This window comes from Condylura cristata, unplaced genomic scaffold (assembly GCF_000260355.1).
Source record: "Condylura cristata isolate star-nosed mole 26May11 unplaced genomic scaffold, ConCri1.0 scaffold00008, whole genome shotgun sequence".
Taxonomy (NCBI): Eukaryota; Metazoa; Chordata; class Mammalia; order Eulipotyphla; family Talpidae; genus Condylura; species Condylura cristata.
The window spans coordinates 17,729,196-17,800,585 of record NW_004567109.1 but is presented as its reverse complement, the minus strand read 5'-3'; the positions used below and the strand labels follow the sequence as shown (position 1 = coordinate 17,800,585).

At 39.3% G+C, this 71,390-nt stretch overlaps 4 protein-coding genes across 6 annotated transcripts in view; 3 read left to right on the top strand and 1 right to left on the bottom strand.

Moving 5' to 3' along the window:
* Positions 1 to 8,028, bottom strand: part of ZMYM1 (zinc finger, MYM-type 1) — a 21,618-nt gene extending 13,590 nt beyond the window's left edge. The window contains exons 1-4 of the mRNA XM_004678776.2: positions 7,987 to 8,028; positions 2,717 to 2,884; positions 1,157 to 1,229; positions 715 to 964 (exon numbers count right to left, since the gene is read on the bottom strand). Coding sequence (XP_004678833.1) covers positions 715 to 964; positions 1,157 to 1,229; positions 2,717 to 2,812 — 419 coding nt within the window. The 5' untranslated portion in view covers positions 2,813 to 2,884; positions 7,987 to 8,028. The remainder of the gene's footprint in view (positions 1 to 714; positions 965 to 1,156; positions 1,230 to 2,716; positions 2,885 to 7,986) is intronic.
* Positions 8,029 to 18,236: 10,208 nt separating this feature from the next.
* Positions 18,237 to 54,774, top strand: ZMYM6 (zinc finger, MYM-type 6). 3 transcript variants are annotated; one of them, XM_012722727.1, is made up of 16 exons: positions 18,237 to 18,286; positions 19,346 to 19,513; positions 27,467 to 27,551; positions 27,992 to 28,241; positions 31,614 to 31,785; positions 31,877 to 32,068; positions 33,566 to 33,716; positions 34,147 to 34,262; positions 35,110 to 35,385; positions 35,550 to 35,700; positions 36,489 to 36,661; positions 38,487 to 38,634; positions 39,721 to 39,861; positions 40,259 to 40,296; positions 50,227 to 50,371; positions 52,577 to 54,774. In XM_012722727.1, the coding sequence occupies exons 2-16, from the start codon at positions 19,421 to 19,423 to the stop codon at positions 54,406 to 54,408; spliced, it is 3,963 nt and encodes a 1,320-aa protein (XP_012578181.1). In that variant the 5' UTR covers positions 18,237 to 18,286; positions 19,346 to 19,420; the 3' UTR covers positions 54,409 to 54,774. The 3 variants fall into 3 exon arrangements, with proteins under 3 accessions (XP_012578181.1, XP_004678832.1, XP_012578182.1); XM_004678775.2 differs by lacking the exon at positions 18,237 to 18,286 and adding an exon at positions 18,410 to 18,492; XM_012722728.1 differs by lacking the exons at positions 18,237 to 18,286; positions 39,721 to 39,861 and adding an exon at positions 18,410 to 18,492 and having other exon boundaries at positions 52,577 to 54,641.
* A 2,196-nt stretch (positions 54,775 to 56,970) lies between these two features.
* Positions 56,971 to 60,213, top strand: ZMYM6NB (ZMYM6 neighbor). The gene is made up of 3 exons (XM_004679429.2): positions 56,971 to 57,072; positions 58,611 to 58,791; positions 59,648 to 60,213. Exons 1-3 carry the CDS (start codon positions 56,971 to 56,973, stop codon positions 59,794 to 59,796), a joined length of 432 nt encoding a protein of 143 aa, XP_004679486.2. The 3' UTR covers positions 59,797 to 60,213.
* A 3,732-nt stretch (positions 60,214 to 63,945) lies between these two features.
* LOC101634681 (P2Y purinoceptor 4-like) lies at positions 63,946 to 64,950 on the top strand. The gene has a single exon (XM_004679428.1). It carries the CDS (start codon positions 63,946 to 63,948, stop codon positions 64,948 to 64,950), a length of 1,005 nt encoding a protein of 334 aa, XP_004679485.1.
* Positions 64,951 to 71,390: the final 6,440 nt, after the last annotated feature.

The window sequence follows — 71,390 nt, the reverse complement described above, 5'->3', positions numbered from 1 at the left end:
AGAAGTACAACTTGTTTCATATTTTTGCTCATACTGGATTTCTTTGCCTTAGAACAACTTACACACTAAATCTTTCCTGTTTTTAAACTTTCACACTGTCTGGGAGAACTGCAGAAGATGTATAATAGGTAAACTCCCAACCGCAACATGATACCTTAAGTTCTCAGGGACTCAGTTTCCTCAAAACCAAAACCAAATATTTGGACTGGATGATCTCTAATGTCCCTTCCAATTTTATGATTCTGCAGAGGAAGAAATCACGCTGAACAGAGTGCCATACAGCCCAAAGCAAAAAAAGAGAAGAGACAAAGTTAAGTACTCAAAGACTGAAAAAGCACAAGAGAAAGGTAAATAGAGTTATGGGGAGTTAAGACTCGAAGCAACAAATAATATCTAAAGCAGCAAATTAGCAGCTGAAGCAATCAATTAAAAGGGGTTGTGAGTTTGAGAGAATAGTGAAGGCAGATGAAAGGAGTAGGAGAATAAGTTTTGGAAGTCACATTATATAAAGCTGAAAAGAAACTGAAGTCATATTTTAATTTCTGCAGATTTCTCAATAAACAAAGAAACTATGAAGAATATATGTCAGGAACTGAAAAGAGGAATAGCTTCTTTTCACTAAAAGTGAAAATGTATAAAAAGACAACCAAGCCTCCATTCAAGACCTATGAGGGAACTAAAAGGGGAAAAAAAAAATCACTTAGAATTACATACTTTGAGCAGTTTGAACAAGTTCTCTTGGAAAGAGCTGGTAAACTGGCAGATGAAATGTGTTCAGAGATGCACAGTGTAGAGCAGAAGAGCTGAGTAGATCCTTTCCTCTGATAAGCAGTTTGCCCCTTTTGGAGGACTTTTTTACAACCAGAACAGGAGACCTGAATAGTTGTGGTTGAAACTGAAGGAAGCATTTTATTCATGCCAGATGATGCCAGAGAAAGTTGAATGCCTGTAGTCAACTGTGAAGCTATACACATAAAACAGGGGGGAAAAAAAGTACTTACATAAAATTAAGCATGCATTATTTAATTTCTTTCCTAAATTACTTTTCTTGAACTTGAAACAAACAACGCACTATCAAAGGTATTCTAAAAACTTAGAATAAACTGGCTCTCATACTGGTTAGGATAAATATGATTAACTTAAAAAATTCTATTACCACTGTCTGAAAACGTAGTGCTTATTTTCAGTTCATTATCCTGAGTTTTGGGTTGTTGGGCTTGACAATAATCCTAAAAAAGAGTTGGAAATAATGAATACAATGTATTTAAGAAACCAGTCATACAGTAGAGTGAAAGATTATGCTCAAGTCTGTTCAGTGAGTTATACAATTGAATTGAAGCATGGTACATGCTGTACCATAATAACGAAGCATAATATTCCTTACTAGCCAAATAGCATTCCCCTTTTGGTGCTATTTGGCTAGTAACATGATTAGTAGTCATACTCAATGAGATCTATTTTTCTTACTTGTTCTAAACATCATCTAATTGTTAATTTACAAAGGTAACAATTTCATAAAGACTTTAAAACACAGTAATTGTTAGATTGGGCTTTCTAGATGGACACAACCATTCTCTAGAGTCTTCCACTCAATGGGTAACTTAATATCCTTACTTAATACTGATTTACTTAATGTCATCTCTAAAAAGAATACTAGAAGTTAGGGCCTCCCTGGTGGCACAAGGGGTTAAGTCTCAATACTTACAAAGCTGAGTCTGAGTTCAATTCTGGTGAGGGAGCTAACCCATGAAGCGCAGCAGAAGTCTTTTGTCTTGCTCACTGCTCCCCTCAGCGGTGTATTTCAGCAGATTCATCTGTTCTGCTCCCCACTCTGTCTCTGGTGAGTCCTCTCACCACCCTACCCCTGCACCTCTGACTATACCCCAGTTCATGTATTCATAAAAAAAAAAAAAAAAAAAAGGTACTGGGCCTTCACTGGTGGCACAATGGGTAAAGTGCAGCACTATGAACAGACACTACAGCTCCAATTTATCCCTGGTCAGGGAGGTGACCCACATGGCACAGCAGACCTCTCCTGGCCTGTCTACTCCTTCCATCAGCAGTGTATTTCAGTCAGTCTGCCTGTCCTACTCCCCACTCTGTTTCTAGTGTATCCTTTCACTCCCCTGCACCTTGCCTTGTACCCCAGTTCTTGCATGCATAAATAAATAAATCTTTAAAAAAAAAAAGTACCAAGTTTAGTTAAACCCATAATATCCTAAGTAACCCTTTCATCAATCCAAATTTCAAACACAGCATTCTTCCCTCAAATTACTTTCTTACATATAAGTATGTATTTATGATATTTAACCCCACACCTTACATTTTTTGACTACTTTGGGGGAGATAAAAATTTAAGATTTTTAAAAAATTTATTTATTTATGCATACAGAACTGAAGTACAGTACAGAATTGCAGGGGCAGCCAGGAGATTCACCAGAGACAGAGTGGGGAGCAGAACAGACAAACTGATGAAGTACACTGCTGAGGGGAGCAGTAGGTGAGACAGAAGAGGTCTGCTGCACCATGTGCATCATCACCTCCTTAGCTGGGGATTAAACTTGTGCTGAAGCAGTTGTGGCTAGTTTCATAGTGATATGCTTTAATCTGTTGTGTCACCGGGGAGGGCACGGATTTAAGATTTTCAACCAATTGAGCCGTAAGCGCATAACTAAAGCATACAACACTGTTATAGAAAATAAGATAAAATATTTACCTGAGTGTTGTCCGGTTCCATCTTAATTTCATTCAGATTTCCCAGTTGTGGTGCCACTACTTTGTCACATTCACCATCTATCAGTGATTCTTTCATTTTAGTATCTGATGTAAGGAATCATCCAATTCCAAACTAGCAGGTGTCTTCTTCGGGAACAGTTTCCATGTTCTTAAAATAAAATGTGAATTAATAACGAATCTGATTTAATTTTTTTTCTTCTTTTAACTATGGTAATTTACTGGAAGCCTAAAGTGTCTTTAGGACAGTTCAGTGTCAAGATTCCTTCACAACAAGTTAAAGCACAGCACTATGAAGCCATCTGCAGCTACTGCAGCACAAGTTCAATCCCCAGCTAGGGAGCTAACCCACATGGCAAGGTAGACCTCTCCTGCCTTGCCCACTGCTTCCCTCAGCAGTGTACTTTGTCAATCCGCCTGTTCCGCTCCCCACTCTGTGTGGTGAATCCTCTCACCCCCTCACCTCTGGCCTATACCCAGTTCTTGTATGCATAAATTAAAAAATCTTTTTTAAAAATTCCTTCACAGGGTCCCCCCTGGTGGCGCAAGGAGTTAAAATGCAGTACTATGAAGCTATCCAAAGCCAATGGCCAGGAAGCAGACTTCTTCTGTCCCACCTGCTGCTCCCTTCAGCAGTGTATTTCAGTCAAAATCTGCCTGTCTGATCCCTACTCTGTCTCTGGTAACTCCTCTCCCACCCACATATCTGGTCTGTACTCCAGCTCTTCTATGCATAAATAATCTTTTTTTTGCAGAGCTAAAAACAGTATTGAAATTAAAATTCAGTAAACAAAAAAAGTATTTGGTAAAGACCTGTACTTGCAGTTGAGACTCCAGGGGGCCATGCTTAGGAGAGTGACACCCCAGGAGAAAAGGTCACTTCCTGGCAGATAAGGTCACCAAAATACATCAGTTATCAGCCCTAATAAGGCTTAGTAATTCTGACTTTCCACAGGAGCTATGTAAACTGTTACCTGCCTATACTATTTGCCTTCCTAAACAAATTTAGTCCCTTTGGAGGAAATGCACCAAGTTTCTAAACTTATTTCAGCCTGCTGTCTAGTATACAATAAAAATATATGGGGAAACAGGTGAGAAAATAATGATAATGATGAACAGCTATACACCAGAGACATTTTGCGGGGGTGGAATGGGGAACGGGATCAAAAACAGTGGGAAATCACTGGACTATGGTGATGGCACATTGGTGATGGGAAACCCAAGGGGAGTGCAACTGAAATGGAAAAATGCACACAAATATGTAAAAATAAACTACTATAAAATTAAAAAATATATATATATATAAAAAGCAAAACTGACTAGAAACCAAGGGGGAAAAGAAAACAGAAACAGATCTGTAGTTGGCTCAAATTGATATTATTAGGGAAGGACTTTGGTATGTTTGAGAATACAGAGAAAAAGATGCAGTTGAGTAGAAAGTCACGTAAATTTGAGAACTGAAAGTAAAATAGATAATTAAGAATCAGGCCCACCCTGGTGGTGCAAAGGGTTAAAGTACAGCACTATGAAGCTATCTGCAGCCACTGCAGCACCCACAAGGTACAGCAGACCTCTCCTGCCCACCCCCCTACCCCCCACTCCCCTCAGAATTGTCTTTCAGTCAACCTGCTCATTCTGCTCCCCACTCTGTCACTGGTGAATCCTCTCACCTCCCGCACCTCTGGGCTGTACCTATTCTTGTGTGTATAAACAAATAGTTAAAAAAATAATAATTCAACAGATGAATTTGATATCAAATTAGCAGACTAGAATTAGTAGAAAGTAGAATTAGTAGAAAGTAAAAATATATATAATTCAGGATTGGTAGGATATGGCAAAAAGATCTAATACATATGTAAACAGAATCCTAGAAAAAAGAGAAAACAGACAATACAAAAGAGAGAATATTTGAAACTGAACAACTTCATCCAAATGAAGAAAGCCATCAAACCATGTGAATTCTAGGAGCTCTATGAATGTCCATACAAAATAAACATATAACTACCCATGTCATTGTCACACCAGTGAAAACCAAAAATTGAAGGCAAATCTTAACAGCAGGTAAGGAAAAAAGAGTTATTAACATACAGTTAAACAAATACAAGAAAAAAATAATTAAGCCCAGAAGGCAATGGATTATCTTTAAAATGCTGGGGGAAAAAATACACCTAAAATTCTGTGGTTGGTAAAAATATCCCTCAAAGATGAAGATAAAGATATTTTCAGATATATGGAGATCTGGTATAAAGATTGGAAAGAAAGAAGTAAACCATCTTTACTTGTGGACAACACAGCTGTGTATATAAAAACTGCTAAAAAATTGTCTCTTTTCCCCCAATAAAAAACTACTAGAATAAATCAATTTAGAGGGGTCATAGGATAATATAAGATCAATATTTAAAAAATTTTTTCTCTCATCACTTCCCTTTATCATTGTACTAGAGGCTCCAGTCAGATCAGTAATGCAAGAATAGGGGCCTCTCTGGTGGCACAGAGATTAAAGAGACAGGGTTATCAAGCTATCACTAGTCACTGGAGGGTCCTCCATCCCCAGATGATCACCAGATGATACCCTGAAGGCCAGGGAGCTTACCCACCCATGTTGCAGTAGGCCTCCTCTGTATTCCCCACTGCTCCCTTCAGCTGTGTATTTCAGTAGATCTGCCTGTTCTGCTCCCTACTCTCCCTGGTGAATCCTCTGAAACCCTGAACTTCTATACCCCAGTTCTTAGATGGATGGATAAATAAATCTTTAAAAAAATATATATATATATTTATATATATATATATATAAATAATGAAAAGGAGTAAGGAAAATTGTCATTATTTATATTGGAAATTCAAAAGACTCTCCAAATAACTGTTGGGATTGTTAAGTAAATTCAGAAGGACTGAAAAAAAAAAAAATGTATTTCTCTGGGGGCCCTCGCTGGTGACGCAGCGGGTTAAAGCACAGCACTAAAAAGCAAAAGCCTCCTCAGCATGAGTTCGATCTCCAGCACTGGAGGTGACCCACATGGCACAGCAGACCTCTCCTGACCTGCCTGCTGCTCCCCTTTGCAGTGTACCTTGTCAGTGAACCTGTTCTGCTCCCTACTCTGTCTCTGGTGAATTCTCTCACTGCCCCTGCACTTCTGGCTTGTACCCCAGTTCTGTATACATAAATAAATAAATCTTAAAAAGATATTGAAAAAAAATATATATTTCCCTGTACTAGAGCAGTAAGAAACAAAATTATTTTAAATGATCGTTTTCATAGTATCATAAAATATCAAATATATGGGAGTAAATCTAAAGAAATTTGTCAAGACCTCTACATTAAAAACAAAGCTGAAATTAAGGAAAAACAAAATAAATGTAGAGATATAGGCATACTCAATGATGAACTCAATATTGTTAAGTCGCTTTTCCCCAAACTGAGCTACAGATCAAAATTCCAGCAGTTTTGGTGAAATGTACAAGATGAGCAAGATGATTCTAATGTATACAAAATATACAAAGAACCTAGAATAGCTAAGACAATCTACAAAAAATGAAGGATTTAGTATAAACCTAAGGTAATAAAGAGAGTGAGGTACTGACACAGTTGAAAATAAAATGGCTAGGGACATGTCCAGAAACAAGTAATCCAAAACCTCTTACTTAGCTTTTCAGCTACTTATTTCTACATAATACTTGGCAGATTCTTTTTATTCAGCTGAATTCTGCAAACTATTTTATTGCCTGACAGGAAGCCTGGAGGCTTTTCCAAAAAACCCCCAAAATATCCATGTTTACTTTTGTAGCAACGAGGAGCCGGCCACTAGTTCCTAAGTACTGGAATTACAGAGATAATTAGGACATCCTCACATTTAAAATGCTCCAGCCCAGAACAGTGTAATTACAAAAATGTAAGTGTATACAGATTACATAGCAGAAAGAGGCATTATGGGCAAATAAGTCTTCTAGAGGGTAAAATCTCAACTAGGTTTGTCAATGATGGGAGATATTTCAGGTAAAGGGGCAGCATGTGCAAAATCACATATTACTTATTTTTCTGTAAGGAATGAAGTGACTGTTGAAGATAAAATGACGATTGGTAGTGGAAGAAAGGAAGTTGAAATACTTCAGTGTTCAAGGAAGTGGAACACTTAAAAACCTTCCACTTAATCTTGCAGATCAGTAGCTTCAGGTATTCAGCGCAACATATTATGGATAGCTTTTTTCTTTTAATTAAAAGTTACTCAAAATACCCTTAACTTTCACATAGTAAATGTTAAGTATTCTGGAGCTCTCCAAAGCATTTGTGCTAGATTAGCACAAAACCCCAGAAAATAATTTTTTCTGCCATCTGGGTGACTATAGTTCAGTTCTTCATACCTGTGTCATTGGTGAGGAAGGTTACGTACCTTTCCTTTTGGATTCTGACCTGTATATATTTTCACTCACAGAAAACCCTAGTAGCAAATCGACTATTTTAGCAAAGGCATCTCTAATGCTTCTTTCTTCAACCTAAGACTGAAGTGGGCAAAATGTTTAGTTAGGGCTAGATGGAATATAGTGCTTGTTGTCATCGACCAATGCTATTAGTGATTCAACTCTACAAGAGAAAAATCTCCACTTACTTAAGCCTCTTTCAGATTAACTGGACAATAGGCCGAGCCTCTATACGGACTTTGCAAACACTAACCCCTGCAAATCAAAACTCTCGACGCTGCACTTCGAACAAAATCCGGAAGGGATGTAAGAGTTAACTTCACCCATCCCAGTTTCAAGCCCGAACTCATCGAGCCCAACTTTCGAAGTAATTGTTCAACCTTTTAGGTGAGATTCTGTTTACATCACTATTTGCAAAAATGCACTGACTTTTTTAAAGTTGGGTGGCAAAATCGCTGCTTAATGAAGGCGCGCCACGGATATTATCAAGATCAACGTCTTAGAAACCGAGGCCGCGTAGAAGCCAAAGGCTGAAAGCCCAATAACGACGCAGGGGCAGAAAGCGGCGAGGAACGCTTGAAAGGGGGCTGGGGCGGGGGGGCACAGACCACCCCCTGACTCGGCAGGCGAAGTTAAAGGGGGACAAACACAATCCGGCGGCCTGACCCGAGCTCCCGACCCTCACATGGCGGAATCCGCATGCGGGGCCGGGTCTTCGGAACCCGGGCCCGACCGGACGCTTCTGCCTCCCTACGACAGGCAAAAACTCTCCGTCCCTCTCCGCTGAGATACAGAGAAAAGAGCCCAGAATCACGCCGCTTAAATAGGCTTACTAACTTCTCTCATGGACGCAAACCAAGCGACACTTCTCACAGGAACTTCGGCGCTAAACGGTCTCGCCAGCCCCGCCCCCTTCCCGCCGTGCTGTGCGCCTGGGCATGCGCAGCATTAGCGCCGGGCTGAGTCCACCGGCTTTGCAAACGTTGTCTTTGGCCAGGGGTAGGTCGGGGGTGCCGAGGCTGGGGTGTCTCTTAGGGTGCCTAACTTTTGAAGCCAGTCTACAGGTTAGCCACATTTGGGCCATTAAAGGATAAAGCAATTAGACTTTTCTAGATTGGAGAGATGGCTTTATTGGCAAATGATGTGACTCTCGGTTGCTTTGTCCTTTAAAAACGGATTATTATTGCAGAGAGGTACATCTGTAGGCTTAAAATGACAATATTAGTAAAATACCAGGTACATAGTAAATCCTAGTAAAAGGATTGATTCTGCAGAGATAGGAGTTTCAGGCTTCTTCCATTTTGGGGATATTAAAATAATCCCTAAACAGTGGCAAAAGTCATGATATATCTTAAAAAGTGTACAGTGAAGTAAATGTGCTAGTTGTAAGGTTATAGTGAGTCATAGGGCAAAAGGATATCTTCTAGGTCAGAACAAAATAGAAAAAGCCTTGGAGAAAGACACCAGAGATAAGGGCAACAAATTCCAAAGGGGATTAGCCAAACACTCCCAGGGCTAGGGGCAGTAAAAAAGGACTCCATGTATAAGGGCTGTGAAGCAAGCAAATTTGGGGCACAATAGAAGGTTGAGATAAGATAACAATAGGATTATAAACGATATGTAATGATGAATTTAATGAAAGCCTGCCCTTGACATATCAAAAGTTCAAATATGAGGCCATTTGTAAATATGATATTCAGATCAAAAGGGTCTCTGACCTCCGTTGCTATGGTCCCTAAAGATTCTATGCAGTTAACCTGAAATTCATACATTTTGGTGGTTTTGAACACACTATATGAAATTGAAGTAAATTTCTCTGTTCTTACCTCTGTATAATAAAACTTCAGTATTTCAGTATTTGCTCTCTAGTACCCTTTCCCCTTTTCTTGTCTTGTTTTGGCTATTCTGAGCCTTTTTCTAGTAGTTTATTATTTTTATGACCATGTCTTTTTGTGTAGCTTTTTTTTTAGAGCTTGCTATAGAGATTATAATAAACATAAGTAATTTTTATAGGCTACTTTGAATATTTTTGACAATTTCTAGTGAAATCTAGAAATTTTATTGTAATCGTTCCTCACTTTGTTATAATTCGCTTTCTCTCTCTCTCTCTCTTTAAGACTTATTTATTTATGAAAACAAGAACTGAGGTATAGGCCAGAGGTGTGAGAGGATTCACCAGAGACAGAGGAGGGAGCAGAACAGGTGCACTGACTGAGATATACTGCTGAGGGAAGCTGCAGGTGAGACATGTGCATTACCTTCCTGGCAAGGGATTGAACTCATGCTGCAGTGGCTGTGGATAGCTTCATAGTGCTGTGCTTTAACATATTGCACCACTCGGAGGGCCCTGTTATAATTCTTTCATGTATTAGAATTGTAAACTCCATTAGACAGTGTTAAACTTTTTGCCATCAACCATCAACTAATTTTTTTTAAGAACACAAGAGGGGAATAATCTATTATGTTTACCCAGATATTTACCATTTTTGTTCTTTCTTCAATCTTGATGTCCCAAGTTTCCTCCAGGTATTATTTCCTGTGTATTTGAAGAATTTCCTCTAGATATTCTTTTATAGCAGGTCTGTTTCCTATTGGAGACAAAATGAAATAAAGGGGGATACATTCTTCCTATATTTCCTGACTGATGTGGCCAGTAAATTAGCATGTGACCGAAATGTGGCCAATCAGATGATCATTCTCAGAATTCTGAATCTTGTTCAGGTAATGTGATAGGCTATGTGTTCACCAAATACCATTTTTTATCCTCCTGGGAATACAGATGGACTACATTTTCTTTGTAGTTCAGTATACTCATGTGACTTGAATTCTGGACAATGGAATATGGATAGAATCCAGGCATAACACGAAAGACTGACCTGTAGAAACTTCCCAGTCTTTTCTCAAGCATTGAGAATGGAGAGAACTCCATGGAAATAAAGTTGACTAGAATAAGATGGAAAGAAACTGGGTCCCTGAGACACTCCTGGAGGTGCATTACAAGGAAATGCTATTAGTGATTCAACTCTAACTTAGTACCCAAGTTAGACAGTGTGAGATAGAAAATTTCATTTTGCAGAATTTTTAATTTGAGAGGTTATATTAGCATCTGGCTTCTCTAGATAAAAAGACAGAATATCTGGAATATTTGTTTTTAGCAATTGTAATTGTAACAGGTACAGGTTTCATGGACTCCGCCCCTATTCCAGATGCTGTAACTCCAAATCCCATCAGTACCAAGAAGAAGCACTCAGGGACTTGAGGGCGGAGCTGAGCAGCCAGGTTGGGATAAAACTAGACATGTGGGCTCTTGGCCTGGTGGTTCGCAGCTGATCGTTTTGGCGCTCAACTGGTTTTCAGCGTGCCGGTGGTAGGACATCCTAGTTAACCTGTGTTTCTCTCCCTCTTTCCCTGGGTTATTCCTTTACCTTTCTCCTTATGAATAAATCCATTTTTTAACCTTTTGAGTGTGTCCATAATACGATTGAATCGTAAGTGCACGGGTGAAGACCCACAGACAGGCAACCCAATTCACATTGGGGTGCCCTGTAACATAGTGACATGGGTCAAGCTAGTCTTACTGACAGATCTTAGGAAGTTCTTGGTTCTGTTTGTTGTCTAAACCTTTACTCATAGTTTCTGATCATTCTTTAAGCAATTTATATCCTCACCACCTATTTTCCTTATTTGAGTTAAAATAACCAGACCTTATAAGCTTTCTGTTGCTTATAATCAAGAACTTAGAGACTCATTAATTAGATAAGAAATTGAGGTCTTGAGGTCTTAAATGGTAAGTGATTTAACCCTGAGGCATAATTCATAAATGGCAAATCTAAGATTATAAACCTGACCTTTTAGCTCCTGAATCAGTGTTCTTTCTGCTTCCCTTCCCACTAACTTCGAAACCAACTGAGAAATAAGATTCATGAAATGCCACCCCCCACCCCCAAAGAAAAATGTATATATCACTTTCATTACTGGAAAACACTAGGTTCAGGGATATATCACAATGGCAGGCTTCCCTCTGGGACACTGAAGGCAGCAAGGAGCCAAGGAAAACTAGTCTTCCTTATTGGCAACTTGCTTCTACATAAAAAGAAAAGAGAAAGAGGCCGGAACACATAAAATCATTTCTCCTTCAAGCCTTTCAGTTAGAGAAATTGCTACCTCAACTGAGGAAGAATAAGAGGTTGAATAGAAGTCAATACCATAATTACTCTCCACATTAAAAAAGGGAAATAAGATACTTATGTTATCTATAGCAGATTGATAACAACTAACTTGCTTCCTTCCTTTCTTCATCCTTAGTTTCCTAGAGTCTTTTCTAGCTTGAGAATCTGTTTCTGTTTTTAAAGATTTATTTATTTATGCATACAAGAACAGGGGGGTGAGAGGATTCACCATAGACTGAGTGGGGAGCAGAACAGGAAGATCAACTGAAATGCACTGGTGAGGGAAGCAGGGGGCAAGACAGGAGAGGTCTGCTGTGCTATGTGGGTCAGCTCCCAGCCTGGGATCAAATTTGCATTGCAGTGACTGCTGATAGCTTCATAATGCTGTGCTTTAATTTGTTGTGCCACCAGGGAGGGCCTCTAGCTTGTGAATCTATCATCAGTGTTGAGCTGGTCTGATAGAAGACCAGAATCCAGGATTCCAGAATTCAGGGTGCTGACAGACATATGCCTGCAGGACTGCCAGAGAGCAGTTGTTTCAGGATAGGGAGAGAGGGACACCCCTGAAGCCCCAAACCTGCCTTCTCTAAGTTGGTTCTGCCATCTGCCGCGTCAAGACAAAACATATAAAACTTTAATGAAAAGGGACTTTAATACAGTAAATATACAATACGGAACACAAAGAATATAACTTCTAAATCAAACACCTGAAGCGACCCATCCCCTTGTGGGCAAAAGTCAACCCAAAAGGGATTGGCCCAAAGCAAGGCCGGAAAGCCTGCCACAAGACTAAAGCGCCTTCTGGCCGGGACCCATGGAAAAAGGTCAGAAATGGCCAGACAAATCTGGGAGGAAAAGAGCAAAATCAAAATCAATATAAACACTGCCATAGTCACTTCCTTACAGATATCTCACCCACATCTGCCTTCACCAGGGTCAGGAAACAAGCAAGGTTTCTTCATCACATCCTTGCTGCTGCTCTATGTGGCTTCCTCAGGTCTCCTTCTGTTTCTCCATCTGTAACAGGTACAGGTTTCACGGACTCCGCCCCCACTCCATGCTGGAACTCCAAATCCCATCAGTACCAAGAAGAAGCACTCAGGGACGTGAGGGCGGAGCTGAGCAGCCAGGTTGGGATAAAACCGGACATGTGGGCTCTTGGGGGGGCTTGGCCTGGTGGTTCACAGCTGATCGTTTTGGCGCTCAATCGGTTTTCAGCGTGCCGGTGGAGTCCACGTCAGCAGAACTGGTAGGACATCCTAGTTAACCTGTGTTTCTCTCCCTCTTTCCCTGGGTTATCCCTTTACCTTTCTCCTTATAAATAAATCCATTATTTAACCTTTTGAAGTGTGTCCATAATACGATTGAATCGTAAGCGCACGGGTGAAGACCCACAGACAGGCAACCCAATTCACATTGGGGTGCCCTGTAACACATCCAGCTTCCTTTTTTTCTCCTCTCTTGATTCCTTCTCTCATTTTTCTCTGCTCAGCTCCACCCTCCTTCTGGTTGGGGCAGGGAACCTGGAACTTCCCCTTTTCCTAAGGACCCCCCCCGTTACACAGTCCTTAGGTTCCAAGCCCAGAGCAGTCAGTTTCCACGCCCCACAAGTTCCATGTGTCAGGAGCTGCTCCGCTAGGTGAGGGCTCAGCCAGGTGAGAAAGATGTCCTTTCCACTCTCTGGTCCAGAGGCCCAGACTCTGACCAGAACCAGAGCTTAGGACTGTCCTGTAAACTCTCTGTGTGATTTGAACAGGGCTTTCCACATGAGGATTTGTTCTTTCCATCTATGCTCCTCCTACAGGAGAGCCAATTACAGGACCTGTCCTGCCATGGGACAGTCGGTTTCATGTGGTGGCATGTCCCACTCTTCAGCTCTGCCTGTAACTGTGTCTGACCCTGCCCCAGGGATTTCTAGTCAAGTTTTCTGTTTTTGTTATTTCTGGGCTTAGCAGGAGAGAAGACAGCCAGGCACTAGAGTCACAGCAGCAGAAAATGTAGGTAGAGGCAGCAACACTGACTGCAAAACTCTTTCTGCTTGACTTTGCCTCTGATTCAACACAAGTGTCTTCTTTCCTCAAGGAATTCTTTCCTGAAAGTACTATCTCTTCCCCCAAGGCCAAGTCAATCACTTCCTCAGTTATTCTTGTTAACAGCTTTTCTTCCCCATGTTTGCCGCTTCACTATGGCATGAGCTTTAAAACCAAAATGTATCTCATCCATCTCTATGTCTCTAGGAGTGAGTATTGACTCTGGGTCAATAATAACTTTAGGTAGGCACAACGTGATTGAGAAAAGAAAGAGTGTCATCCCAGAAGTGACATATATAATTGGGGGTGAGGACAGAAGAGGGAAAAAGGGGAACAACTCCTGTTCCTGGGCAAGAAGTCTTATGATCATACCACCCAGAGCTTTCCGGTAGGAAACAAGCTACCATGTGGGAGTTATCTTGTCTTGAAAGGTGTGCAAATAGAGACTAGAGACTCATTTTGGAAGATAGCAACAGGAATTCAGGCACTTCACAAGCCTCAGATGATGTAGCCACCACAGTGCCTTCAAATTCTGAAGTACAAGCTTGTAGAAAGCTGGTCCCAGAGGCTACACAGAATGTAGAAGGCTGCCTATCTTGTCCATGGTCAAGGTTGCTTGAAGGTCACTCAGGATAGTGTCACAGCCTAACTAATACTTTCTCCATATACCCTCTCCTTGTACAAATATCCTGACAGTAACTTAAATTGTATATAGCTTACATAAAAGCCTTTGAACCCTATCTGGTCAGATCTTGTTATGGGACACATGAATTTTGTGTTGGCAACATTTCCTTTCCCATCTCCTGTTTTTCCTTCATGTCCACTTTTTCATCTGGTTGCCAGAAGATAATTTATTTCCCCAAAATTTACTGCTCATAGAAAGGGCTTCCAAAGTTCATTTCCCCAGGTGTGGGAGTGCTGAACGTTAGTAATCTCTTCTATTTTAATGCTGGCTTGTGCTGGGTACTTGCTACTTTTCACCATTCAACAGTTTAACCATCTAAACTTGATATGATGGTAGCAATGTACCAAGAGAGTGAAAGTATAAGATACAAGGACTATTAAGACCTACACTTGAGAATTCAAATGATATCACTTCTGTCACTTCGTATCAGTGAAAGTAATTTACAAGGTCAATCCAAAATCAAGGAGGTGAGGAAATAGATTCCTTCTCCTGGTAGGGAGCTGTTGTAAGTAATTTATAGTCACATTTAATTTCATAATAGGTAACTGCAAAATAAAGCAAAATAATATTTAATGAGCAGGAACACACAACACAGCAGGAAGAAGATACAGGGGCCTAAATGTAACCATTTTCTATTTAATACATTATGAAAATTGTAGCCAGTGCAGTAAGACAAAATAATTCAATAAAAGTTGTGAGTCTGGAAAGCATAAATTTGTCATTCTGTATATAGTTGTAAACTTATACAATTAAAATATGGATATTAGAATTAGAATTAATATGCAGATTTACCAAGGGTGCTGGCTTTGAGATCAATATATAAAAATCAATTGTATTTCTATATTTATACTGGAAATGTTCAATTAGAAAATTTGGGCCCTTTCTGGTGGTGCAGTGGATTAAAGCACAGCACTATGAAAGTGATCTGCAGTCACTGCAGCACAAGTTCGATTCCCAGCCGGCCAGGGAGGTGACCTACATGGCAAGGCAGAAATCTTCTGACCCACCTGCTGCTCCCTTGGCAGTGTATTTCAGTCAGTCTACCTACTCTACTCCTCACTCTGTCTCTGGTGAGTCATCTCACCCTCCCACAGCTCTGGCCTGTACCCCAGTTCTTATATACATAAATAAATAAATATTTAAAAAAATTAAATTTTACCATTTAAATTAACATAAGTATCAAATATCTAAAATAAGCCTAAAAATGTGTTTTTTCTATACTTAAAAACTTATAAAATTATTAAGAGAAATTACAACTACCTGGATAAATGGAGAGATTTTTATTGATTGGAAGATTTAACCCTAAATAATGCTAAATTTGTTTACTAGTCCTGCTATCACAAAGTATTACAAAGAGAGATTTATTGTCTCACCATTTGGGAGGTTAGAGATCCAAAATCAAGTTATCAGCAGTGCAGTAATCTCTCTGAAACCTGATTGGGAGAAACTTTCCTTAACTCTTCTAGATTCTAGATTCTAGTGTTTATTGCTAATCCTTGGCATTCTGTGGGTTGGACTGCAACAGTTCAAGCTTTGCCTCAGTTTCCATCTAGTGTTCTTACTCATGCATCACTCTCTGTCTTCTTTAGAAGGACATCAATGATATTAAGTTAAAGGGAATTCTAGTTTAGTATGATTCATCTTAACTAATTACATCTGTAAAACTTCTATTCTCAAATAAGCCTCTGACATATCTTTTTTGAGGATACAATTCAACATAATGAATAACAAATGCCAGTTCTCCAAAACAGGTGTACAGTGTCAGTGTACTACTAAACTAAATCTCAGTTGATTGAAAATTTTATAAGAAAATCGTTGCCACATTGACAGCTTGCCCTAAAATTTACATGAATATGCAAAGAACATTTAAGGAAATTTTGAAGAATGGAGATAGGAAGAGAGACTTTTTCAAGATTTACTATAAAACTGTATGGAAAATAATAGTTGTGATATTTCTACAGAGTCAAAAAGAATAGAAAACACAGACAAAAAGAATAAACCCGGCCCTCCCTGGTGGCGCAGCGGGTTAAAGCACTGCACTAAGAAGCTTAAGCCAATTCCGCATGAGTTCCATCCCTGTGTGCCCCGGAGGAGACCCACATGGTGCGGCAGACCTCTCCTGACCCGCCCGCTGCTCCCCTCAGCAGTGTACTTCGACGATCTGCCTGTTCTGCTCCCCACTCTGTTCCTGGTGAATCTTCTCACCCTCCGCATCTCTGGCCTGTACCCCAGTTCTGTATGAATAAATAAATCTTTAAAAAAAAAAGAGAGAGAATAAACCCATACCTTTAAAGAGAACATATATGTATGACAAAGGTAAAAATACAGAGCAGCTGGAGAAAGGACAGACTATTAAAAGTAGTTCAAATGGGCCCTCCCTGGTGGCGCAGCGGGTTAAAGCACAGAACTAAGAAGCTAAAGCCACTTCAGCATGAGTTCAATCCCTAGCCCAGAGCTGACCCTTATGGCACAGAAGACCTCTTCTGAACCTCCCGCTGCTCCTCTCAGCAGTGTACATTTTTGATCTGCCTATTCTGCTCCCCATTCTGTCTCTGGTGAATATTCTCACTGCCCCTACACCCCTGGCCTGTACCCCAGTTCTGTATGCATAAATAAATAAACTTTAAAAAAAAGTTCAAATGTGCACCAACAGAAAATGGTTAAATTACAGCATATTCTTAATATGAAGTACTATATAGTTGTCAAAAATAGCAAACAATAGCCTCACAAATCATGGCTTCAAAACAATGTTGAATGAAAAATAAGAAATCTTATGTTGAGCATAACTTATCTCTAAGATATCTCTAAGATAAAAACAAAGGTCCTTTGGGGCTGTGGTCAGAAGTAAGTGAAATGAATGCATATCAAATATTTAAAAGCACTCACTTAATGAATGAGCTATTAATTACCATGGTTTTTTTTTTTTTCTAAGCGGTCCACCTTTTCGGAAAATTGCATCAAGGAAACAAGCTGGACATTCATAGCAAAATCTCATTAGTGGAACAATGAGAAGAACCTCCCAGCCTATGGGTGGCACTCATCACCAAATCAGTGGTACAAAGTGGAGTTTTCTAGGCTCTACCCTGTAGACTCCCTAAGACAAGGGCTGCTGGGAGCTAGGGGAAGGGAAGAGCTATCACATGTAACAAAATGGCTGACACTAGCCTGGTGGGCCTCTTTGTTGGCTTCATATATTGCCCCCTGTTCAACTGATACTGTTAAGGGAAAGGATGTCCTAAAGGAACTCTGCAGTTTTGTGGACTACACCCCCTTCTCCAGCTTTCTGGATTCCACCCCCTACTCCAGTGATTGGAAACTACAATTCCCAGCAGTACCAAGGAGAGAACTGCCAGGACCCAAGGGCGGAGCTAAGCAGGCACTCTGGGACTTTGGGTGATAGAGAGTGAGTGGCTTTCCAACTGTCGCTTTGGAAAGGTAACAGCTCTGAGACTACGACTGAGTGCTATCAGTTAGTTTTGTTACTAGAGCTCCAAGTCAGCAGAGCTGGTAAGATATTCTCGTTATGTTGTATTACTCTCTCTTGCCCTCAGTTGTTTTCTTTTCCTTTCCCCTTTTGTAAATAAACCAATTACCATTTTCCAGGCTCACCCTATTGACTCCCTAAGACAAGGGCTGCTGGGCACTAGGGGAGAGGCAGAGCTATCACATGTAACAAAATGGCTGAAACTGTCCTGGTGGGCCTCTTTGTTGGCTTCATATATCGTCCTCTACTGTCTGTTCAACTGATACTATCCACTGATAGGACAGAAAGGCATCCTGTCACCTGCTAGCCAATAACTTTTCTTCTTCCCTCTCTTAACTCTCCTTTTCATCACTCCCTATTTAAATCTGCTTCTGGGTTTTGTTTTGTTTTTCTAAGTACAGTGGGTAAGGATGCCTTCCTCATGACAATCTTAAGCTCCTAAACAGTCTTCCTCGCGCTCCTATCTCTCCACACTCCCTAGCTCCTTTCTCTACCTTCTCACAATTAAGGCTCAGGCTCTTTAAGAAAGCAACCATGATTGAGGAAAGAGGAATGCTGGGAAGCCGCACTCAGCTCTTGCGGAGCACGACGGGGAAAGAGGGCGGAGACAAGGGTTGGGCATGCGCGTGGCTGCCGGTGTGGTGTTGGGTTGATTCAGGCGGAAGAACCCCACTAAGAGCAAATAACCCTTGTCTTGACGCTGGGGTCTTGGGACGTGTTCCTTCTGTCCCATTGGGTATTTCCCAGGTGGCAGGAAGGGGACTGGAAGGTGAGCGCCTCAGGCGAGAGCAGGAGGGGCCGCGAGGGGCAGGGCAGAGGCCGGCACACGTGACTAGGCGGGCGGGGGCGGGGGCTGCACCCGGCAGGCTGTGCGGCTGATGCTGACCGGCTGCTGATTTCCCCGCAGTGACGCGCTCCTAGGCATTTGCGGTTCCGTTCTAGTCCTCTGATACAGCGTTGCTGCGTTTCTACTAGGTGACGGACGTGGACAATATTGTTGGGGACGAGACTTTTGGCGCAATGCGATACTGGAGGAAGGAGCGCCCATAGATTGTTGTAACTGGGGCAAGGGGTCAGGAGTTCTTCTTTCACAGGGGATTTTAAACCAGCTGCCTGTTTCTGTGCAGGTTTTATTATTTGGATAAAGACAACTTTAGGGAGTTTTTTATTCATTCTTCGGATTTACTGTGTCCTTTTTATACGTTTACTCTTGGAGGGGGAGAACTCTGCTCAACAGCTAATCGAGTTTCTTGTTTACAGGAATGCTGTTGTGAAGCAAAGCTCACAGGGGTTCATTCCTGGGTGGCCCCCCTAACCCCCCTTGAAAAGAACTTGAAAGGAGCAGGCATCCGTGTGATTCACTCTTGACAGCATCTTTAGTGCGAATCTATCTTAGGGGCCTATGGAAGCCACTAGTGAAAGCTGTTAGGAATGGGGGTGGGGGCTTGGTTATGCCCCAATCTGAAAAATTAAAATTGAGGCGGGCTTACAAGTACTCAACCTCACAGAGTCAAACTATTTGAACCCTTTCTTCTAACTTGGTGGTTTTTCCCCACTTCTGCTAGTCCAACTCCCTTAGTGAATTTCAATATATAAAAGACCAGAGTGTGTGTTTTAAAGCTATTGGGGAAGTGGGAGCTCTTTCCGGAAGACTTCTTAACTGAAGCTGGCAAGGAAGCAGAGGACAGAAGAAAGGAGCATAGTGAGGCCTCAGAGGAGTTGTCTTTTCAATAAGCACTCCTAAGGCCTCTGCTCAACACAAAGCTTTGTAGACAAATGTAAAAAAACCAAACCAATCAGATTACCAATCCTCTATGTTGTGTTTTAGGAGTCCAGCTAGCCATTATCAAGAAGAAAAGTTTTAGTTTTAGACTGGGTATTAACCTCTACATAAAAAATTAGAATGAAGGAACCTTTGGATGGTGAATGTGGCAAAGCAATGGCACCGCAGCAGGGGCTTCTGGACAAAATTAAAGAAGAACCGGATAATGTTCAAGTAAGCATTTCATCTTTACTTAGATTTTCTGTTCCTTCTTTTCTATCAGATGAGCTCAACTTTTTAGTTAGGCAGTTTTGGGGGAAACGTCCCCCACCCCCTACCCCCAGTTAGATTGGTAAATAATCCCCACCCCCCAGTAAAAAAGATACTGTTGTGTGTGTATTTCTTTTTGTAAAAGTGAAGTAATATGCATTACCACTTTCCCTTCGTGGTGTCTTGTATCTGGTAGTTTTTTCTCTTGTATCTGATAGTGTTTTCCTTTTTTCTGTATTTGTGGTCTACTCTGTACCAGGCTCTGGGAATGTAGGAGTGAGCACAGTCAATTTAAGGCTCTCTCTTGGCAGAGTTTTTAAGTTAGCAAGGGAGATATTACACAAGTAATTGGTTAAAAACATAGTTATGACAAGTGATTTGGGAGAAAAGCCTAAAATGAAGGACCAGACCTAGTTTTGAAGGAGAAGCAAGGGCTGCGTAGACTGTAGTAAGGCTAGCCAAGGGAAAGCTTCCCTAGGGGAATCTTCATAAGCTGAATTTGAAGCTGTGAAGAATGAATTGACCCGGCCAAGGTACAGAGATGAATGTTCCCAACAGAGACATTTGCATATAAGAAAGCACTGGAGTTGGAAAGGTGCATGGCTTTTGAAGAACTGCAAGACCAATGGGCCTGGAATAGAAATGTAAAAATAGTAACAACAATACTAATACATATTTTTGGTTTTCTTTAAGATTTATTTATTTATGCATACAAGAACTGGGGTGTAGGCCAGAGGTGCTGGGGTGAGAGGATTCAACAGAGACAGAATGGGGAGCAGAACAGTCCTAACTACTTAAATACACTGCTGAGGGGAGCGGTGTATTTCACTTTCTGCTTCAAGCTACCTACAGAGCCTTATCCTATAAGTTAATATTGTAGGCCCTGGATTTGAATCCAGGTTTGCCATTAAAGACCTGTGATCTATGTTAAACTGCTTGACCTCTTTTCACTTGACCTGTACAAGTGAAACAGGAGAGGTCTGCAGCGCTAGGTGGGTCAAACTCGTGCTGCAGTGGCTGGGGATAGCTTCATAGTGCTGTGCTTTAACCCCTTGGGCCACCAGGGAGGCCCCAGTACATGGTTTTAATGTGAAATTTATATAATAATAATGTGACATTATCAATAATAACGACTTATTTTTAATACTTATATGTCCTTAGATTGCATCAGACACCATTTTCACAGTCATTACTCCCATTTTACAGATAAGGACACTAAAATACAAAGAGGTCAAGCAGTTTAACACAGATCACAGGTCTTTAATGGCAAACCTGGATTCAAATCCAGGGCCTACACTATTAACGTATAGGATAAGGCTCTGTAGGTAGCTTGAAGCAGGACTTGTGATGAATTTTGGCTCTTCTGCTGAGAGCAAAGGGAAACCATTGGAGGGTTTTAAGTGGGCAAGTGTGATAAACGTGCAGTGCTCACTTGGGACCCAGTTTGGCAATCTGTGGAAATTATTGTCAGTTGATCAGTATAACCTGTTAGTTGCTTTGGCAGAAAATACTTTTTTTCTTTTTGGATTGTTGTTTTGCTTCATGTGCAGTAGCGCTGACTTTATTGCATCAGCAAAGCAATGGTATGAAAAATATGGATGATTAATAAAGATAACATTTTATTTCTCAGACCACATGAAAGGTAGTATTATTTTGTCTTACTCATCTGTACTGTGAAGCTTACTGAAGTAGTTTCAGAAGTCACCATTTGCTAAGTTTTGTGATTTTTGCCTTTTTTTTTAAAAGATTTATTTATTTATTCATATAGAACTGGGGTACAGGCCAGAGATGCGGAGGGTGAGAGGATTCACCAGAGACAGAGTGGGGAGCAGAACAGGCAGAAGGACGAAGTACACTGCTGAGGGGAGCAGCGGGCGGGCCAGGAGAGGTCTGCCTCGCCACGTGGACTCCTCCGGGGCAGGCAGGAATCGAACTCATGAGGAAGTGGCCCAAGCTTCGTAGTGCTGTGCTTTAACCCACTGCGCCACCAGGGAGGGCCCGATTTCTGCCTTTTAAAGTACTTTTTTACCCTGTGTCTTCCTTTTCTTCTCTCATTATTCCTTATTTTCACTTTTATGACAGTTTCCTTTTTCTCTCTTTTCGTCCCATTCCCCATAAATCACTGTATACTGATGCCATTATATTCTGTATAGATCTGATGACATTACTGCCTTTAAATACCTGTCCCCTCACTTGTGATTAAGCATAAACCTTTTGGTGTGACATCCAAATTATGTTTAGGCCTTTGTTTCTCTCTCCTGTGTAGCAGTCATCCTTCCCACCTCTTCTAATTGATGCACCTGCAGACTATTTGCATTTTACTCAAATATATAGTCTGTTGAGTTTGATTTCCTTTAGGCATTGCACTTGCCACTTCTCTGTGCAATATTCTAAACAAAAAGTTTACTTTTCTCTTAAGATGTAATGTAGCTGTCACTCAGAATTAACCATTGTCTCATTTTTCTTCTATTGTGTAGTACTTCCACATTTATTGTGACCTCCAGAGGCCAATGAATTTTGTTTTTGCACAAAGTCTTGTCTGAATTCTCAATTCCTGGCACAATGGCTGCTACACAGTACATGCTCAAAGAATTGGAATAAAAGCCTTTGTCTTATAGATGAGGAAACTGAGCCTGAAGGAACAGGTGACTTCACCAAGGTCCAGTGGCAAAATTGGAATACAAAATCAGTTTTTAAATTATACTTTTAATATTTCTTTCATTAGACCTCATCTGTAGTGTATAAATTTAACAGACACTGTGTTGTGAGTCAGTTGAATATTCTTTCTGAATATAAAAATAACTTGCATCGTAAATTTAAGTCCCTAGCCCGGAGGTGATCCACACAGCGCAGCAGACCTCTCCTGTCAGGCCCACTACTCCCCTCAGCAGTGTAGTTTGCCGATCTGCCTATTCTGCTCCCCACTCTGTTTCTGGTGAATCCTCTCACCACCCCTGCACCTCTGGCTTGTCCTCCATTTCTGTATGCATAAATAAATAAAACCTTTAAAAAAATTTAAGTCTCTAGGGGCCTTCTCAGTTCTTTTGGGTTTACATAATTTCACGGTGCATAGGCCATACTTTTTCATGATTAAGAGTGAGAGCTATGATAATAAAAAAGTCTATTGAACAAATAGTATATGCTGGTTTCCATGTTACATTTGAATATTAGAAAATAGGAGACATATTTCGCATATAGTAAAAGTCTGTTCTAGATATTAAAGTTATAGTTGAACTCTCATTCATTGAGTTTTTATTCCTGCTTAATATAATCCATAGCACTTTTTATAAGCAGTTTACTTAAAGACTCCATTTGATGATCACAACCCTACAAGTTAAGAAGTGTTACTATTCCCATTTATATACAGAAGCTGAGACAGAGATAGTAACTTATTAAATTTCTCACAACTAGTAGATGGTTGAACCCAACAATTTTGTTTAGGAACCCAAACTCTTAACCATGGTGCTAAGTTGTGTTAGCTGTTTTGTTTTCACAAAAGCTACAAAGATGAAAACATCAGGCCTCTTTTCTCGAGAAAAGAGATACTGCTAGGGGAGTAAGGTATAGAAATGAGAGAGATAATTACTTATTGGACAACCCTTACGAACTAGTCTAGGAGGCCCTACTTCAGGGAAGAAAGCTAGGAACTGGATTAATGTAGGACTTAAGAGTCTTCAAATTAATCATTCCCCCTACCAGCTACCTCAGATTTTTACCTGGGAACTTAATAGAAATGTGTTTATTCAGCCCTGCTCCACACCTACCAAATCAGAATGTCTGGGACTGAAGCCCAACAACCTGTTGTGACAAGACTCCTAGGGAATTCTGATGCCATTGAATTTGGGAACCATAGACTTTAGGGGTGAATATAAGAGTCAGGGATACTAAAAATGAATGTAATGAATTGAAATAATAAAACCAGAAGACAATGAATGGCATCATTGACGGCGTTAGATGTATCAGAATGACAAGTAAAATGAAGCCTAAAACTGTTTATTGGATTAGCCAACTGTGAGATGATTATCTTTTTTTAAAGATTCATTCATTTATGCATGCTAGAACTGGGGTACAGGCCAGAGGTGCAGAGGAGTTGAGATGATTCACCAGAGACAGTGGGGAGCAGAACAGGCAGATCACTGAAGTACCCTGCTGAGGGGAACAGTGGGACAGACAGATGTCTGCTTTGCCATGTGGGTCAGTTTCCTGGCTGGGGATTGAACTCATGCTGTAGTGGCTGTGGAAAGCTTCACAGTGCAGTGCTTTAACCTCCTGCCATAGGGAGACCCCTCATTGTTCTTTTTTTTTAACGTTTGCTTTCTTTCCTGAGGTATAGTTCCCTAGAATTCCCACCACCAATTCACCTGTGCACCATCACCACAGTCCTTTGTGCTCTTCTCACCTCGTTTTGAGCCCTGTCCCTCCTCCCCTTCAGAATGTCTCTGATTTATAGTTGTCTGTTTATTTTTGCTTTGTTTTGTTGTATATTTTATTGTTATTATTTTTCCCCGATCTCTTATTTCAGAACACTTTTAATTATGTGGGTTGGGAAGGGAAAGTGAGGAAATAAAGAACAGAGTACTTTCTAAATTTAGTTGAAAAGAGATGAGAGGGTCAAAGTTTATAAACTAAAACTGATCCTAACGGAATGGGTTCCTTGTAAACTGAAAGGAGAAAACCAAGATGAAGGTGGAGAGAGGCTGAAGATATGCAAAGGTATTTATGAAATGCTCAACTGAGGTGAGAGGGAAAGGGCTTCTGAATGTAAGCACTCTTTTAGTCATGACTAAGGTTGCATTTTCCTGCAAGATAGGAATCTGCTGATCAGGCTATAAATATGGGGGTGAGAACTGGCATGATGAGAGAGTTCTTACTGCTTTTTTTTTCCTGGTGAAATTGAAATATCACATGTGGGCTTGGTACTGAAACTGACTAGGGAAATGTCACTGGCATATTAGAAAAATATAGCGATTCAGTAATGAGGCAGATTATTTTTTTTATCAGATAGCTAGATAATTATATCCATTTAAGATTTGACCCAGAAGCAGTATAATAACAAATTCATCTCAAGTGTACATGGAACATTCAGCTACTTTACTATATCCTACACCAAAAACAAATCCACCAAGTATAAAACAGTTGAAATCATACAATGTAGGTTTGCCAGTCATAGCAGAAATCAATAAAATGAAGGCTAGTAAAATTAAAAAAATAGAAATAATGCAATATACTTCTAAATTATGATAGAAATTAATGAAATTAAAAGATAATCAATTGAATGAGAAAATTAAGATAACAAAATTGCCAACATTTGTTTTGTAAAGATTTATTTATGCATATAAGAACTAGGGAATAGGCCAGAGGTGTGGGGGATAAGAAGTTTTACCAGAGACAGAGTGGGGAGCAGAAAAGGCAGATGGAGTGAAATACACTATTGAAGAGAGCAGTGGGTAAGATGGGAGAGGTCTGCTGTGCCATGTGGGTCACCTCCCTGGCTGGGGATTGAACTGGTGCTGCAGTGGCTGTGGAGAGCCTCATTGTGCTTTGCTCTAACCCCTTGGGCTACCAGGGAAGCCCCTAATACATAAGTATTTTTGTTTAAGTATTATGTTTAAGAATATCCACTTTGAATTGAATAGACTTGGATTTTGAATTGAATAGACATGGATTTACCCATTGGATAAATATTAATGAAATGGCTTCTTATGAAAATAGTAGGAATTAGCATTTTTGTGTGCATATCGTCTTTTTTTTTTTAAGATTTATTTATTTGTGCATACAGAACTGGGGGTACAGGCCAGAGGCTCAGGGGCAGTGAGAGGCTTCACCAGAGACAGAGTGGGGAGCAGAACAGGCAGATCTACAAAGTACACTGCTGAGGGGAGCAGCGGGCGGGTCAGGAGAGGTCTGCCACGCCATGTGGTCACCTCCGGGGCAGGTGGGAATCGAACTCATGCGGAAGTGGCTTTAGATTCTCAGTGCTGTGCTTTAACCGGCTGCGCCACCAGGGAGGGCCCATGTGATATCATCTTTAACTTTTGGCTAGCTATAAATCATGCCCCATACTTTTTGTATTAAATCATTTGCCCCCTGCTTCCTGTAACAGCCCATACGTTAGATAATATCAGTTTTAGTTTGTAGATAAGGAAATAGAAACTAAAATTAAATTACTTATTGAAGAGCCAAGATCATGTCTGTTTCTGTCTTCTGTCAGAACCCATGGTGTTAAATAGGTTATTACCCAAATAAGTATGAAATGATGATGGTGTATTAGGCCTACAGTATTGGCAGTAGCATGCTTGGTGACATAATGTACATCATGAGATGTGGTAAATTAATGGCAGTGTTTCCTAGTTTTTGGCATTTAGTAGCCCACAGAAATTTCAAAAGCAACTTGACAACTGATATAGCAGTCATTTGCATTGCTACAGAGAGGGAAATTATTCCTAATTCTTTTACCATTCTCTTACTGTTGTTTCAGAATAGTAAGACTTATAAAACCTTTACAGTTTGAAATCCGTCAGGCTGTTTTAACACCAAAATAAATAACTAAAGTGGGGTTTGTTGTGATTTAAGAATAAAGGGACAGTCTTTTTTCAATATAGGTGTATGCATTTTATTTTATTACTATATTTAAAATATTTATTTTGTAGAAGAACTGAGGTGTAGGCCAAAAGTGTTAGAGGTGAAAGGATTCACCACAGAGTGGGGAGCAGAATACATTGGAATACACTGCAAAAGGGAATACGCTGATGAAGGGAGCAGCAGAGACAGGACCGGTATGCTGTGCCACATGTAGGTCAGCTCCCACATGTCACATTGTGGGCTCAAGCTCAGGCCATAGAGGTGATAGTGCTGAGACTTAACTCCTAGGCTACCACAGAGGTCCCGGTGTATGTATTTTAAAGTTAAGTTAAAAGAAAAAGTAAAATTTATTTTTTAAGTATTGTAAAGAGTGTGTTAAGAATAAATTTATTTAGGTGTTCTATATATATATATTTATATATATATATATTTTAAAGATTTATTTATTCGTACAGAACTGGGGTACAGGTCAGAGATGCAGAGGGTGAGAGGATTCACCAGAGACAGAGTGGGGAGCAGAACAGGCAGATCAACAAAGTACACCGCTGAGGGGAGCAGCGGGCAGTCAGGAGAGGTCTGCCTCGTCATGTGGTCACCTCCAGGCAGGCAGGATCCAACTCCCATGCGCAAGTGGTTTAAGCTGCTTTGTGTTGTGCTTTAACACGCTGGCCACCAGGGAGGGCCCGTAGGTGTTCTATATTTTATGTATAATGAGCAGATTGCTCTGAAACTCTTGTGCATTTTCTGCCGTTAATAGATAGGACAACAGTTGGCTAAAATTACTGATTTGATCTTACTATGTAGCTAACAGGTTAAATGCCAAAAAGGTTTTGTTTTAAATTTTAGTTTATGTGAATTGCATATGTCTGCAAAATTCAGAAGGAAATCTCTGCTGTGCAGATTTTGTTAAAAACTTCCAGTATTTCCTGTATCTGTACTTTTACAACTATTTCAATTAAAAAAAAATGGTTAAAAAAATTTACTGATTTGATCCAAACTCAGTTACTCAGAGTTAATTTTATTTGTTGCTTTCTTATGAACCCAGTCTTTTAAATGCTGTATATTAGATGCTGTGTCAAGATTATGTTTGAAAAGTATGTTATAAAACATTGCCCAGTTGTGAGAGATCCTTTTTATAAAGATTAAATCTTGTCTAGTAACTTGTAGATTTTGACATTTCAGGTATTTATCTGGAGATGATCATTATTAGAATATAGAAGAGATAAATGCAACAGAATTATTTTTGCTTGATTTTTCTAGAGTCCTTGGATATACGCTCATCATTTTCCTCTCTCTCTCTCTCTCTCTCTTTTCATTTCCCTCTCTTTCTTTAAGGAATATGGACATACCCAAATATCAAAAACTCAAGAAAGTGAACTGAAAATTAGTGCTGTGTTTTCAGTCAGTGAGAGTCCTCTTGGTAAGAAATAGAACTGCATGAGTTAATAGTTTTTATGTTTTGAAGAATAGAGTTGAAGGAAAGTAGCATCTCTTATAAGTCTTTCTTTTCCTTTAGATAAAGCAAAACTTTTCAAGGGGTGAGTATTATGGGCTTCATGAGTATTTCTAAAAGTGGCACTGAATAAGGGTATATAGGTGCTTATAATGAGACATTTCATGAAATTACTGTTTCAGTTATTAAAAAAAATTTACACACGTATGTATGTGTGCAAGTCATGGTTTATATTGTGAGGTATAGTTCTTACTATGGCTAAAAAGTTTGAAACCCATGGTTTTGGAGTATTTATTACCTCAATATTGACTTCAGACTGAGGAAATTTGTCTTACGAAATAAGAGAATGCATTCCTGTTCATAATAAAGCTGTGTTTTTTTTTTCCTCTTATTTTTTGTTTTTATAGCCCAGCAGTTGACTCCTGGTTTTCAGTTTTCTGTTGCCTCATCTGCTCAAAATATATTGGTTCCTTCAGTTCCGGCTGTTGCTATTCAGGTTTTCTGTACTGGTTGTAAAAAAATACTTTATAAGGGACAAACTGCTTATCATAAGACAGGATCCACTGAGCTCTTTTGTTCCACGCGATGCATCACTGGATATTCCTCACCAGTCTACCTGCCAACTCTTCCCAAGAAAACCTGCACAAACTGCTTGAAGTATAAAATTCTTAATTATAATCCCTTTACTTTATTAGTGTGCATATAGTTCAGTTTAGACATGCTATTGTGACTTTAACACATTCCCATGGGAATAGCTTTTTAGCTAATGGAGAAATTTGAGAAAGTATTGCCTAAAGAAGTTTTTCTATCTCCATTTCTTTAAGTTTTACTCTGGAAAGAAGTAACAAGCCATTGGCAGAACCCCTCATTTGTCCTGTAATTGTAGATAACTACCATTTGCAGTTATTTGTTACCTTGAAACTTTTTCAAGTATAGAATAAAATGATATCATTCTTATGATAATAGTATGTGAAAGTTATTTAATTCTTTGAAAGGTTAAAAAAAAACTGGCTACAAAAATAATGTATTTATTTTTTTAAACTCTTGTGAATTTTTGTTGGGGTCATTGTTGCTTCCAGTAATATGTAGATACAGAGGAAAGTGATATAGTAACAAAAATCATGTGAGCTTTTCTCTTTGTCCATTTGGGAAGGGTTTAGCATTTTTAGCTTATCTCTGTGTGGTCTAATTCCACAAATATAGTGCATTGTCAGTAGTCACTAATCTGGAGTTGGAAAAATTAAGAGCTTAGTTTTAGATAATTTCTCTTTCACTTATTAGCTCTGTGACTTTGGGTTAGATTTGAAACTTTTGTAAATTTCAGTTTCTTCATTGATAAATACTGTCCATTTCCTTGGATTTTAATGAGGCAGTGCTAACGCAGGGCCTACAACACAGAAAATGCTTAGCAAGTGGAACCCTACTATTAATAATAAAATTAATATTGTTAATTTGTTATTGTATATATTTACTATATGATTTATAGGTTCCTATTTTGTTTGTCTTTGGAAATATATGATGGTTATTTAGCTGCTTTGTGTGTTGGCCTTAGGTGTCCAAAAGTAGATACTGCCAAAGTAGAACTAAGTCCCGCTAAAAGGAAAGGGGGATTTTTAAATACTTAAATATTCAAGTTTAGTTTTGTGTAAAAAATGTTTTTTTCATATCTTGCTTTGACTCTTTTATGTCATCTTCATGAAACTTACCTGAAAGATTAAATTTAATTTTCTGTTAAACATATCAAATAATAAAATGAATGAAAATTTAAAGAACATAGCATCACTAGCATAACTTTTACATCCAAATGTATTTCTTAAAAATAGCCCCACTTATCAATGACTTTTTAACACAGTAGTGGTGGTATTCAAAAAACTTTTGTGATCTCTTGATTTAGTATTACCTTCAGAGGCTCTGAAACATTTCTTTAGACTAGGTACAGTGACAAATTTATTGTTTTAGCATAGGTATAATTTTTGCAAATTGCCAAATTAATTGGTGCCTTATCTAACAATTGTAGATGATTAAGCTGAATCATACTGTCAGACATGATATTTGACTATGAAATAAAAATTTCATTTTAATTCTTATGAGTTAAAAGGAATTTGAAAAAATGTTTGAACCAAGTTGTTGGAAAAAGTATGGCTTTTCTAAGCTAAATGTTACATTATAACATTCATTTCAATGCCTCAGGTTTAGAATGCATTTCTACTTATGTGCACAGATTTCCATTACAAAATCATCCTCATTGGTTTACTTGTATATAATGCCACTGGCAGATTCATCTTACTAAATAAAATTCTTTATTCTGCTTTTAGTAGAAAAGTCACTTTTCAAAATTAATACTTCATCTATGTGTAAGCATATCCACTTGGTTCCAGAGATTCACTGTCATTTTTTTTTTTAAGATTTACTTATTTATTCATACAGAGGTGGAGTACAGGCCAGAAGTGCAGGGGTGGTGAGAGGATTCACCAGAGACAGAGTAGGCAGCAGAACAGGCAGATCCACGAGGTACACTGCTGAAGGAGCAGTGGTTGGGTCAGGAGAGGTCTGCTGTGCCATGTGGGTCACCACCAGGGTGGGGATCGAATTCATGCTGAATTGACTTTAGCTTCTCAGTGCTGTGCTTTAATCCACTGTGCCACCAGGAAGGACCCCACTGTCATATTTTTAAGGTTAGGTGAGTTTTAGAAAATTAAAGTACTTTGTTGTATTATTATTATTTTTAAAAGATTCAATTTATGTATTCTTTTTTTAAAAAAGATTTTAATTATGTACCTGGGGTACAGGCCAGAGGTGCAGGAATGATGAGAGTATTTACCAGAGACATAGTAGGGAGCAGAACAAACAGACTGATAAAGTACTTTGCTGAGGGGGAGCAGTGGGGAGACAGGAGAGGTCTGCTGTACCATGTGGGTCACCTCCCTGGCTGGGGATCAAACTTATGCTGAAGCAGCTTTGGCTAGCTTCACAGTGCTGAGCTTTAACCCATTGCATCACTAGGGAGCGCCCTGTTGAACAATTCTGTATGTGAAAGGTACAGAATGGGAGGCAGTATAGTGGAGTGATTAACTCCATACACTGTAGAATCAAAAATCAAAGTGCCTGAATTTGTGTTCTAGCTTCACTGTTTATCAGCGATAGGACTTTGAGAAGTTATTTTCTCTTTCTGATCTGGTCTCATCTGTACAGTGGAAATTATAGAAATATGTAGCACATAGTGTTTGTAATAAGTTGAATAATTTGAATAAAGGGAGCAATGTCTGGCACATAGTAATTACCCAATGTACAATGTTAGAGTATATAATATTATTACCTTTATCATTTTTTACTTGTAACCTATACTAGCTTTTTAATGTCCATTTCATTCAGTTTTCATGCTTGTCAGAAGAAATACAATATTTAGCTTTTGTTTTTACTGTCAGTGGTTATTAGTTCTTAGATGACCCTAAGGATCACATATAACTGTTCATTTATTTGCATTCTGACTCATTCTTGTTTTCATCTTTTTTCTGATATCAAGACTTAGCAGTCCTTTTGTTGTCTGATCTCTTAAGTTGTAGTTAAATTTTATATATCATGCTAATTTTTTAGGATTAATTTTTGGTAATACATCTATTTCCCATATCTTGTATTTAAATTAAAAATTTTTTTGCTGTCTCATTCATGTTTCTAACTCTTGGCGGCTGCTGGCTAGTTAGATAACATGTGTTTCATGGTCTGGAATTGTGGGATGGCTATTTATTCCATTGATTTTAGTGGATGAAACTTGGTTGGTGATGGCTAAATTTGTTTTAAGTATAACTCTCCCTCCACATATCTATAAATTAGTTATAAATTGCCTCACTTGCCACTCAGCTGATAAGTAAAAGAACTAATATTCAATCCCTGGTTTCTAGATACCTTATCCCGAGCCAGCCATTTTTTTACTATGACTGTCCCTAATAAACCTAGTTATTTTAGTTCACAAAGAAGAAGAAATTAAAATTGAAATGTATATTTCATTTTGTCTTTCTTATTTATTTTTAGAGACATTTTAAATCCAAAGGATGTGATTGCAACCCGATTTGAAAATTCTCCTAGCAAAGATTTCTGCAGCCAATCATGCCTTTCTTCTTATGAGTTAAAGAAAAAGCCTGTGGTTACCATATATACCCATAACATTTCAACTAAGTGCAGTATGTGTCAGAAGAATGCTGATGTAAGCTATAGTTTACTTTTATTGGGAGTCTGCTGAAAGGTCAGAGATTTTTAACTGTCTTTTCTTATTTGTATGTGTTTTTGTTTCTTAGATTCGATTTGAAGTTAAATATCAAAATGTGCTACATGGTCTTTGTAGTGATGCCTGTTTTTCAAAATTCCATTCTGCCAACAACCTTACCATGAACTGTTGTGAGAACTGTGGGAGCTATTGCTATAGTAGCTCTGGTTCTTCCCAGTCCCAGAAGGTTTTTAGTTCAACAAGTGTCACAGCATATAAACAGGTATGAAAATCATCCCCTTGCATGTAGTTAGACTCATGTCTCTATTGACTGTGCATGGGTGAAATGCAAAATGAAAGAGTGAGCTCTTCCTGTCAGCTGATCTCAATCCTGATGTGTGACTTTCCCTCCAGAAAAGTAGAATAGAATCTGATTTTGTAAATTGACTGGTAGTGAGGGAGGAATATAGATGAACTACATCATTTTTTAGTTTCCTTCTTTGCCAAGAATTCATAAATGTAATTTCATTATCTACTACTAGTGGGAAACACTTCATGATATATTGATAGTGTAGATAACTCCATTTTATAAATAATTATGAACAAGAGTTAAGCAGTGATAAAATTAATGAGTCTCAAGGAAGCTCTGTTAGAATACTTGATAAATAACCTTGTATTTATCAATCATGGGTTCATATGGTTACTAATATGTCAACTATTGCTTAAAAATGTGTCAATTATTGCTTAAATGATAATTTACATATATAACATATATATACACACACACATATATATAAGCATACAAATGGTAATTAAACATTTTTTTCAGTAGCAGGCTTGGTTACTTTTTCAGTTCCTCTGGATAATTGGTAGTTAGCACTCATCTCTGAAAAATACCCTGTTTCTAAGAGTTGCCACTTTTGGTAGCTGGTTACTACAACAGGAAGAGAATCCAGGTTATTTTTATATAATATGGTCCAAAAAAAGTCCATTCCTAATTTTGTTACTGATTTTGTACTCTATCAGCTGCATAAATGATATTTTTCTTTTAACGAGGAAGATTATGTAGTGAAATTTCACAATTTATATTTTGTTACTCCTAGAATTTTTTATTAAGAAACCTTATATTGTATAAGTAGTTGTTGGGACCTGGACTTTAAAGTCTGATGAAATGTTTAATCCTTACTTTTCCTTTTATTTGCTAATATGAATGTAAACTTTTTGTTCATACCATTTTTTTAATGTACCTCTCACTATGTTGTTAGAAGGAGTCTATGATAAATATCTATATATATATATCATGTGGCCTTACTTATGGTAAGCACTCAGTAAGTAGTAATACTGGAAATTATATAATTTAATTAAAGAGTTTCACCAGATGAGTATCCTTGAAGTTGGTAGACACTTCTAGATTAATGCCCAAGTATATATTGAGGATGGCCCTTTGAGTGACAGATTACCTGGTGTTCTTTGATTATTTGTGATAAAAAAGTATGTTATGACTACCTAATTCATTACTTTTACTGTGTATTATAGTTGCTAGTATATCTACCGGGATAGTTACTAATTTTCTTTAGTTAGCATCTTTCCATTGTCCATATCTTAACTTTCAGAGAACTCTGTACTTGATTACTTGGTATGTTCTCACTGTTATGCTCAGATATTTCAAGCAAAGGCAGTGGTTATAGGTAGCTTTTCTTTTTTCTTTTCCCTCTTAAATAATATATATACATGTATGCTTGTACTGAATACCTAAATTTTATTTTATTTTCTTGAGTAGAATTCAGCCCAAACTCCTCCTTATGCCTTGGGGAAATCATTGAGGCCCTCAGCTGAAATGATTGAGACTACAAATGACTCAGGAAAAACAGAGCTTTTCTGTTCTATTAATTGCTTATCTGCTTACAGAATTAAGACTGTTACTTCTTCAGGTAATGTTTAAATTTGTCATATTTACAGTTTGGTAATTATTGAAGAGGTATATAATGGATTTTGTTATAAACCAAAAAAAAAAAAGCCTGCACAAAAAACCCTAAATTTAGTTTCTAAGGACTAGTAGGGAAAATAGTTTTTCACTGCTTTTATGATTGAGATATTTACTTTGTAGTCTTGTAGATGAAAAGAAAGAAAAAAACACTTACTAGTTCCAATTAATGGGAATGCTTAGTTTCAGTTAATTTCTGTATAAATTGGACTAAACTGAGATTGGTTGGAGTTTGCTTTACAGATTATGGTAAAGTTACTTGATTTTTGTTTTGTTTATTGCAATGTGGTTTTTTTTTCATTCTCCTAATACATTTTTTTGATCATTTTGTTCCTATTTTTTCACTTACTCATTAATTTTTATTTTTTGTTTTCAAGGTGTCCAGGTTTCGTGTCATAGTTGTAAAACCTCTGCAATCCCTCAGTATCATCTAGCCATGTCTAATGGAACTATATACAGTTTCTGCAGCTCCAGTTGTGTAGTAGCTTTCCAGGTATGACCTAAGGTTGTATTTTACCCCTGCAGTTCTCTTAGGCATTGGTCTGTGGAAAAATATTAACTGCTGGAGATTCATACTTATCAAAATTTAATTTTGCTAGAAAAAAACTTCTGTTCAATTGTGGTCCTGGAATTTTTATATGCAGTATATCAGAGCTAAGGTTATGAGTCTTAAGTGCTTTCTTATTCAAAGTTCTCACCTAAACTACCCTTCCCTTCTACTTTTTCCCTTATTCCTTTCAAAAGGATGGAAGCTAGGATAGTGTTTGGGTAGGTGATATGGTGATGTGACTGCATGTCACTTCCTCTTATCCTGAGTCATATACATTTTGACTCTTGGCATGGAATTGTAAGGCTCTTTTTACTTATCCCACTTTCTCCTCACTGTCTGCAGTACTGGAGAAAGGGTAGATAGGGTTTAATGATTCTTCAGGATGGGAAGATGTTTGATGCAGGGTCCCTGCTAACAACAGAAAGAGACTATTCTTTCTGGCCTCTGTGTTCTTAATAGCCATCAGAAGGTGGTTGGTGATAAAAATGCAAGCGGAAGGTATCCTGGTGGGAAAAGAGAGGCCTACCCTAACTTATTAGCAATATACTAGTGGTCTTTGTCTGGAAAGCCTGATCTTTAGTCCTTAGCCATTTAATGATACTTTTCTCATTCTTTCTATTCTGGACTGTTTTAATCCTTCCATTCTGGAAACTTGCTATTCAAACCCTTTCTGTGAATTACTTTATAAATTTTTAAAAAATGTTTGGAGAATTTACTAAAATGAGAAAATGAAAATCACCAACTTATGTTATTACTCAGTTGATAAAATCTTTGCCTTCTTTGTGTTCAGAATGTATTTAGCAAACCAAAAGGAACAAACTCTTCAGTGGTGCCCCTGTCCCAGAGCCAAGTGGTTGTAAGCCCGCCCTCCAGGTCTGTAGTGTCAGAAGGAGGAAGTAACACCTCTGCCGTTTCCCCCAGCAACATCAGTGGCTCTGCTGCAGCCAGTGTCCAGCCTGTTGCTGCCCACCCCCAGGAAGTTGCTTTGAACCCTGCAGTTGTTAGACTCACGTGTCAGCATTGTTACTGTCTGTTTACCACAAAACCGGAACTTCTTTTCTACAAGGTAAAGAGAGATCATCAAAGGGGTTGAATATAAATTTACCCATTAGAAAACATATTTACCTTTTCATCTTTGATGATAACCAGTTTGCTTTGAAATCAGAAGGCAGAGAATTTCTTAAAGATGAAGTGACTAGTTAGATCTTACTGACTATTCCTTCTTTCCAGGGAAAAATGTTTTTGTTTTGTGGCAAGATTTGTTCTGATGACTACAAAAAGAAAAATAAAGTCATGGCAATGTGTGACTACTGCAAACTGCAGAAAATTATAAAGGAGACCGTACGATTCTCAGGGGTCGATAAGCCATTCTGTAGTGAAGGTACATAAAAAAATTCAGTTTTATCCGTAAAACATAGTTGTTATAAAGTTAATTTATGAGTTGGGCTATTAATTCACAATTTTCAAGTGATTTTTTGAGGTATAATCTGAAGCTTTTTAATTGAATTTATGTTTAATTTGGGTCAGCATCTATCCTGTTATTAAATGTTATAATACTCTCAAAGAAAAACTTTTTTTTTATTTTTTAATTTTTATTTTATTTTATTTTATTATTTTTTAAAGATTTATTTATTTGTGCATACAGAACTGGGGTACAGGCCAGAGGCTCCGGGGCGTCGAGAGGCTTCGCCAGAGACAGAGTGGGGAGTAGAACAGGCAGATTGATGAAGCACACTGTGAGGGGAGCAGCGGGCGGGTCAGGAGAGGTCTGCCACGCCATGTGGTCACCTCCAGGGCAGGCGGGAATCGAACTCATGTGAAGTGGCTTTAGCTTCTTAGTGCTGTGCTTCAACCCGCTGCGCCACCAGGGAGGGCCCTCAAAGAAAAACTTTTAAAATATAATTGGATCAAATAGAAAATTTCTTTGTGAGTTTAGCAATGACTTCAGAGATGTTTTTGTTCTTGTTCCCATCTGTAAACAGGCTAATGAAGCGAGTACTGCTTTTTGGCTTAAGAAATTTATAGCTTTATGTTTCTGAATATAGGTAACTTATAATCTAGAGGCAAAGATTGATTCCAATTAAAATTGGTATATGAGACATAGAAACTCAACCTCTTTCAAGTTAATGCAAAATTGACATTTCTTTTTTTCATTCCTCTGGTTCTCAGTTTGCAAGTTCCTCTCTGCCCGTGATTTTGGAGAACGTTGGGGAAACTACTGTAAGATGTGTAGTTATTGTTGTCAGACATCCCCTAATTTGGTAGAAAATCGATTGGAGGGCAAGTTAGAAGAGTTTTGTTGTGAAGATTGCATGTCCAAATTTACAGTTCTGTTTTATCAGGTAATATATCTCTTTGATTTTCTTAAATTAGTACAAATAATTTTCTATTTAAAATCTGTTTAATTATGTGATGAATAATTTGATATTTAGAGCAGGGTAAAATATAAATGGGCTTCTAAAATAAAATTTAGTTGAATATAAGCAGGAAATCTGGAGACTTTGTTGTTGTTTGAAGTATGTTTCTTTTATTTATTTTTGCTTGTTTATAAGGCATATTGACCTTATTTGTAATTTTGAGTTCTTTCAAATTCAACTTTGCCTTTAAGTGACTCTTCCTCAGAAGGTTACTACTATGAGGAATTTGAAGTTAGACCTTGTTCTTACTTCATTGGGTCAGTGACTGTGGTTAACTACCTTATTCACCTCCTTTAAAAAAAAATCACCCTTTTGAGATGCAGATTAAAACCACAATGAGATACCACCTCACCCTAGTGAGAATGGCACACCTTGAAACAACTAGCAACAACAAATGTTGGCAAGGATGTGGAGAAAAAGGAACTCTCCTGCACTGCTGGTGGGAATGCAAACTGACACAACCACTATAGAAAACTGTTTGGAGGTTCCTCAAACTGCTTAACATGGAGCTTCCCTACGACCCAGCAATCCCACTTCTAGATATCTACCCAAAAGACACAAAAACACTGATTCAAAAAGATACCCGCACCCCCATGTTTATTGCTGCTTTACTTACAACTGGAAAGACATGGAAGCAGCCCAAATGTCCAAAACTAGATGACTGGGTTAAAAAGATGTGGTACATATACACAATGGAATATTACTGAGCAACCAAAAAAAAAAATAAACACATGTCTTTTGCAGTAACATGGATGGAGCTGGAAAAGATCATGCTTAGTGAGATAAACCAGAAAGAAAAAGAAAAAATACCGGATGGTTTCGCTCATAGCAGGAGTATAATGGACCAGGCGAGAAAATAATAATAATGAACAGCTGTATACCAGAGATATTTTATGGGGGTGGAGTGGGGAATGGTATCAAAAATAGTGGGGGGAGGGAAGCGTGCTGGACTATGGTGATGGCACATGGGTGACTTGGTGATGGGAAACCCACAGGGATTACAATTGAGATGGAAAAAAATGTACAAAATGATGTAAAAATAAACTATTATATTATTAAAAAAATCAAAAAGAATCATCCTTTTGAAAGACTAATAATGGAAGTTATAACCAGTTGAACTGCTAATGCATGCCTGGTGCTTCTTAAGTCTTCTTTACAACCCCAAGACATAGGTATATTGTTGTCAGTTTACAAATTAGGAAAAATAGTAAGGTCCAGGGAAGTTAAGTATTGTGCCCTTGAAGAACCTGGTAGATGACAGATGTATAGCACCTGTAACCACCAACCCCCCAAAATAGAATCTTACTGTGGGAGGTGTATGTCATTTTATAATTATTATACGATCAGGATCTATCACAGTACTAAAGACAAAGGATACTTCATTAGATATTTATTGAATAAATCAAAATCTTTATGACTCAAAACTTACATTCTATCTGCTGCAATATATTGTCTCTTAACCTTTTAAAAGTAGAACCTGTATTTAGATTTTCTTCATGGGTAATTTTTTGAAACTGGGAAATCAACTTTTATATTCTTTTGATCAATGGCATCTATATGTAACAAATAAGTGTATGTATATTTTAACCACAGTATTTTTAGTTAGGAACCTTACATTTTATGATTTCATTCATATGAAATGATCTTACTCAGATATCCTATTTTCATAGTGCCTTCTGGTTTTATGATTGTTCTCTTTTCATTATTACCTAGTTTTAAGACTGTCCTGCCTTACAAATTTCTTTCTTAGATGGCCAAGTGTGATGGTTGTAAACGACAGGGTAAACTAAGTGAATCCATAAAATGGCGAGGAAACATCAAACACTTCTGTAACCTACTTTGTGTCTTGGAATTTTGTCATCGGCAAATTACAAATGACCCTCTTTCACAAAGAAAAGGTAAAATTTAACTTGGCGTATGATATCCTTATGTCAGTACGAGGAATATTATCAGTATACATAGTTGTGAATAATATACTAAGAACAAAATTTCACTGGATTCAAATCGCCTGAATTTCCTTTAAGAATGTTTAAAGATTGTCCTTGAGAGAATACTAATCCTGCTGCTTTTTATTATGATAATGAAACACAGAAGAAATCAATAAGTGTTATAAGCACTGAGTTTGTAGGAAAATTAGATTTGATTGCCTTTGATTGGATTTATGCTGTTCAGTTAATAAACTAGATATTAAAATAGAAATGCAGGGCAGAAAAAGTAATATAGTTGCTGTTACTGGTGTAAGATTTGATCCATAGCTTACTTGAAGCCAAGGAAAAAGAATAACACATTAATTATAGCACAAAAAATAAAGTAGACCAGTTCTTCATGGGAAGCAAAGTTTTTCTTGGCTAAGAATGAAATAATTTTGCAACTAGGACAGCTAATGTGTTCAAAATATCCATATGAATAGATATGTGGCATGTTCTTAAAGTAGCTCTCCAAAGTAGTACTTCTCTGAGTTATATTAAAAACACTTGTTATTATTGCGACTATCAAAGTGTGGAGTGCTGCTGAATTGACAGCATCCATGTGCTTTGATCCTTACAGTCTTGTCCTTGCCTGCCTATGTAGTCTTATTAATAATCACTTTCATTACATGTGTTTTGTGCTAATATTTTGTGTAGGCCATCCATTTCCAAAGACCTAAGACGGTATAATGTATATTAACAAAATCAGTTCTTGTGTGGTTGGGCAATTACTTCAACTTATTTATAAAAATTGATAGTTAAATTTTTAGGTGTAGGAGTTTTAATATTCATTAATAGAAAAGCCCAGTTACTCCTGCACCTATCCTTTATTTTTACCTGTTAAATAATAGAGAATCAGACTCTAGCCCTGATCTGATTAACGAATATTAATATAACAGTATAACCAAACTCAATGTTAGACAGAGGTTTGCATTGTAACTTGAAGACTTAGTTGTTAGTTCTTTTGTGTGATCCTTTGCTTACACCAGGTCTTACCTTTTTGTTTATTTTAATTAGTAATTATTTCTAAGCCAAAAATTGCTCCAGTGGAACTCTCTTCTGCAACGACAAACACAACACCAGTTATAATCAATGTGGTGTCATTGGCAAAAATATCTCCTGCCCAGTCCACAGGGAATACTAACAGTGTTTTAGAAGGTATGATTTGATATAAAGGCATTTAGTTAGACTATAAAGGTGAGTGTTACTACATTTATATGCAGAAAAAAATTCCCCTTTGTCTCTTGAGGGAAGTGGGTAGCATGCAGGGTGGCACCGGGTAGTGAAGGAAGTGGTATATGTAATTTTTTTTAGGAACTCACATGATTTCAGTCTATATGCCTTTACCAATGGAGATTCTAATATATTAGGATGGGACTGGGGGGGTCTATGAATTATCACCTTACCAAGCCCTCCAGCTCATATTGATGCCAAGTTTTCTTGGGCCATTTTTTTAGAAATTCTGATCTAGGTTCTAGCTGACCTTAGTGAGAGGAAAATAACTTGATTTCTACATGTGCTGGAAGTAGTAAATATGTGTTTTCATTTATAACAGGTGCGGTTACTAAAGAGGTGACAGAGATCATTGAAGATGTAAGTTTTGTTGTTAATATTGTTAATATTTTTCCTTATAATGCCAGTTGGATTTATTTTTTATTTTGGACACAGACATACGTCTTTTTATTGCACTTCACTTTTATTGCTCTTCGCAGATAATTGCACAAATTCACAAATTTCACAAATTGAAGGTTTGTGGCAGCCCCATATTGGAGGTCTTTTGGAGTCATTTTTATATCTGCATGTGCTCACTTTGTGTTTCTATGTCATATTCTGGTAATTCTCACAATGATTCAGATTATTTCATTATTACATTTGTTTTGGTGATCTGTGACCAGTAATCTTTGATTACCATTGTAGTCGTTTCAAGGTGCCAAAAACCGTGCTCATATAAGACAGAAACTTAATCCAGAAATGTTTGTGTGTTTTGACTGCTCTATTGGGGAACTTGCCATTTTCCCTATTTTCCACCTTCTTCTACAGCTTCTCTAGTCTCTGAGACAATAATGAAATTAGGCCATTAGTAAACCTGTACTGGCCTCTTAAGTATTCAAGTGAAAGAAGAATCACACATCTCTCACTCTAACTCTAAAGCTAGAAGTGATTAAACTTAGTAAAGTAGGCATGCTAAAATAGGCCAAAAAGTAGGCCTCTTGTGCCAAGGTGTGAATGCAGAGGAAAACTTGAAGGGAATTAAAGTGCTATTCCAGTAAATATATGCATGATAAGAAAGTGAAACACTATTGTTGATAAGAAGAAAGTTTTAGTGGCCTGGTTGGAAGCTCTAACCTCCCACAACATTCCCTTAAGCCTAATCCAAAGCAAGTCTCTTTCTTCAGTTTTATGAAGATTAAGAAGTGAGGAAGCTGCAGAGAAAAACCTTGAAGCTGGCAGGAGTTGGTTCATGAGGTTTAAGGGTAGAAACTGCCTCCAAAACTAAAAGTGCAAGGTGATATAGAAGTGATACAGAATTATCCAGAAGACTAGCTAAGATCATTGATGAAGGTGACTACACTAAACAACAGATTGCAGTGTAAAAGAAACCGTCTCGTATTGGAAAAGGTGTCATCTAAGACTTTTCTTAGCTAGAGAAGAGAAGTGGACACTTGGCTTCAAAGCTTCAAAGAACAGGAGTGCTCTTTTGTTAGTGACTAATGCATTTGAAACCAGCATTCATAAACCATTTTGAAAATCCTAGGGCTTTTAAGAATTACGCTGAATCTACTCTTGCCTGTGTCCTGAAATTGAAATAACAATTCTTGGATAACAATACATTGTTCACATCACAATTTACTGAATATTTTAAGTCTGTCCACTGCTCTGGATAAAAGGATTCAAAATATTTCTACTCATTGACAATGTTCCTGGTCACTTAAGAGTTCTGATGAAAATGTACAAGGAGATTAATGTTAATTTCATGTCCACTAACACAGCATCCATTCTGTAGTGTTTGTGTCAAAGAGTAATTTCAACTTTCAAGTCTTTTTATTTTAAGAAACACAATTTGTAAGGCTATAGCTGCCATAAACAGTGACTTCTCTGATGCATCTGAACAAAGTTAATTTGAAAGCCTTTTGAAAAGGGCCATTCTAGATGCTATTAAATAGTTTTGTGATTGAAAGACATTTATGATTCATGGGAGGAGGTCAGAATAACATAAATATGGATTTGGAAGAAGTTGGTTTTGATATTCATGTATGACTTTGAAGGGGTCAAGATTTCACTAGAGGTAGTAGCTGCTGATATATTGGAAATCAGAACTAGAAATTCAAGAGAACTAGAACTAGCGGTGGAGTCTGAAAATATGACTGGATTGCTGTAATCTCATGTTCAATTTTATTGGATGCAAATTTGCATTTATAGATTAGCAAAAAGAATGTAATTTTTTTTAACATTGAATCTACTCCTAATGAAGATGCTGTAAACATTGTTGGAATGACAACAAATAATTTATTGTAGAATATTACATAAACAGCTGATGGTACAGCAGCAGAGTTTGAAAGGATTTACTCTAGTTTTGAAAGTTCTACTGTGGGTAAAATATTACCAAACAGTATTGTACCTACAGGGAAATGTTTTATGAAAGAAAGAATCAATTTAGTAAACTTCATTGTTGTTTTTTAACAACTTGCAGTCACCCCAACTTTTAGCAACTACTGTCTTGACCAGTCTGCCGCCATCAGCATCAAGGCAAGAACTACTGCCAGCAAAATGGTAACTTACTTACTGAAGGCTCAGATGATTGTTAGCATTTTTAAACAACAAAAATATATTTTTTAAAGATTTATTTATTTATTCATACAGAACTGGGGTACAGGCCAGAGATGCAGAGGGTGAGAGAATTCACCAGAGAGAGAAAACAGGGAGCAGAACAGGCAGATTGACGCAGTACACTGCTGAGGGGAACAGCAGGTGGGCCACACCATGTGGATCTCCTCCCGGGCAGGCGGGGATCGAACTCATGTGGAAGTGGCTTTAGCTTCTTAGTGCACTGTGAATAGCTTCACAGTGCTGTGTTTAACCCCTTGCATCACCAGGGAGGTCCCTGACTTTCTAATTTTAAAGCCCAACTAGGTTTTAAGAGTAGTTATACCTGCTAACTCTGAAACTATCAAAACATTTCAGCTTTACCATAATTTAAGGAGGTTTTAACTTGGAAGATTATATCTGCTAATAAAGAATCTGTGAAAAGTGATAAAAAAAAAGTAGGTTTGTGAGATTTAACCCGCTGCACCACCAGAGAGGGCCCCAAAAATATTTTTTAAATTAAGGTATCAGCACTTTGTTTTCTTAGACATATCATGCATTGAATAGGTTACGGTATATTGTAAACCTAACTTTTATATACACTGGGGAAACAAAAATGTTTTTGTGACTCGCTTTATTGTAGTATTCCTTTGTTATGGTCTGGAACAGAACCCACAATATCACTGTGGTGCTCCTATATAGCCTTATAACATACCTGAGTGATTTCTATTTGCAGGTCAGTTTTTTTTTTTTAATTCATTTATTTATGCATACAAGTACTGGGGTACAAGGCCAGAGGTACACGGGGTGGGGGACACGAAAGGGGGCATTGAGAGGCTTCACCAGAGACAAAGTGGGGAACAGAACAGGTGGATTTACTGAAATAACACTGCCCTTGGGATAGGAGAGGTCTGCTGCATCACATGGGTCACCTCCCTGCTAGGGATTGAATTTATGCTTCAACGGCTGTGAATAGCTTCACATTGCTGTGTTTAACCCCTTGCATCACCAGGGAGGTCCCTGACTTTCTAATTTTAAAGCCCAACTAGGTTTTAAGAGTAGTTATACCTGCTAACTCTGAAACTATCAAAACATTTCAGCTTTACCATAATTTAAGGAGGTTTTAACTTGGAAGATTATATCTGCTAATAAAGAATCTGTGAAAAGTGATAAAAAAAAAGTAGGTTTGTGAGATTTAATTGAGGTTTTGCTCAAGTTGTGAATGAAACGAAGGATAACATCTTGCTTAGGTTGTTTGCCATGGATTAATAAAAGAAGACTTGCTGGAACTAGAAAAAACAAAGGTAGCTGGACAGGTTCCTCAGCAATTAGCCTGGCCTTCAGGACGTCAGCTAATAGTGAAGTGACATTAGACATTGTAGATTTTTGACTATTTTTCAGCAATAGTTGCCTTTTTTTTTTTGAGATTAGTTGCTTTTCTGGGAGATTATCAAATGTGGATTACTATTCCATGGTGGCAGAATGAGAGATGGACAGTCCACCTGTCAAGAAATTCTTAGTGAAAAAGAAAATAAATTACATCAGATTCATTTGTTAGCAAAAGTCTTACAGTGAATTAGGCCAACCTTTACTATACAGGGACATAGCTTGTCCTAATTGATATCTCTTAACTCTCCTATTGTTTTAAGATGATAATGATGATGATAATGATAACAAAATTGATAATGATCACTTATTTTCATGCTGTATCCTTGTTAGTGAATTATTTTTAGCTTTATAGTTATTTTTATATTATTGATTGCACATAAATGATATTTAAAATTTATACAATAACTGTGTTTACAGTTAACTTTGTTATTAACTCATAATTAAGACATTGGTATAGTATGTTTTATATTGACGATGATTATAAAAATATTCTGTGTTGCTTATAGATTTATTTACTCTGAGAATGCATCCTTCTTCTACTTTATTTAAGTATAGGACAGTTAGTATTGAGTTATTAGTTTTGAAATATGTACAGTTTTCAGAAACATATTATCATATTAAATGTGACTGTCCTGTGTTTCTTTTCTGAGAACATCTCTTAATTCACCTTTCATTTTAACTAGCCTTGATTAATATTTTCAGTTTAGTCTATAATAAAAAGTATAATAATAAATAATGTAGTACTGTTTTTTTTTTTTTTTTAAACACAACTCTTTGGTGTAGTCTTATTTATTTATGCAACAGAATTGGGGTACAGGCCAGAGATGCAGAAGTGGTGAGAAGATTCACCAGAGACAGAGTGGGAAGCAGAACAGGCAATAGATAAAGTACACTGCTGAGGGGAGCAGTGGGTAGGACAGAAGAGGTCTGCTGTGCCATGTGGGTCACCTGGCTGGGGACGGAACTAGAGCTGAGATGACTGTAGCCAGCTTCATAGTGCTGTGCTTTAACACGTTGTACCACCAGGGAGGGCCCTAAATAATGTAGTACTCTTGTGTTTTTTTTTTAATCAGTTTAAGAATCTTGTTTCTCTGGGCCTTTAGTATGAATCCCCTTCAAGTCCTTTAAATAATCTTAAATTTGGAAGAAATTCCTGTATCTCCAGGAAAGTATGAAGAAGAAAATCTATAGAAGTCAGCAAGAACTTTTTCTTCAAAAATTGTAAATATAACTGTTTTATTAGACTTTGGAGTCATATGATGTCTGTTGAAACTCCTCACCTCTGCTATTGTATTGTAGAAGTACCCATAGTCAACATAAATGAGTGACTATGTTCCATTAAAACTTTGTTTACAGAAATAGGTGGTCTACTGGGTTCGGCCATGAGCCATACATACCAGCCCCTGTTCTACTGACTCTTACCATCCAGACATTTGGCTTATTTGTTCACCTCCTTTTTAAGAAAAAATTCTGCCTTTTGTGTTGTGCTTACTATCAGCTTTTCACACCCTTAGATGTAACTACTATTATCAGTTTGGTGTATGTATTTTCAGGCCATTTTAAACTTTTTACATTTTTGTATATAAATCCATGGAAAATATTAATTCTGTGGAAAAAATCCATGACACTTAATAGATTTGGTGCATTCCTGTTGACTGCTGTATAGTATTATAGGTACTACATTTTATTTATGTTTTGCTTCCAGAATTATCATTGTTATAAATCTCTGCAAAAGTGAACATTGTTTTATATGTTTTCTTGTGTGCAGTGTTTCTAGTGTGGATATTGAACAGTGGAAGTTTAGGGTCAATGTGTATTTACAATTTTAATTTTCCTTCAGAGTTGTTTCTATTTTTACTCCTGCCAGCAGTTCACAATTGCACTAATTTCCCATACCAGCACTGTCATTTAATGTCAGATGAAACTTTTTTTTTGTCATTTTGTTCGATAACTTTCTATTATCTTATTTTGCATGTACCCCTGTTAACAAGCAAGTTTGCTTACATTCCTGTGTTTTTGGACATTTGAATTTTTCTTTTCTTTGAATTTCCCTCATTTTTGTGTTAAATTGCCTTTTTCTTATTGAATTTTGTATATTCCGTGTTCCTTTCCTCCCTTTTTACTCATCATTTTCATCAACATGAAAATATTCAGTAAGACTTCTTAGCTTAAAAAACAATCCTTTATACTGTGGTTCTCCATCAACCATAGCTCTTACTTCTCTGCTCTCCATTTTGGGAAACCACTTTTAAGCCTTGCTTCTACTCACTGCTTCCATTTCCTTATCTGTTACCTTTCTTAGCTCATACCAGGCAGGCTTTTATCTATATAGCTCCACTTAAACTGATCTTTGTCAAAATCCTCAGTATTTTGCTAAGGCCACTGGTTAGTTATCATTTCTCTTTCTACCAGGCTTTCAGTAACATTTAACACATTGATGTTGCCTTTCTTCTTGAATTGTCTTCGTCATTACACTTCCAGACATCATACCTGGCACTTTTCTCAATCTCTGTAACCCCTAGGGGGCTTTCAGGTCTGTGGTTTTAAGCACTATCTTGATGGTAGCTGGTTCCCAGATTAACTTCTCTTGCCCTGACCTCTGAGTTTCAGATTCATTTATCCAGCTGCCTACTTGACATTTATCCTTAAATCAATAATAACTATCTCAAATAACATGTTTAAAATAGAACCTTTTATTTCCTTCAGACAGCTTTTTCAGTATTCCCTATTTGTTAGCTATCCCTATTGCTGCAACCTTAGTCAGAGCCACTTTTGTCTTCAGGATTATTGCAGCGGCTTCCCCTACCATACATCCTGCTTCCATTCTTGTTTTTTTCAGATTTTTCCTCCGCACTATTGCCAGAATGATCTTAAACACAAATTAGGCTGTGTAACTCCACTGCTTAAAGACCTTTGATGAAATTATGAAGAATAAAGAAGGGGAAGAGCTAGTTTCCAAAATTATAGGAAAACATTTCTTTATTAAGCCACATAGTTAAAACAACAATACTGTAAATATGCGTAGACAAATAACTCTAGGAAGGAAGCCCAGATATATATCTAGGGCCCTCCCTGGTGGTGCAAGGGGCTATAGCCCTAGATATATATATATATTCATATATATATCTAGATATATATAGGAATTTAGAAGTAATAAAGTTAGCATTTCAAGTTAGATTATTCAATAAGTTAGTGTGACAATTGAGTAGATTATGGAAGAAAATAAAATCAAAATGAAGTCCAGGTGAGTAAAGAAAAGTAAAATGTAAAAAAAAAAAAAAAAGAGGATTAGGAAAGGAATTTAATAAGGCAGAAATGGGAAACATCTTTCTAAATGTGAATTCCAGAGGCCATAAAAGATTTGTTAGGGAGAATAAGCTACTTTTCAAAGTCAAAAGACAGGTGAAGAAAGTAAAGAGCTTGCAACTCATATCCTTAAAAGATTATTATTTTCTATATGTAAAGAGCATCCATGAATTAAAACAAAAAAACAAAACCTACTACCCAAAGGAAAATGGACCAAAGTATGAAATACAAGTTTACAGATTAGGAAATAAAAATATTTCTTAAACATATGTACAACTATTCAATTTCAGAGTTAAAGAAATCCCAGATAGAATTACAATTTTGTCAGATTGGCAAAGAGGAAAATGATGGATAACATTGTTAAAACTTTTTATTTTATTGCTAATAGGATAAATGGGTAAAACTATAAAGGGCGGTTTAGTAAAACCTGTTAAAATTTAAGATGTAAGTAATATACCCAAGAGTGTCATTTTTACATTTTGCACATATATGAAATGAAGTATGTGTAAGAATATTAACTGCAACATTAAAAAAAAATTACTTATCTATGCATACAAGAACAGGGTTATAGGCCAGAGGTGTAGGAGGAGAGAATTTGCCAGAGACAGAGGGGAGCAGAACTGGTGGATTGACTGAAATATACTGCTGAGGGGAGCAATGGGCGAGACAGGAGGGGTCTGCCATGCCATGTGGGTCAGCTCCCTGGCCGGGGTTCAAACTTGTGCTGCAGTGGCTGTGGATAATTTCACAGTGCTGTGCTATAGCCCCTTGCGCCACCGGGGAGGACCCTAACTGCAGCATTTTTTCTAGTAGCAACAGCTTGAAAATGGCCTAATTGTTTCATCTGTGGTCCAGGGCCACTGTGAGTTCTGCCTGAGTTAATGTGCAAATTAGAAAAAGAAATAGCTCACATGTATAGGGCCTGAAATACATTCCACTCTCCAATTTCACACTTAATTACATGATCTGGCAAATGAAGTTCCCTCCAGAAGCATTCAAAGTAGCTTTATTGTAACTTAGTTCAACATGGTATATCCATGCAATAGAATGCCATACAGTGCTCTATATTTACAGGCATAGCAGTCTCAAATATAGTAAGTATGGGGTGGGGGTGGGGGGGAGTGTGGAGACAAAACTATAGCTTGCTGCCATTTGTTGTTGTGTTTTTTTTAAAAAAAGATTTATTTATTTATGCATACAAGACTGGATACAGGCCAGAGGTGTAGGGGAGGAAGGTGAGAGGATTCACCAGAGAGAGTGGGGAGCAGAGCAGGCAGCTTGGCTGAAGTTTAATGCTGAGTAGAGCAGTGGCCACGACAGGAGAGGTCTGCTGTGCCATGTGGGTCACCTCCCTGGCTGGGGGTTGAACTAGTGCTGCAGTGGCTAAGGGTTGCTTCACAGTGCTGTGCTTTAATCCATTGCACCACCAGGGAGAGCCCTAGCTTGCTGCCATTTGTATTTTAAATATGCACACATACACACAAGGTACATGATTGTACTTTTGTATAGAATATCTCTGAAAGGCAGTTAAAATAGATAACCATCTGAAGAGGCATAAGTAGGGGGAAATGGGCAATATATCCCCATAGTTTGCTAATTTAATCTTTGACTTTCATGTGGTGTTACATTATCCATTCAAAAAGCTTACATAGAATTTTAAAATTTGCAGTATATACAATATACAAAAGGTATGTACAATAAAGTTACTAGGCAGCTTTATTCAGTTATGTAAATATACCTCCAAGACTGCTTGCTAAGTGACAAAGTAGGGTGCTGAAACTTGCTAACAATATGCTGTCATTTGTAGTCAGAAGTAACTTCTTTAATCACATAGATCACCTCTAGAAGGACATAGGAAATTGGGGACAGTGGTTGTGTTCAAGGTTGACTGTGGATAGATGGTAGGGGGACATGGAAAAATTTTCATGTATGCACTTTTATACCTTTTGAATTATTACATAATTCAAAGTTGTCACATCTATTACCTCTTTGAGCAGAAAATGTTAATATAACCTTCAATAGCTTCCCATAAAACTAAAAATACAATTCTTATTTTTTTTAAACAGAGACCTTCTAGATCCTACACACTTTGGTTTCTGTTTACCTCTCCAAACATATCAATCTAGCCCTTGCTTACTCTTATTTTAGTCTCGCTCTTATGGATGTTCCTAAAGCTTGCCAAGCTCTTTTTGCTTTAGAGTTTTGGCACCTATCATCCCTCTGCCTGAAATTCTGTGACCTGAGACCTTTACATGACTTGCCCTTTTGAATATTCAGAATATTCAGTTCAAGAATTTATTCCAGAGTTACCTTTCTCTATGCCCATACTCTGCTTTCTTTCATGGCACTCACCACTACCTGGAATTAAATGTTGCATGTGTTTATTTCCTGTGTCTCCTGTAGAACGTAAGACCTGTAAGAGCAAGACTTTGCCTTATACTCTGTTGTATCCCCAACGTGTGGAACAGTGCCTAGCTTGTAGCAAACATTCAGTAAATATTAATTGAATGAAGAAAACATGTTTTAAATACATTCTCCCATTCCTTAACTTTTTAAATAAAGTCTTTTGCAAAAAAATTTTGGACTAGTCAAATTGTGAGTCTTTTCTACTTTATTTTTAACTCTAAAGAACACCTTTTCTAAAGAGTACTTTCAGGTCATTTGGAAGTACTTCAGTGATTAGTTTCATTTCTTTCATGGTGAGGTCTTTAAACAATATTGAATGTGATTCTGCATAAGGACCTAAAGTTGGATTTATTTTTCTAAATACCGAGTTGTCTTAATCAGTAAGATGTTTCTAACTGTGCTAACAGTGTTTTCTAGAAGTCGGTCAGTGGCATTGATACTGACTAGAAGAATTAGGAAGTAGCGTATACTTTTCAAAGTGACTTTTTTAGGCCAACTTTTCTCTTAGAAGAATTGTTTCCCTTGATATATGCCACTTTTAATTAATAGCAATCACATTCAGGGATAACATATTAAAAAACAAAATCTCTCGGGTTTCCGAATTTGTTTTTAACTTAGGAAATTACACAGACAGATGCCATGAAACTTACATCTTCCCAGTCTTCCAGATTTTTAAAGAACAAAGCAGTATTGTGCAAGCCGGTCACACAGACCAAGGCTACCTCATGCAAACCACATACACAGCACAAGGAATGTCAGACAGGTATGTGTTCTGTGCTTTCCACATGTACAAAGTTTGTTTTCTGATTTGCTTGTTTGTCTCTCTCTCTCTCTCTTTTTTTTTTAAGAAAGGAAATGAAAATATTTGACAGTGTCTTAAATGTAAAAACATTAATTCTTGGATCACATATTTTTAACATTTAATTTATCCCTTTTGTAATGGTTGTCATCAACACTAGTAACTGCTAAATTGATTCCATATACAGTGTATTATGTGTAAAAGGGATAAACATTTCCTGTGTGCACTGCTATTTTTCAGATATATAGATAAGCTATTATAATTACTAAGATACAAATTTAGTTAAATTTAACCTTGGTTCTTTTTTAAAAGAACATTAAATTGATTTGATACTGAAAGCATCACCTTATGTCTGAGGTATTGATGATCAGGAAGATTATTTGAATGCATACTTGAAAAGGTAAGGTTGTAAACTTGTTCCAATCCATGTTAATTCTTTTTAATCTCAGTGCTCTTATTTTTGCAGTTACTTCACAAGCTACTCTATCCAAAGCACTTTTAAAATTTTGTTTTTAATGTTTTGTGGACTATGTTATATTTGAAAGCTAATCTTTTAACAAGTAATCATGAGTTTGTATGTAGTGTGCCTTTCTTTTGGTAGGAGTCAAGGAGAATCCTATTTTCTTTCCTTGGTAGATTTGTTTTATATTTCTGTTAAAATGATACACTTTTTTGTGGACATTAATTTATATTACATGCCACATGCCTAGGTGGAAGGTAGAAAGGATCAGTGAATATCAGTATGTGTGTATATTTAAACATTTTAAAAAATTCTGTATTAACTATTGGTTGCTATATTTTGATATAAACTACTTTTTCATTTGATATTGCATTGGAAACATCACTCCATGTCATTATAAATTTAGTTTTTTAAGATATGTTTTTATTTATTTATGCTTACAAAAACTGGGGTATAGGCCAGAGGCAGGGCATGAGAGGATTCAGTAGAAACAGAGTGGGAAGCAGAATAGGTGGATGTACTGAAATACACTACTGAGGGGAGCAGTGGTGAAACAGAAGACTCTTATGCCATAAGGGTCAGCTCCCTGGCCAGGAATTGAACTCATGCTGCAGTGACTGGAGATAGCTTGATAGCACAGAGACAAACCCTTGCACTACAAGGAAGCCCCTCAATATAAATCTAAAAACACATTGTGGGCCCTTCCTGGTGGCACAGCGGGTTAATGCACAACACTAAGAAGCTAACGCCACTTCCACATGAATTCGATCCCCGCCGGCCCTGGAGGTGACCCACAGGGCGTGGCAGACCTCTCCTGACCCACCTGCTGCTCCCCTCAGCAGTGTACTTTGTCAGTCTGCCTGTTCTGCTCCCCAGTCTGTCTCTGGTGAATCCTCTCACCGCCTCTGCACCTCTGGCCTGTACCCCTGTTCTGTATGCACAAATAAATAAAAATTAAAAAAAAATAAAAACACATTGTGGTTTTTAACAAAACACATTGAGGTTCCAGTGCATGTAATATAATTTATACCCCTAAGAATAAGCAATTCAATTGCTTACACATTTGTAATACTAAAAACAATAATTATGTCCTTAGAAAAAATCCTAAATAGTGGAATTACTGATTAAAAAACTAGAGAGTTTTATGACTTTTGATGTATATCGTAAAATTACCTTCCTGAAGTTACATCCACTTATGCTCCAGTCAGTCAGCAGTTTCATTCTCTGTACCTCCTTGGACAATGGATATTAGATCTAATAATTAACCCTTATCTCTTTCCCAATTTTAATTTTGAAAAATTTCAAAATTCAGAAAGATTGAAAATAGAGCACAATCAACATCAGAATATCCTTCATCTAGATTCACTGAATGCCAACGTCTTGCAACATTTGTTTTCGCTTTTCCCCCCAAGCTTCTTAAAAATGTTATTCTTAATTTGTCATATTCTACAGACATTAGCCTTAATTTCAGTTATCTATTGGATACAGAGCATTACTAGTACATGTACCACAGCCTCTAGTTTTACTACATCAGTAACCAAGCTTTGGATGAAGGAGAAGTTCAGTTTTTAATGGCAATGTGAAAGTATTATAGCTTGTGTTTAAACTTTAGTGTTTTCTCTTACAAATTTAAGTAGTAATGTATGAGGAAAAATACAAAGAATATTGTTTATTCTTGAAAATAACAGTTATTCAAATATTTCATTCAGATTTGCCCATGCCTAATGAGAAAAATGATGTGGAACTTGACTCCCCACCTGCAAAGAAAAAAAGAATGGGTTTTTTTCAAACTTATGATGTGGAATATTTAAAAGTTGGTTTTACTATCTGCCCAGGATCAAAAGACAGTTCACCAAAACCACAGTGTGTCATTTGTGGAGAAATCTTATCCAGTGAAAACATGAAGCCAGCAAATCTTTCTCATCATTTGAAGACAAAACATTCAGAATTAGAAAACAAACCAGTGGATTTTTTTGAACAAAAATTTCTTGAAATGGAATGTCAAAACAGTTCTTTAAAAAGGTGTTTACTAGTTGAAAAGTCCCTTGTGAAAGCTTCTTATTTAATTGCTTTTCAAATTGCTGCCAGCAAGAAGCCATTCTCCATTGCTGAAGAGTTAATTAAACCCTATTTAGTAGAAATGTGTTCAGAAGTTTTGGGTTCAAGTGCTGGAGACAAAATGAAAACTATTCCTCTATCTAATAATACAATTGGACACAGGATTGATGAACTGTCTGCAGATATTGAAGATCAGCTAATTCAAAAAGTCAGAGAGTCAAAGTGGTTTGCCCTTCAGATAGATGAATCATCAGAAATCTCCAATACCACCCTTCTTTTGTGCTATATTCGTTTCATTGATTATGAGTGTAGTGAGGTAAAAGAAGAATTACTGTGTTGCATTGAAATGCCTTCTCAAATAACTGGTTTTGAAATATTTGAGCTAATAAATAAATATATTACTAGTAAATCTTTGAATTGGAAACATTGTGTCGGTCTCTGCACAGATGGGGCTGCAAGTATGATTGGCAGATGTTCTGGTTTAAGGACAAAAATTCAAGAAGTTACCATAAATACAGTGGCATTTACACATTGTATTATTCACCGTGAACATTTAGCAGCAGAAAAGATGTCTCCATACTTACATGAAATTCTTTTGCAGTCTGCACAAATTTTAAGTTTTATAAAGAGCAATGCACTAAATTCACGTATGTTAACAATTCTGTGTGAAAAGATGGGGTCTGAGCTTGTGAATCTACCTCTTTATGCTGAAGTACGCTGGATGTTGAAAGGGAATATTTTAACAAGATTATTTGAATTACGACATGAAATTGAAATTTTTTTAAATCAAAAGTGTTCAGATTTGGCCAAGTATTTTCTTGATGAGGAATGGATTGCAAAGCTGGCCTACTTATCAGATATTTTTTCACTTATAAATGAATTAAATTTAAGTCTCCAAGGAACTATGACTACTCTCTTCAGTTTGTACAACAAAATTGATGTATTTAAGAAAAAGTTAAAGATGTGGTTGAAGCGCACACAAGAGAATGATTATGACATGTTTCCTTCATTTTCTGAATTCTCCAACTCATCAGACTTAAATATGAGACACATTGCAAACATTATTGTTGAGCACCTGGAAGGACTGTTCCAAATATTCAATGACTGCTATCCACCGGAAGAAGATTTGCGTTCAGGAAATTTGTGGATAATTAATCCTTTCACAAACCACCAAAATAGTAATCTCACAGACTTTGAAGAAGAAAAACTAGCAAAATTATCTTCAGATTTAGGATTACAGTCAGCATTTAAATCAATGTCTGTAACTCAGTTTTGGATAAATGCAAAGACAAGTTACCCAGAACTCCATGAAAAGGCAATGAAATTGTTATTGCCCTTTTCAACTGTCTATTTATGTGATGCTACGTTTTCAGCTTTGACTGAGTCAAAACAAAGAAATTTGTTAGTTTCTGGCCCTGCCCTAAGACTTGCAGTCACATCTTTAATTCCAAGAATAGAAAAATTAGTAAAGGAGAAAGAATAGCGAAACATACATATTGCTTATTATCAAAGTCTATAATTTTGTGTTAAATTTTGTATAAGTATCCTAAAATATAATTTCCTAATGTAGATATGTGTTTGCAGTGATTAAATAACTGTTTTAATAATATTTTGTTGAGGAATTCAATATTTATGTATTGTATGTCATTTTAACAGTCCAGAGTGAAGAATTTTACCAATGGATCAAATAGTTTGTATTAGTGGCAAAAAATAATTAAAGGCTCTATTTATAATATAAAAGCATAACTGGATTTTGAAACAGCCTGGCCTCTAGTTGCACAAGGAAGTTTTTAATCTTAGCCAGTCAGCCACCACTCCAAGACACTGTGGGAAGGTAGAAAGCAAAGATGTCAGTGGCTTATAGAACAAATGGAAGGTTTCACGAGTGAAACCTTTGTTCTCATCAACTCACTAGACCTGGATGGACTTAAGCATAATTTTTTCATAAAGGGTCAGTCAGGTAGTAGATAATGTATTTATTTATTTATTAAAGATTTAGGGCTCTTCCTGATGGCACAACAGGTTAAAGCACCACATTATGAAGCTCTCTGAAGCCACTGCAGCATGAGTTCGATACCCCACCAGGGAGCTGACCCACATGGTGTGGCAGACCACTCCTGACCCGCCTGCTGCTCCCCTCAGCAATATATTTCTGTAGATCTGCCTGTTCTGCTCCCCACTCTGTCTCTGGTGAATCCTTTCACCCACCACACCTCTGGCCTGTACCCCAGTCCTGTAAGCATAAATAAAACTTTTAAAAAAGATTTATTTGTGCATAGAGGAATTGAAGCAGAACAGGTAAAATACACTGAAATAAACTGCTGAGGTGAGCAGGTGGCATGAGAGGAAGTGCCTGCTGCACCATGTGGGTCAGCTACTTGACTGGGGATTGAATTTAGTAGTGACTGGAGATAAATTGGTAGTCCTGAGACTTAATCCCTGAGCCACTAGGGAGGCCTAGATAGTAGAAATTTTAGACATTGTAGGCTAAGTACTCAGTTCTGTGGTGTAGCTACAAACTTTTAATTCATGAACACTGAAATAGAGATTTTATAATTTTCTTGTGTCATTTTAGTATTAAAAAATCTTTTTAGCATTAAAAAATCTGAATAAACATTGTTAAGTGTAGGAGAGTTTAAGAAGCCAGACAGCAGACCAAATTTGGCTTGCAATTTGCCTATGCCAGGTCTAAAAGACTTTTCAGTAAAACTGTCTTCCCATTTCAGGTTTCTAATTTTCAAATACCTTTCATTTTCTAATTTTGGCTGAGAGAAATTAGAGGCAAAATATATTTTAGCAAAGGCAGAAAGGAACAACATATTTTATAATTATTATTGGTTTATTACAATAATAAGTCAATATCAACTTACAAGCAACTGTTGAGGTCGTAAATGATGTCTTATTTGGGGTTAGTGATTCTTGGGTTCACTCTGGGAAAGGTTTCATTAGAGCTCCTCTTCTCAGTCCCATGTGGTGAGTTCCCCAGGCGAGTTTCTCCATGGGACAGAGACTCAGTTACACTTAAAGAGCAGGTTTATTCAGGAAAAGGACAGAGGAGTAGAGACACTTGCATACTCACAAGTGGGCAGGAAGAGCTGCCCAAAGGGACAGATTTGCAGAGAGGCCTGCGTGGTCCCAGGTGGGTGGCCCTAGGAGAGCTGCCTCTTCTGAGGGAGGACATTGCAAAGAACAGGTCACAGGCCAGAGGCTGCTGCCCTGCAGAGGGAGAATCTGGGTGGAAAGAAGCACCTGCATAGGCACAGGTGGGCAGGGCAGCTGCCGTGAGCCAGTGCTGAGACTGCGCTGATAAAAGTCCTTTTTTTCTCTGGGAGGGGCTCACTCCTTTGTGGAGTAGCCTGTTAGCTGCTGACTTTGGATAACTAGTGGAATCTCAGAATGGCCCAATGTCTGTATCTTTATTTACCCTCAGGTTTGTGCTTCCCATATTCCCTACAGCAGTCTGATATCGAAGTCTCTATGGCTGGTTAATTAATGGTCATGTTAGTTCCTTCTGCCCCCAAGTCCTTGCATGAGTCAGGTTTCAACCTTGTGATGTCTCCTTTTTCTCCATCAATGTATGGATGTGCTAGGCATTGTGCTAGACTCGTTAGAAATCCAAGAGAACTGATACGGCCTCATCCACCACTTACAGGCGGAGACACTGAGGCGCGCTGAGGTGAGGTGACTGTTCAGAACAGTGTGCCACAGGCAGGAAGGAAGTCGGGTCTTTCTAAGGTAAACGGAGCCCTTACGCGAATCACACCCTAATCCCCAAGGGTGACTGTACGCCGCCTCGGCTGGGAGACAGACTTGCCCAGACCGGTGACCCACCCGGTCTGTGAGCTGGGAAGCCGCTCCCACGCGGCCTGGCCTCCAGCGGCCGAGCAGGGCGGGAAAAGGGTCAGCCACCGGCAAGGCGCGGGAAACCGCCGGCGCGCGTTTCTTCCGCTGTCTGAGGGAGGAAACCGGCGGGCGGCAGGGGGCGTGTTTTCGGCGGGTCTGCCCCGGGCGCGTCAGCCCCGCAGTGGCTGCCAGTCGCGCGGCCATGGCGCTCACTTCTCTGCGCGTCCTGCTGGGTGGCTTCTTCGCGCTCACGGGGTTGGCCAAGCTCTCGGATCAGATCTCCGAGCCCCTGTTGGAGCAGATGGTGAGCGGCGCGGTGTGGGCGGCGGTGGGGGTCTGGTCGCGAGGCGCCCCGGTGCTAGGCCCTGGGCGTTACCGAGACTGGGCCCGCCCCCGACCCCCACGCCGGTGCCAGGCGGACCTGCCTGCCTTTGGGCGGGCGAGAAGTTTTCAGAGTAAGGGGGAAGAGCACCTGGACCTCCACTCACATGTGCAGAGTTTCTTCACTTCTTCCATAGTCAGAGGGAACCAGGACATCCTCTACCAGGAACACTAGTGGCCCGAGGCAGCAGAGAGAGGGGAAGATGGAAGGGAAAGGGGGCAGAGCTTCATCTCCGCGTCCTTTCACCTTTTGCTTGCATTCTTGGGAGGTCGATGAGGCAGGGGATTGTTAATTTCTGCTTGACAGGGCAGGAAACCTATCCTAAAAGTGAAATTATCTCCTGAAGGTTATACAGTCCGGAAGTGGAGCCAAAGCTGGACATTGTCCTAAATCAGAATCCTGAGATTCTTTTCCATGGAGCCTGGGGAGGAGGCCTAGAAGTTGCCCCTCAGCCTGTTGTCTATGTCCAGAGGCAGGAAAGTTCCTATTCCTCCCCTCCTCCCCCCCACCCCTCCCACCGCAAAGACTGATTTATTTATTCCTACAAGAGCTGGAGTGCAGACCAGAGATAACCAAGAATGAGGGGATTCACCAGAGATAGTGAGGAGCAGAACAGGCAGTTAGACTGAAATACACTGCTGAGGGGAGTAGCAGGTGAGATAGCAGAGGTCTCCTGCCATATGTGGGTTACCTCCCTGTCCAGGATGGGATTTGTGCTGCTTGATAGCTTGATAGTGCTGTGTCTTAACCATGTGTACCACCAGGGAGAGCCTGGTGTTTTGCCCACCAACTCCTCAGCTTCTCAATTAAGCCAGACTTCAAGATCCTGGGCAGCCTCTCTTGCCCAGGCCTGGATGCTTCCTATCTTCCTGAGAGTGGTGGGTTGTTTGGGGAAGTATATATCCCCAGAGCCAAGCAACTTAGAGCTTCTTCCAGGCACTACTTAGGAGGGGAGGTAGGTGAGTAAGAAAGGGTAACCTGAGGGTTGGAGTGAAGTCATGTGGCCCTGGAGAGTCACCTGCCCTTTTATCTGCAGCTGTGGGATCTAGGACCCAGCATGGGATAGAGTAGGATGCATAATAATCTGCTCTTCCACCCTTACTCCACCACCAAACATTCTCTTCATAGTAGCCTGAAAAGAAACCTGACCACAGAAAAGAGAAGTTATGACTTTCCCAAGTCCGTGGCCCTAATGAGAAGCCCCAAGCCCAGGATTCTCACCCTTGAATTGGGGTTGGGGTTGGCTTGTAATCTGGTGAGAGGTGTGGTCCATCTGCACCACTGCCCAGCCCTTCTCCTTGAGGGTCTTTCCCCTCCAGGCTGACCTCAGGCCTAGACCTGTCCTGACCTAGGTAGCACCTTTGTTGGGGAGTGGAGGGTGTAGGCGCACTCTGCCCTGTGGAAAGCCTGGACAGTGGATCCTTGGTGAGTGACTGACAGGCATTCCCTGCCACCCCTAGAAAGTCCTGTTCACGCAGTTTGCTGAGGTGTTCCCCTTGAAGGTATTCGGCTACCAGCCAGATCCTGTGAGCTACCAAGTGGCTGTGGGCTGGCTGGAACTGCTGGCTGGGTTGCTGCTGGCCCTGGGCCCAACGATGCTGCAAGAGATCAGTAACTTGCTTTTAACCCTGCTCATGACTGGTAAGGGGGTCACTGGGCTGGGGAAGTGGCAACTTCTAGGGGAGGGTGCTGGAAAGAGTTGGCTGTTACCTTCTTTTTTTCTGGTGGTGGGGGGAGCACTTTCTGCTCTGGTCTTTAGGTCTTTAGGACAGGTACTTTTTAAACTTAATATATTTTAACATTAATTTGTCAGTTTACCTTCTGCTTCACCAGTTGTATTAGCTAAATGGTATTCCATGATAAGGACATATTGTAACCTAAAAGCAGCTACCACTTTGTCCCCACCCCTACTCCTAGGATGGAAGAACAGCTGCCACTTACTTATGTGTCTGGCAGGTGGAAGCAGAAAGCAGGGAAGTCGGGCCCCTGAACAGAAAGGCAGAAACTTTCCCTGGGGTCGACAATCCTTGAGGGCCCCTTCATAGTAGCTTGGCCCATAAGGACTGTTGTGTAGGACTGTTGCCTCAGAGGCCAGCCATCCTCAGGCTTTTCTGTATCCCCTGGCCTTGTGTCATCACGCTGCCACCACTACCGCTCCTCCCCTAGTCTTACTATCTCTAGTTTCCTTCATTTTCAGGTCTTTCCCGCATCACCACTACCAACCCCTAGGACTCCTCTCCAAGAGGATTAATAAAGAAGGATGGGGGGAATTTGTTCCAAAGTGCTCCCCTGTTTGGCTGGATTATTTCTTGTTCTCTTAGAGGGGCTACATTAGTTTAAGTATCCTCTGATTCCTGCTGCTTCTCCCCTCTGGGTAGTCAAGGACAAGAATGTACGTAATTACAGTGTTGGTGTATGGGGGAGGTGGTGTTCAATAGGCAGCCTGGGCTGGAGAGTTGCTCCCAGGGAGCTTCAGGGACCTCACTTTTCATTGCAGGGGCTGTCTTCAATTTGATATCTCTGAGAGAGTCACTGATCACCTATGTTCCAGCCGTCATCTGCCTGGGTCTCCTGCTGCTGCTGGATATCTGCCAGATCTTAGTCCCAACTAAGAAGTTGGTCAGACCCAGTAGGAAGACGACTTGAAGTGTGTTCAAGGATTGGAGGGAGTAGAGTGTCTCTTGCCTCTGCTTGCCATGCTGCCATCACAGCAGGAACTCAGAACAAAGTCTCCTACTACCTTGTTACTGATCTGTCCAAGCCTGAATTTCGGGCAGTGTTGAAATAGACATCCTGTCTACCTGGCCCTGGTTTCTCTCTCAGACATTTACTGTTCTGACATACTAACATTCCTCATGTCATGTAAAAATAGGAAAGAAATGGAAAAGAAATTTATATCACCCCAAATTTTAATGTCCCCAAAGAACTTGTGATTCCTTTGTGTAACTGTACCTCTCTACTTTTTCTATGCCTTCATACAGATTTTTTTAATGAAAATGAAATCATTGAATATACTGTTTTATTAGCTGCTTTTTAATGCTAACATTCCATGTGTATTTTACCTTATTGATCCTGATGACCACTGGTGTTCCATTGTAAGGATGTGTTATAATTATATGCTCAAGCTCTCACTGAGGAATATCTGGATTGCTCTCAATGTTTTATGGTTACTTCACAGTAGATCACCTTCGCGTAGTTATTTTTTTTCTCTAGAAGTGAGAGTGCTAGTTCAAAGGAATGTACCTTTTAAAGGGTTTTTATTGCGTACTTAAAATTTACACATGGCATATGGCAGACTATAAATGCCTGCTGCCTGTGTCCTGAGCCACATGAGGTATTCCCTCCCACTGCTTTTTGTCTCTGGCACTTCAGATTTGCAGAGCTAACAAGGAGGAGCTTTTAGTCATCATTTTCCAGCATCTGAAACTGCCAGCCTCAGGTGGTAAGGTGGGCCACTCAGAGTAGTGCTTCTTGATACTTGGTAGAAGACAGAGACACAACCAACTCCATGCTAAAGCAGGCCCAGAAGCCTGGGATGAATCCAGAAGTCCTAGGGTGTCAGAGGGTATGTATTTGTGTCATAATACTTGAGGGAAACGTGACTATGTTGGCCACCTAGTAACATCACCGGCCATCTTCCCCTCAGTGGGGGTCATTTTTGGAAGTGGTGTGCTTCCCACAGGAAAGATAGGGAAAAGCTCACTGATATGTATATATATGTATGTATATATATATGTATGTATATATATATATATACACTCTAGCTTCCAACCTACAGATTGCCAGATTGCTTTGGGGGTAGGGACAAGAGCCTCGGGGGTTCACAAGAGTGAAATCTATGTATTATTCCCTTTCATTCTCACTACAAAATAGTAAATCTTGCTCTGACACTGACTCACTGTGAGCCTCAGATTAGTTGACAAGTTAGATCTTGTGTGTGAAAGCATAGTTGTAAGGCAATGTACCCATAGCAGGTATGTGTACATATATGAACACTAGTATATACAGAACAGTTTATGTATAGTACATAAATATGTAGGTGTGTGTGTGTACTACATAAGAGATGTGTGGAACAATAAGGAAGCTTTCTCCAACAAAGAAGGTCTAGAGATAACAGTTTAAACAGTGGGTAGTTTGGCTGCCCATATAACAATGCATCAAACATTGACATTGCCTCAGCTTTCTGCTTTGCTGCTTTTAATTTATTGGCTGCTTCCCTCAGGGTTGCAAAATAGTTGTATCAGTTCCCGATAGCTCATTTTACACTGATCATCCAAAGGTGAAGAGAGAAAGGAAAGCTCTCTTGGGTTACCCTTAGATATGCCCTCACATCCCACTGGTAAGAATTATGTCACATTCCCATTCTATTTTATTGGCAAGGAGAATGGAATTCCATGATAGAATTAGGCTAGCTAAGAATTACCCACACTGGTTGTCAAGAAGGGAAGAGGAAGATTATGGTTTTGCCACTTATAACGTATTTACAAAATACAGATAATGATAGACACCATAGAGTTGTTGGAGGATTTAGTAAGTTAAGGTGCTTGCAGTAGTAGCTGGTACATAAGTGAGTTCTGTTACTAAATGCCATTTTGTTCACAGATAAATGGATTCAGAAGGAGACTACATGTCAGACCTGAGACTAAAATTAAGACCTGATTGAGTTCAGACCCATATTTTCCACTGCACTTGCTGCCAAAGTTGAATGTGGGCAGGCCTGACACACCCACTTTCTTCACCTAGATGGTGAACAGGATGATTGGTCCAGTGTGATTAAATCAGCCTCATTTCTCAGAATGGCTGTTCTACATGAAAATTTTGAAGCCCATGAAAAAAAGAGGATCTTGGCCTCTTATTGTCCCCACCCCTTCCAGGATGCCACAGCCAGCCTGTCTCCAGCCACGACTTTGAGTAAAACCTCACAGCTGGCATTAGCTTGAGCGTTCTTGCTTACTAAGGCTTAGCCTGTATGCTGATTAGCACTACAGGGCCCCCAAGTTTGACTGTAGGGTCTGCCCAGCAGCTGCAGGAAGACAGAGTGCTGGAGGAGTAGGCTGGCCAGCTGGTATGGAGGAGCGGTTGGGATTGACAGCAACAGAAGTATTCTGAGATCCAGCAGTGTGCTTCCTCAGCCCAAGGAGAAGCCAGGCCTTAGGAAAATTGGTTTCCCCCAACCCCCAACTTCAGCCTAAACCTAAGTGAGGTCAGCACAATGACATTCAGCTGTCAGGCTTTTCTTGTACTTTCTCCCTCACACCACCCCCTTGCGCCACAGATACTCCCTTCTCTTGGGGCCCTGGCTACACCCCACAAACCCAGCTCACAGCTGCCACAGGTGGGTCCCAGCCCCCTCCAGCTGTTAGGCCCATTTTTCATGTTGCATCCTGGGATTAGTCAGTTGATGGGAAGTTCTGGGATATGTGGGTGGGAGTGAATTCTGCCCTCAGTTCTTAAAGCCAGGCCCACTGAGCCCTAGAGAGAGCTGCTGCAGTCGGAACAAGAGGTAAGGGAGGAATGATCTGGTGGGATAACAAGGGGAGGCTCAGGATGGGCATTTGGGGGCTACAACCAAAGTGGATGGAGCTGAGAAAAGGAATGAAGAGAATATTAACTCAGGGTCCCTGAAAAGATTAGAGGTGAGAGGCAGAAATAAAATGTTGGTACTAAGAACCAAGTTTTGTGACGCCCTAGGGCTGTGCTTATATTCTAAATATAGGAAGAGGACATTGTCTTTGTGTACTTACCCCCCTTGGGGAAAGAGTAGGGATACACCCAGATGTCTTTATGTTGTTTTGTTTGCTTGGGCTGTCTGTGTCTCTAGCGCTATATGTGTGCCTGTGTGGGTGTACACATTCATCTGTGTGCTGCCTAGAGGGGAAGGGAGCTAATGGTTATGAAGTATCTCCCCAGTGTCAGCCACAGTACTCAGTTTTACTTATGTTTTCTCATAATCCTCCCAACAATCCTGTGAGGTAGATATTTTAATCTCTCTTTTATAGCAAAGAAGACAAGTTCAGTGAAGCTGAGTAATTTGCCCAAGGTCACATGGCAAATAAATGTGTGTATCTTAAATCTGTTTGATTGCCAGACCTGTGTCCTTTTTGGTTTGCTCTCCAAAGTTTTGAATCAGATTTAGGAAGTCTTTGTGGTCAAGAGCTGGAAGGGAAGGAAATACACTGGAAGGCTGAGGGTCTTTAAACCTTTCAGCCTTGTCAGAGGTGCTCCAGGCAAGCCCCAGAGGTGCACCTATGCAAGCCCAAAATTACTGTGCAGGAGCCTAACTTCTGGGCAGCTGCACCGTAAGACCCCTCCTCTGTTCATTCCACCCTCCCTCCAGTGGATGGTATATGGAGGAGAGAGACTTGGGCTTTAACTGCAAAGGACTATAAATCCCATTCTGGTTCCTCTGGAACACTCCATTGGCTCAGTAGAGCTTGTGTTTACTGCACAAATCTGAGCCATATTCCATCAGTGAGGGGCACCTTCACCTTTCCAGCAGCCAAGATGGGAGATTCTCGAGGAATCTGAGACTTCTGCTTCTTCCTCATTTCCCACAGCTTGTCATCAAGCCCAGTCTACTTCAAGTCGCTGGAGTCCATCCCTGCTTTTCCATGGCCAGCAGCTGCTGGTCAGGCTCAGTTCTCAGCCCCTCTTGCACGGACTTTCTTGTTCTATGGTTTCTCACAGCACCAGCTAAGGAAGACAGGGCTGGAGGAGGTTGGGGGTGTGGAGAGGGATTCTTTTGTGGCTAGCCTCCTGGTAATGTCTCTTCCTCTCCCCAGTCCAAGGTTCGAGATGAACAGCAGTGTTGAGGATCTGGGTGTTGGCGGTTGCAGCCCATGGGATGACCCTGCGCGCTTCATCGTGGTCCCGACAGCCTATGCCTTGGCGCTGGGCCTGGGGCTGCCCGCCAACGTGGCTGCCCTGGCAGTGTTTGTCCGCAGCGGCAGGCGTCTGGGTCAGGCCCTGCGTCTCTATCTGCTCAACCTGGCTCTGGCTGACGTGCTCTTCACGCTCACGCTGCCTCTGTGGCTCACCTACTACCTTGGCCGGGCCCACTGGCCTTTCCCGGAGGCCGTCTGCCGTGCGGCCGGGGCAGCCTACTATGTGTCCACCTATTCGGCCATGGCCTTCGCGGTGCTCATCAGCGTGTGCCGCTGTGGCTCTGTGCGTCAGCCTGGGCTGAGGGTGGCCACCCGCCTCAGGCTGAGCCGCCCAGGCCCTGCTCGTGCCGCGTGTGCCGCCGCCTGGCTGGCGGGCCTGGCCTGTGCAGTGCCCTCGCTGGCCGCTCCGCATGCCTTGCTCCCAGGCCCGGGTGGCGCCGCTCACTGCCTGGAGTATGGCTGGGCGCGCGCTGGCCTGGCCTACGCCACTGTGGCCTTCTTTGCGGCCGCCTTCCTGCTGGTGCTCACCGCCTACCTGAACCTGGCACGGACGCTTGCCCCGCCCTCGGGCCCTGGCTCAGCCCCCGTCGGCCCGCACCGGCGCGCGGCCAGAACCATGGTGTTGGGGCTCCTGCTGGTCTTCGCCCTCTGCCTGGCACCCTACCACCTGTTGCTGGCGCCCTGGGTAGCCAGAAAGCAGAGCAACGCGGGCGGCGACGGCGGTGGATGTCATGCAGTCTCTATGCTCGATGTCTTGCACACGCTCAGCCTGGCGCTGCTGAGCCTCAACAGCTGCCTGGACCCTCTCATCTACTGTTTCTCAGTGCGCCGTTTCCGCCAGGACTGCTGGGCACTGAGCTGCTGCCCGGGGACCTGGGAACCCCGGGCACATGGGTCCTCCTTGACTTCCTCTTAGAGAAGTCCTGACTCTTCTCATGTTTCACCCCTGCCACCCTCCTGGTGGCATTCTGGGTAGGGAAGACTCTTTGGAAGAACCTAGAGCCCAATTTTGATGCCCCAAAGATGTAGACCATGTGGCTCCTGTGTAAAAAGGACATAGAACATTCATTGTAACCCAAGTGTTCCCTAGACTTTGCCAACTTCGGGATGCAAATAAAATGCCACTGTTTTTGGCCTGCAAGGCCTTGCCCTTTGGCTCCTCTTTTCCTCCCACTCTGCTCCTCTCCTCTGTTGGGTCACCTTGATAGCCCATTGGACTAGTTTTCTTTTCTAGACACTTTCAAGACCTTTAAACCTGACCTTGCAAGGATGATGTCCCCCTCTCATTTTTGCTACGTTAATTTCTTTTCATCCACACTTCCTCAAAAGTGACTTAACAGGCAAAGCTTTCTTGACTGTAAACACACACGTTTGTGCACACCTGGAACTGGATTAGAGCTCACTGTTCCTTCAAATTCTTTTGACAATTGCAATCAAGAAATTAATCAGTAACTTGATGGCTTTCTTTTTCTTTTATTTGTGCCAAAATTTATTTATGCTGGTCCATAACAAAATGTCATTTTTAGAGAACCCAAAGATTGAATATTGGCAATTTTATTTTTATCCAATTCAACTTAATAAGTTCCATGTTTACCATATTCACTGTATTCTTGGTGCTTGCTACTGTGCCGTGCACATAGTAAAACCTCAGTATATCAGGGGGCTAATGAAATTTGGGTACCATTAGGTTAAGATGCTCAAGTACTCACTCAGATATCCCAGTCTCTGGTAGATTCTCCAAGTGTTGCCCTGATGCATTCTGTACCCCATCCAGGTGATTGCTTCCTTTTGCTATTGTTGGATACCTGCAACCATCTTCTCTATGGCACCAAGATTTCTGAGTCAAGATTTAGTATTAACTGGGACAGGGAGGGGTCAAACCTGCCACCTTCCCCTTCAGCTGAGCTGGGACTCTCACAGGTACAAATCCCTGGCTATTGTTCCAGCCACTAATGCTTTCCCTCCTGGTGCCTTTCAGCAGCTGCGCAGGGAAGGAACCCACTCCCTTGCTTTTATCACTGTATGGGGGTGCCATAACGGGGCTGCTTGGGTCTTGAAGAGTCACAGTTAATGGGTTAGGAAGGATTGGCCAATCAACCACCATGTCTTATTGACCTTCAATTTCTAGTGTTGAATTTATCTTCTAAAGATAAATTTGAGAAATTCTTCTTTGATGATTACCTTTCCCTGGCCCCTTATTCCTGCTTTAAAATTTTCTTTTACATTAAGTTAATATGTGTTCATGAAAATAAACTCAGAGTGGAGTGAGAAATGTAGACTAGGAAGTAAATGTCCCTCAGCAGTGGCCACTGTTGACAGTTTCTTATTGTATGTCTCTTTGAAGATGTTTTCTATTATGGTACAAATAAATGCGTAGTCAGTTTTCTTCAAAAAACCACAATGGAACAGTATTCCAAGGCTCTTCTGTAACTTTCTTTTCTCACTTACTGTATCTTCTAGCACATAGAGCTCTACCTCATTCTTTTTAATAGATGCAAAGTATGTCACTCACTTGATCCCCTATTGATGGGCATTTGTTTCCATTGTTTTGCTCTGGTAAACAATGATGCAGAGAATGTTCTTGTCCATAAATCTTTGCATACTTGTAAATCTGTAGAATAAATTCCTGGCAACAAAATTGCTGTGCCAAGGAGTATGTGTGCGCACTTAAACTGTTTGATTACATCACCCAATTGCCTCTGAAAATGTGACACCAATTACACACCTACCCACAGCATGTAATGGTTCCTGTTTTACCACACACTCACAAAAGGGCTGGATGTTTTTACCTGCCCCTTCTTGAATCTGAACTCCTGTCTACATTCCAATGTTGAACTTTGTTATTTTTCCTTCTTTCCTAGAAAATGTCTTAGTCTCCTTGATAGTTACTTGAAAGCTAGTGAGAATAGGAGTGGCAAGAAAAAGGATGTCACCTAAGAACTCACAGTAGTCAAACCTTAGCCTATCTTGCTTGTTGGAGAAATTAAACAGAGCCCACGTGTGAGTCCACCTGCACATTGGGAGGTCTACAATTACTGCTAGTTCTCCTTCCTTGAGAATTAGGCTGGTTCATCCCATGCAATGCTGACCAGTTTCTCACCAAGATCAGGAGTTTGCTTGGGCTTATATCATGAATTCCTTTGCTCTGGTGGGATGAATTGCTTAGTCCCAAGGGCCCTACAATGTTGGGTCTCTGAGAAATGATTTGGTGTCTATACTTGAGCCAGCTGAATCTCTTGAGGCTGAATTTGATTCTGCCCAAATGAAAACTCATTCCCTGTGGCCTCATTCATCCTTGCAGTCTTATGTTATCCTGCTTTTGATGTAGTCAGTTTCCTTTGGGAAATGTCTGAGTCTTCTGTGTCTAACCTGGGGGAAAAGAACTGGACAGTTGATTGCCTTTGAGAGGTCAGACATGTTGGAAAGAACATCTCTATTTAGAGTTACAGTATGTGGGAATAACTCTCCTCCCTCCCTGTTCATTCAGGGGAATGAGAGAGCCTCAAGCAAAGACCCAAAAGCAAAGAGTCTGAGGGTTGAGAGAGATGGTTGCTTTGTATTGTCAATCCTTTTGAGCTTGGGCTCCCTTGGTTTATTTCAGACCTTAAAGAATTTGATCCAAGATGCTCCTTCATTCCAGGATGAAGAAGAAGGTAACCCAAGCTGGTGTTTAATTAGATGCTGGGCACTCCATTAGGATACGGGAAAAACTTGTCTGACAACTATAGATATCAATATTTCTTAGATTCCCCATTCCAAGTTCCAATCCCTGGCCTTACCTACCCAGGTCATGCCTTGTGGCTGAGGGTCTAAATATGGTGCAGGGAAGTGCTTCTTAACACAGAAAGAACTAAGCTTCCTTTCTCTACTGGTCTCACTCTCTACTTCAGGTCAGTCACAGGTCAGCCCAATCTGAATCCAGCCCAATCCCATCCCTGCCCTTGGCCACAGGTGGCCCAGTTCTTGGGCTCTCCACACACTTGCCTGAACCTTCTGACCAGTCTTACATCCTCTGTGATCATATTTGCTCCTACCTGAGTCCTCACCTGCACCTGGACCCTCACCTGAAGCAGACCCTACCTTCTTCCTCTGCCTCTGCAGGGAAGCCTGTCACAATTCAGCTTGATTTTTCTCTCTGCCTTAAGGTCTCAAGATGCTCTCTCTGCAGCTCATTCTTTACCTTGACATATGCTTAGTTTTTCCCTAGGCTTAGTTTTCCCTGTTGAGTCCTGCAAATCTCCCTGTGGCTGCTATCCTTTATTGACCCTGAAACTACCTTGAAAACAGTCCAGATTCAAGGACTATAACCTCTTTCCCTAAAGACTCACTTCTAGTACCTCCTCAGGCCTACAGTTTCCTGCCATTGGTGGGCACCTGCCTTCCATCTAGGCATAGTAGGGAGATAAATGGCCATTAAACCAGACTTCCCTATTCCTGATTCTTAGTGAGCACCAGTCTAGCTCTGAAACATACCTATGGTTGGGGTGATGGGCTCACACTGAGCTCTAGCATTTGTGGAGGTACTGGACAAGTGTAAAATTGGAGGACCACATGCCATATGTCTAAATATTTAAACGTTATAAATTAACCAAACACATTATTCAATAAAACATGTTCTTTTACCTTGACAAATACACCTTTGTCTATAAATACAGGCTAGAGAAGGATGTGTAAAACTACAGTTTTCAGGAAAGAAAAATCAACAAATTTCAAAGATGTCTGAATTCAATGTTATATTTAGTTTAAACTCTGTGTTTGGGTCCTGTGTGATATATAACTATATAAAAGTAGTTTAAATTAATCCTACAGATCACTGTCATCCACAATACAATTTTTTAAACCATTTCCTTAAGCTATTTCTATATTCATACAGAATTTTTACATTCCTTTTCAAAAATTTTTAATGAGATTATTATTTTAAAAGAAAAAAAATGAGAGCTTGTTGCTAAATTTGTTCAAATCTTTCTTCAATCAAGATTATGCCTCAATCAAAAGTAACCAAAAAGTAGTCTCTATAGAAATTAGTTTTGTCATTATGAATCTTGTTCATTTTTGTGTAAACATTTTCCTTTCATTGTTCTAATTGCCTTATATTTTATTGAGGTCTCAATTCAGTTGTAAATTTTATGTAAAGTGTTTTTCAATTTTGAGAAACTTTTCTAATTTATATAGAAATATGTTTTTAGTTTTAAAAGTGAAATAGTTAAACATAGCTAATTGTTCCTTCTTATGAGTGTTTATTGTATTTCTTAATAGCAAGCATTAGTGTAAATCAAGAAACTGTTGATGTACATATTCAAAATTAATATTTTTCCATCAAAGATCATGGTTTGTTTTTTATTTGAGAATTTTAGTTATTTAATTTAACTTTTCTAGTTCAAATCAGATCTTGAATGCAATTGATTTCATAGCAATTAGAATTCCCACCATGTGTCTGAGAATGTTATCAGCACAATTTTATCAAGATTTCTTAGTAAATCCAAACTGTGTACAAAACACACTCAAAGAATATTTCTGGATTTGCATTGTATACATCTTTTCATTAATCATAGCATAATAACCATAAACTTGGTGATCTTTTAAATCAGTTCTGAAAATTGAAAGTGTTTTATTTCTTCATTCAAGTTAAATTTGTATTTTGGGATTCTGATTTGTATAGGATGTAGCATCTTAACATTGCACTGTAATTGTAATAATTAGAAAAAGCTTAATAAATCACAACAATCACATTTTAAAGATACTAGACAATGACTAGAAGAATTTCAATTCAGACAGAGAGAGGATCCTTTCTGAGTTGAACTGGTGGTCACTGGGTGTTTTCTTTCCTGGAAGCATTTGTTCATTTTCTGTATGAAGTAAATAGTGAAGTTGATCCATGCATAGTCTTCTACTAGTAGTAAAAGGAACCAGCACAATTTTGGGCAGTTAGAAGGATGTGTTGTAAAAATTAGGGTCTCTAAAATACATTTGGTTGTAATTGTAGGACAGATGTGGAGACTAAATTGAGACTAAATGTGGAACCCTGGGGCCCTCCCTGGTGATGCAATAGATTAAGGCACAGCACTGTGAATCTAGCCTCAGCCTCTTTGGCATGAATTTGATCCCTGGCAAGGGAGGTGACCCACATGGCAGAACTCTCCTGACCTGCCCGCTGCTCCCCTTAGCAATGTACTTCATCAATCTGCCTGTTCTGTTCCCTGCTCTGTCTCTGGTGAATCCTCTCCTCGTCCCTGCATCCCTGGCTTGTACCCCAGTTCTGTATGCATAGATAAATAAACCTTAAAAAAACAAACAAACAAACAAACAAAAAAATCGTGGAATCCTGGAAGCCAGACAACGCATTTCTAAAAGGTAAAGTGAAATATTTCATAATCTTGAGATACTTAGGACACAAACTCTAACTAGAGAAAAAGTCAGACACAAATACATAGCTGGTATTTCCTTTAGGGTATTGTCCAGGTTTTGAAGCTGTGACAATGAAGAAAAGGTAAAAAAAAAGGTGAAAATACTAAGGTAAAATCTCCAAAGACTGGAATTTCCTGCAGGTCTTCTGGGGAGAGAGAAAGACAGTAGACTCAGTAAAAAGCTGAGGAAAGAGGGGTTCAAGCAGGAATGAATCAGAGGTAGACTGAATAATCCTAAAGCTGCCATCCAGCTCTGTCTCAGTTAATTCTGAATTGGATTGGGAGGATCGGCCCCTTATTTTACCAGCCTAATAGGGGAAAGGTGGAACTTTCTCTGCTGGGAAATATCATATAGTGCTTCAACATGTCTTATATATATATAATGCCTGGCATATAACAAAAAGATAATAAATAGAATAATATGATCGATGATCAAGAGACAAAACAAACAATAGAAACAGACCCATAAATGCCCCAAATGTTATAATAAGGACTTTAAATACTTATAATGAGCTGAAATGATTAAAAACTAGAGAATAATATGGGCAAAATGAATGAAAAAATCGACATTTTAAACAGATTTGAAATTCATAAAAGGAATCACAGGATCAAGTTGAGAACTAGAAAGTAATATTAGCAGAACTTGGGATTCTTTTATGATAGAATGACAGTTAATAAGCATAATTCACACTTATATAATTTCATGAAAAATATTATATGTATAAACCATAATGAACAACATATAAAAATAAAACAAATTAATTGGCCTCTTGCTGGAAGTAAATCTATCAATAAAGGTGAGTAATTAATGCTACATAGTAAATTATTTTTAAAGATTTATTTATTTACACATACAGAACCAGGGTACAGGCCAGAGGTGTGGGGGTGAGAGGACTCACCAGAGACAGTGAGGAGTAGAACAGGCAGATGTACTGAAATACACTGTTGAGGG

Coding starts and splice junctions, on each gene's coding strand:
- ZMYM6 (XM_012722727.1), top strand. CDS start 19,421: ATGAAGGAACCTTTGGATGGTGAATGTGGCAAAGCAATGGCACCGCAG. Junction 19,514..27,466: donor AAGAACCGGATAATGTTCAA/GTAAGCATTTCA, acceptor TCTTTCTTTAAG/GAATATGGACATACCCAAAT. Junction 35,701..36,488: donor TAAGCCATTCTGTAGTGAAG/GTACATAAAAAA, acceptor TCTGGTTCTCAG/TTTGCAAGTTCCTCTCTGCC.
- ZMYM6NB (XM_004679429.2), top strand. CDS start 56,971: ATGGCGCTCACTTCTCTGCGCGTCCTGCTGGGTGGCTTCTTCGCGCTC. Junction 57,073..58,610: donor AGCCCCTGTTGGAGCAGATG/GTGAGCGGCGCG, acceptor TGCCACCCCTAG/AAAGTCCTGTTCACGCAGTT. Junction 58,792..59,647: donor TTTAACCCTGCTCATGACTG/GTAAGGGGGTCA, acceptor TTTTCATTGCAG/GGGCTGTCTTCAATTTGATA.
- LOC101634681 (XM_004679428.1), top strand. CDS start 63,946: ATGAACAGCAGTGTTGAGGATCTGGGTGTTGGCGGTTGCAGCCCATGG.